The sequence below is a fragment of the Astatotilapia calliptera genome, chromosome 19 (assembly GCF_900246225.1).
Source record: "Astatotilapia calliptera chromosome 19, fAstCal1.2, whole genome shotgun sequence".
NCBI lineage: Eukaryota > Metazoa > Chordata > Actinopteri > Cichliformes > Cichlidae > Astatotilapia > Astatotilapia calliptera.
In genome coordinates, this window is record NC_039320.1 from 10,108,941 (window position 1) to 10,181,029 (window position 72,089).

At 41.2% G+C, this 72,089-nt stretch overlaps 2 protein-coding genes across 5 annotated transcripts in view; both read right to left on the reverse strand.

Annotated features, from left to right (window-relative positions):
* Positions 1–6,838: 6,838 nt before the first annotated feature.
* Positions 6,839–51,657, reverse strand: lingo2b (leucine rich repeat and Ig domain containing 2b). Of its 3 annotated transcripts, XM_026151982.1 has the most exons (3): positions 12,550–12,809; positions 11,945–12,242; positions 6,839–10,229 (listed from the first exon to the last, which is right to left on the reverse strand). In XM_026151982.1, the coding sequence occupies exon 3, from the start codon at positions 10,184–10,186 to the stop codon at positions 8,318–8,320; it is 1,869 nt and encodes a 622-aa protein (XP_026007767.1). In that variant the 5' UTR covers positions 10,187–10,229; positions 11,945–12,242; positions 12,550–12,809; the 3' UTR covers positions 6,839–8,317. The 3 variants fall into 3 exon arrangements, with proteins under 3 accessions (XP_026007767.1, XP_026007766.1, XP_026007768.1); XM_026151981.1 differs by lacking the exons at positions 11,945–12,242; positions 12,550–12,809 and adding an exon at positions 48,425–51,657; XM_026151983.1 differs by lacking the exons at positions 11,945–12,242; positions 12,550–12,809 and adding an exon at positions 11,847–11,933.
* Positions 51,658–69,213: 17,556 nt separating this feature from the next.
* eif4eb (eukaryotic translation initiation factor 4eb) overlaps positions 69,214–72,089 on the reverse strand; it is a 9,800-nt gene continuing 6,924 nt past the window's right edge. For both annotated transcript variants that reach the window (XM_026151644.1, XM_026151643.1), the window contains exons 6-7: positions 69,544–69,683; positions 69,214–69,454 (exon numbers count right to left, since the gene is read on the reverse strand). In XM_026151644.1, coding sequence (XP_026007429.1) covers positions 69,340–69,454; positions 69,544–69,683 — 255 coding nt within the window. In that variant the 3' untranslated portion in view covers positions 69,214–69,339. The remainder of the gene's footprint in view (positions 69,455–69,543; positions 69,684–72,089) is intronic.

The following is a 72,089-nucleotide window of genomic DNA, read 5'->3' on the forward strand; positions in this document are numbered from 1 at the left end:
TGTAAAACGGCAAATTAGTTTGTGCTCTGACATCATGTTAGCAACTGAGAAACTCCAAGCAATAGACGTGTAAAAACATCTGTATTATGGGGATTTACTGGGATAGTTTTTAATAGCTAGCAACTGGCCAGTTGCGATGTTGATCCAGGCCCAACATGATCCAATTACAATGATATAGGAACAACACCACACTGAGACCTCAGCGGAGAGATATATGTGCTCCAGCAGATCCTGGGTGTTTCCGAGTTCTACCTGCCTCCTCCTGGTAGAAAATTCCTGCCTCACATCACACCGGAGGATCCAGGAGGTATCATACTCAGATGCCTGAACCACCTCAAAAGCCTGCTTTTGATTGTGAGGAGCAGTGACTCTACTCTGAACCCCTCTCGAATGCCTAGTCTCACTAGGGTAAGGATGATGTTATATACGCCCATTGCAAGCTTGAAGTAGTCTTTAGGTTTTAGCTATTTTGTAACCAACAAGTTGCAACCGTGAGAGTGTGCAGTAAACCAGATTTCTTAATCAGATCCACCACTCACTTGTAAAGTCAGATTTCAAAATACCAGCATGGTATTTGTCAAAATCATCAAGACAGAGCTTTAAAACATGACTTCATGTACCAGTGCGTGTTGCCATGGCAGCCACATCCATTTTTATATACAGTCTTTGTGTGTAATGTGGTCTAGGACTACAACCTTTGACAAAATAGTATCTGCAAAACAGAAATTCATTAAGATAAACTAAAATTATGGTGAATTACAGGTCATACACAATCAAGCAGCTGCAGTAGTAAACTCTGAAGCGTATTAAGGTAAGCAAATCTTATGAAATTAGGATTAGTTTGTTAGAATATGAATGTGTTATTTGTTCTTTAAAAGGTCACAGAAACAGCATGTGAATGTTTTCATCCTCTTATCAGATAATATTCACTTCCTTCTGCTATCCTCCTCCTCAGAGATACATGGACACCTCAAATTAAACTCATTCAAAGATGCCAAGCTACAGCTTTAGGAGCTTGTAAACACAATTATAAATCTAGGGCTCCATCTGTTTTACATAGCTAAGTTTTACTCAGTTAAATGAACAATTTCTTCTGGTCTGAACATCCTGAAAAGTATCAGTTTTCCAACTGTTTCCAACTCTTTTTTCTTTGCTGTGTTAGTTGGATTCTTTCAGCTACAGGGCTCAGCTTCTATTACACGAGTTCAACGCTAGTCCCATCAAAACTATAACGTTATACTTTTACATTTTGTCTCAGAGGGTCTTCTGGGGTCCGACGTGGCACGAACTTGCCATCTCTGCGGACCGACTCGATTAGCGACTGACCTTTCATTATCGTCTGTACATCATCAGCGAGCTTCGAGGTACTGGGGAGAGCTGGTGCACCAAACTCCAGATTTCTTATTGATCTGTGTTACTGTGAAGCATGCATCAAAACGGCACAGGAGGAACTGACTGGAGGAACCAGACAGTGAAAGGTAGCAGGGATAATGATTGGTTACACAACCGAGGCAGGGACAATTTAAAAAATAAATAAGTAAAAAAAAAAGAAGAAAATCTGTATCCTGTCAAGTTTGGTTACAAGTTAAAACTGAATGAAAGCAAAATATACTTTTTCAGAGTGTGGAAGCAATTCTCCCCAGAGTTATGGCTCATTAAGTCAGCCCAAGCCCTTCACAGCTACATAAGCAACAAAGATAAAGTTTGGAAAGTTTAAATTAAACATTTTTCAAGTGCCTGACAATCTGCTTCCATATCTGCTTCTCAACTAAAATACAAAACAAAAAAAAGCTATGAGTGAGGGACAAATAGTTTTATTTCAAGTACTGGCTAACAGGTCAGAGATTGTACAATAATTTGGATCGTCCACTCTTGAAAACCTCTATTTCATTCATTCTTTTGGTACAGCTGCAGGTGGTGACACACTCTTTATAAAGAGCCATTATGATGTGCGAAGTAATTCATTTAAGAGTGCATGGCTCTGCGTGTGAAAACCTCTACTTGAGTGGCACCAAACACTCTGTAAGTGTTTTAATCCACTTAAAATGCTGGCATCGTACATTTACTGCAGAAAATGATTGCCCTGGTTTTAATCAGAGGTGTAAAACTGAGCTAATAACACTGTGTTTCTTTGACTGATCACTAAGCAAGAGAATCTTTTACAATATAAATTACACCGTTAACAGCTCGTAATGAGCTCAGATCATTAAAGAACTGATTTGGAAATCCTCTACTGAGCAGAAGAAAAGAGGGAAGGAGTAACAGATTTATTGCATTTTCGTGGCATTGTTTACAGCAATCGTTCAGTGAAAGGAAAACTCCAATGGAAACAATGAAAGCCTGTTGGAGCGACTTTGATCCTGCCTTCATAAGGACTCAGCGCAGCCTGAATATTCTGTGTGAGCTTTCACACACAGAGCTTTCTATTGGAGCAGCATAACTGGCATTACTTTGTACATTTTGCCCATTTGTCAGTGTGAGGATGTGTACATGTCAGCTGTTGTTATCAACAAAGCAGCGATATGACCTTATGTATGTTATCGCCTTACCTTAGAGTCAGGTCATGTAATGTGGCGTGTTCCCAGAATTTACAGGCTTTTTTAGGATACATACACGCTACAGCTCAAAGTGTCCCAGTTCTGATGTTTTTCTTTCATGTGGCCCAGTTTTAATGTTTTCTGATCAGTGTAAGCAGCAAAATAACTGCATGGAGTCGCAGTTTTCCAGCTCCAGTCTGGACCACACAGAGGTGTGCTGCACAACCAGATCAGCTTGAATATGAAAACATGGTCATGTGTAGGGGTTTCTTCAGATTCACTCTGCAGCAGAACACGTCCAAGGTGAACTATGTGAGAAAGAAATTTAATAGCAGAGTTGAATTTTCTTTTCTTTTTTTGGAAGCCTTTTATTTAGTATATTTGTTTAAAATATTTTGGGGTCACAGAAATATTACTTTGTTAGCACTGTAGCTAGCTGGTGATTGATGATAAGGACTAGTGATTTGCATTTAGTCAATAACCAGCAATCTGAGAAAGATTGCTACAGTAAATTGCCCTAAAGCAGGACTTCAGACCTCCTCTTAATTCAGTAAAATCTCTCTTTTAAAATCACTGAGACGACATTTTTAGTAGAGAAATTTATAACAAACAAGCCAGCATCAACTAGTGTTGAAGGTAAATACAAGGCTTCCAGCTGGTAAAGCAGAAAGGCTAGCTGGATCTCACCATGCAGAAAACAGCAGGGACAGATGCAACAAAAACTGCATGGGATATAAAACACCAAATACCTATCAGAGCATGTTCTACTTGTAACAGGACACTAAATATTTTCTATCTGAACTGATCTAAAAGTCAGAAATTTGAGTTTAACAACCTGTGAACATTCATAGATATGGGCATAAATATATATTATTTACATGTAAGTGTTAACAGTTTATTTTATTTTATTTTTTTTAAAAGGAGCACAAATGATATCCCCAATGGCAGCAGCCCAAAAAACTCAAGCTGTGAATTAAAGTGTGAGAACTTCTTAAAGTGTGATTTGAAGATACATCCTCACCCTTTGACAGGGATCTCCAGGTTAAAGAGATTAATTAGATAAGTAATGCACTTAATGTAAATGGGCTGTATTTATATTTCTTAGTTTGACATCATGCTGTAATGTTTACTGAGGGTACGGTATGGTCAGGTATGGTACAGAGCCTCAGCTAAAAGCTATGAATTCTGGGATAGGTTGGGCCACGAAGGATACACCTGATCTATCCTTCAAATCCACGGTAATCGATTTGGAGCAGCCTTCGAATTGGGACGCTTGGCTGTGACATAATCGTCCTCCGAAGGATGCGGCCTATGAATTGGGACATACTTATCACCTCAAATAAATATTAGCATCATCATGTGACTGTTAGCATACAGATTTTCATAGTTAACATTTTCATCACGTCTTGGTTTTGCTAGATTTCGTCATTAACCAAAGATCTTAACCCTCTCAGGCTCAAATTAAACTTTTTGTTGCTAATGCACAACCAAGTCCTGCAGTGGTACTTCTGAGTAAAAAAACCTCATAAAATATGTACAGGGAGTGCAGAATTATTAGGCAAATGAGTAATTTGTCCACTTCATCCTCTTCATGCATGTTGTCTTACTCCAAGCTGTATAGGCTCGAAAGCCTACTACCAATTAAGCATATTAGGTGATGTGCATCTCTGTAATGAGAAGGGGTGTGGTCTAATGACATCAACACCCTATATCAGGTGTGCATAATTATTAGGCAACGTCCTTTCCTTTGGCAAAATGGGTCAAAAGAAGGACTTGACAGGCCCAGAAAAGTCAAAAATAGTGAGATATCTTGCAGAGGGATGCAGCAGTCTCAAAATTGCAAAGCTTCTGAAGCGTGATCATCGAACAATCAAGCGTTTCATTCAAAATAGTCAACAGGGTCGTAAGAAGCGTGTGGAAAAACCAAGGCGCAAAATAACTGTCCATGAACTGAGAAAAGTCCAGCGTGCAGCTGCCAAGATGCCACTTGCCACCAGTTTGGCCATATTTCAGAGCTGCAACATCACTGGAGTGCCCAAAAGCACAAGGTGTGCAATACTCAGAGACATGGCCAAAGTAAGAAAGGCTGAAAGACGACCACCACTGAACAAGACACACAAGCTGAAACGTCAAGACTGGGCCAAGAAATATCTCAAGACTGATTTTTCTAAGGTTTTATGGACTGATGAAATGAGAGTGAGTCTTGATGGGCCAGATGGATGGGCCCGTGGCTGGATTGGTAAAGGGCAGAGAGCTCCAGTCCGACTCAGACGCCAGCAAGGTGGAGGTGGAGTACTGGTTTGGGCTGGTATCATCAAAGATGAGCTTGTGGGGCCTTTTCGGGTCGAGGATGGAGTCAAGCTCAACTCCCAGTCCTACTGCCAGTTTCTGGAAGACACCTTCTTCAAGCAGTGGTACAGGAAGAAGTCTGCATCCTTCAAGAAAAACATGATTTCCATGCAGGACAATGCTCCATCACACACGTCCAAGTACTCCACAGCGTGGCTGGCAAGAAAGGGTATAAAAGAAGAAAAACTAATGACATGGCCACCTCATTCACCTGATCTGAACCCCATTGAGAACCTGTGGTCCATCATCAAATGTGAGATTTACAAGGAGGGAAAACAGTACACCTCTCTGAACAGTGTCTGGGAGGCTGTGGTTGCTGCTGCACGCAATGTTGATGGTGAACAGATCAAAACACTGACAGAATCCATGGATGGCAGGCTTTTGAGTGTCCTTGCAAAGAAAGGTGGCTATATTGGTCGCTGATTTGTTTTTGTTTTGTTTTTGAATGTCAGAAATGTATATTTGTGAATGTGGAGATGTTATACTGGTGTTACTGGTAAAAATAAATAATTGAAATGGGTATATATTTGTTTTTTGTTAAGTTGCCTAATAATTATGCACAGTAATAGTCACCTGCACACACTGATATCCCCCTAAAATAGCTAAAACTAAAAACAAACTAAAAACTACTTCCAAAAACATTCAGCTTTGATATTAATGAGTTTTTTGGGTTCATTGAGAACATGGTTGTTGTTCAATAATAAAATTATCCCTCAAAAATACAACTTGCCTAATAATTCTGCACTCCCTGTTGTCACGGTTCTGGGTCCGTTGGACCCAGTATTTTGAGTTCATTATGTTTTGGTACTTTTGCATCATGGATTTTCCTTTATGTTTCTCTGGTACTTGGTGTTTCAGTTATCTTGGTGTTTTCCTATATTATGATTTATGATCTGATACTGTTGTGATTATGATTATCATTTAGTAGCCTTTGGTCAGTGTCAAGTCTGTCTCTGTCTAGTCTGTGTCTTAGTAAAGTGTGTTTTGTTTCCTGTTTTACTTTGAAGGTTCTTGTTCCTGTCTGATGTTAGTATGTGCAGCTTTGTTCCCCCTGTCTCGCTAGCCCTGATCTCTCCCAGCTGTGTCTCCCTCCTGTTGCCGATTCCCCCGTTACTACCCTGTGTATATAAGCCCTGTGTGTTTTCCTGCCTGTTGCTGGTTTGTCCTTATTACTCGGTGTCCTGCTCGCCTCGCTGCCTCTCATCCCTTTTTGTATCATCTCAGGTTTGTCATTTAGCTTTCCCAGTTCAGGTCTTTAGTTTTGTCTTCCCTCTTGCCTGTTTGCCTTCTCACTCCTGTATAAATAAACTCACCGGCATCTTATCCACTGCCTGCATCTTGGGTCCTCCTTCTAAATCCACACGGCTCGCCTCGGCAGCCGTGACACCTGTATATGGGGTAATCAGGTTGTTAGTTTTTAACTGTTGCAAATTGGCAACGCCTGCCTCGAGAGGGTTAAAAGTTAAAATGTTAGGGAATTTAATGTGATTGTCAAAAAAGGAACATAAACACCAAACTTCATGACAATTCATCCAACTGTTTCATTTTAATTTTATTGTCAATGATTTCGTGTTTGAGGATCTGCAAAACCATAGGGATCCTTGGGGCTATGGATACTTGTGTTAACTATCAAAACCCAAGTGGTTTACCAACTGCAGCTAGCTTGACTACAGATGTGAAAAATAGCACTGAACTATAGCATATTAAAGCGGCATGTTTTAACTTTGAAAAACCGCCACCATGCTGAGCACTGTGCGGTATTCCTGATGTTAGAGTGCAATTAATTGAGCCAAAATAGCTCATAAATGTGCATGTTTGACACCATGACATATCAGCCACACTGTTCCTATAATATTAAACTAATAAAATAAGTAAAAATCACATTAATTAAGTCATATAAAATCATGCCTACTTGCTTATGAAGAAGTGATATTATAGACAGCAACTCCAGATTTAGGGGTATGATTAAGATTTATTTCCTTTTGAAAATATACCCATAAATTTGTCATATGAAAACAATTATACAACCTTGAACATTTTATCACAACAGGATCACACAAGTTAACACCCACATCCCTGCATTACAAAGAATTGCCCTTAATTGAGTCACTTTTTTTTTTTGTTTTCTCGAAACATTTAGAACAATTTCAACAACAACGGAAACCCCCCCTTAAACAGTACAAGATCCACTACAACTTTAAAATTTCCATCTATTAAATACCCAGGACCTTTTGGTAGCCCCTGGGAAGCATCCCGACACGCTAGCTTGAAGTGATGCGCTCAAAGAAAAATGCGAGAGGAAGGGGAATTCAACCCATAAATGTGCGAAGCTCAACTGTGTCTTGTCCCAAAGAGGGCACTGGCCAGTAAATCTTTGCCATTGTGTCTAGCTTTTATATCATATCAGGGGATTTGTCTGGCAGAAAAATCTCCAATGATTTATTATGTTATAAAATGGGTTTAACATGCCATTTCTATGGCTAGAAGCCTTTCCAGAGCAATAACAGAATTGTCCACTGCTGTTTGTCAGGAAAAGCGTCTTGTTTTGCTGGGAAGTGAGCTCCAAGGGAAAGACAAAGCTCTGGCCTCACATTATAACTACATTTCTGTAAGTTTAGAAAAAACTATCCAGTGTTGAAGTCATTCCAAGGAGCACAATGACCCCTTTTCATAATGTAGCTATGCAGCATCTCTTTTGAATATATTAATTGTCATTTTGCATACAAACATATATAATCCTCTGTTTTACTCAACAGTGGCGTTGGTGTCGTTACAATGACCGAACGAGAAGAAAAAGGCCTGGAAAAATGCTTTGGACCCCATCATTCGCTTTAATTGTTCCACCCAACAAGAAAGGCAATGCGTGCACATGCACAAAGAAACACACGAATGCAACATGCGCACACAGATGCACGCGCACATACAAGCACGCACGCACACATGAACACAACGCACACCTTTCACACTGCAGCTAAGATGGGTATTAGACAATTTAGTCCTGACATGTTGCAGCGATGATAGCTCTACTGCCACGCAAAGACGTCCCCTGTCAGTCCCGGCGGCTCCCTCCTTCACCTTGATGTCACGGTGAGTCGACAACATCATTACTCATCACATCACCACTGAATCACATGCCTAGTGCAACACTATATCACTCCCATATTGATATGTTGGTTATAGTATTATATTCAGTGTACTGTATGAGAACATTATTTCATATAAACACGTCCACGGTTTCATATATCACTTTTATGGTCACATGTCCACTTTGTCACAACGTCACCGTCATATCGACACCCACTATAAATGTACATGACTTTCATTTGTCACAAATCCACTGTGTCATAGAAAAAACTTTATTTTTTTCCCTAACTGATATGTGTGCACTGTGCCGTTAACACCGTTATGGTGTGTGCCAGTCTGCGTTGTTTTCAGATCATTTTCATGTTGACCCTTCGTGGGCCACTTGTTTCCGTCGCCTCTGCTGAAGCCCCGTTGGATTTGCGAGGGACATACTCCATATCAAAGTTGCTCTTATGGCGTCCTTTCCCTCGGCTCCAGGCAAACAGAAACAGGAAGCAGAAGATGACCACACCTAGGAAGGACAGGCAGCCCATGGCTGTAGATATAATGATAGTCTTAATGTCTAATGTGTCTGTCATGTTGTACAGTGCAGTCCCATTCCCCGATGTGCTGTTGGAGTCTGTCAGATTATTTATGCTCCTGTTGCTATATTGAGATCTATCCCCAATGCTCAGACTCTTCACAGCTAAAGAGGCCGAAAGGCTAGCATTGCCAGCGGGGTTACTGGCAATACACCTATACACCCCGTGGTCATGCAGCTCTGCTGTCTTGATCTCAAGGGTACCATCTGGTCGGACCTCCACCCTACCACGGCTTTTGGCTGTGATATAGCGTCTGTGAGGTGTAATCCAGACCACAGACGGCTGTGGCGCTCCCTCTGCCATGCAGCTCAGACGGGCGGGCTGGCCTTCGTCAGCCATCAGCAGCTGTGTGGTGTTGGGTCCAATCCGTGGCTTGGTGCAGGTCATGTACTTGGACACCAGAGGCTCCTTGAGGTCCTGGAGAGTTTGCCCAATGAGGTTCTGAGGTGCGCTGCACTTAGGCTGGACATCCAAAATCTGCAGAGAAGGGGGCTTGTGGCTGTTGAGCAGCCAAAGCAATCTGCAGTCGCACACTAACGGGTTTCCACCCAAACAAAGCCTCTTCAAGCTGTCTAGAGAGGCGAACACTCCCTTCTCCAGAGAGTCCAGTCGGTTCTCTGACACATCCAGTAGTTGTAAAGATTTGAGGCCCGCAAAAGCAAAGGGCTCTATAGAAACCAGCTGAGCCCCTTGGAGGCGGAGCTCCAGCAAGTGTGAGAGTTGGCCCAGATCTCCCTGGTGGATGTGCTGGATGCGGCAGTAGGACAGGTTGAGATGCGTGAGGTAGGGTAGGTTGTGCAGTGCTGTGCCTGGGAAGGCAGTCAGGTTAGTGTTGGTTATGAACAATGTTGTGAGGTTGAGGCCATGCAGCGAGAGGGGAGGCAGTGTGTCCAGCCAGGGCCAGAAATCAATTTCTAAATGGCGGAGACGAGATAACCTCTTAAAAGAGAAAGGCTTAAGAAAACTAATGCTCAGGTAGCGCATGCGCAGCTCGACCAGGCTGTGCAGATGTGCCAGAGCGTCACTAGGTACGACCGTCAAATTGGAACGTTCCAGTGTCAGGCTTTGAAGTCCGAGTAATCCAGTAAAGGCCCGCTGAGAGATGAAAACCAGCTCGTTATCGCCCACCTCCAGTGATGTCAACCTACGCAGATCTTGAAAGGCATGATCCAGAAGAACCACCAGTCTGTTGTGGCTGAGATCAAGGCGGGTGAGGTTGGTCAGGCCCGACAGAACACCGACAGGAACCAGTTGGAGAAGGTTACTGCGGAAGTTGAGCGAGCGGAGAGCAAGCTGAGAACGAAATGAACCAGGCTCGACCGCACTGATGAGGTTGTCGCTGAGATCCAGGTCTTCTAGTTGCTGGAATGAAGAGAAGTTGTCCGGCGTGATGACGCGCAGCTTGTTCTTACTGAGGTCTAGGACACGTGTCTCAATGGGGATGCCTTCAGGGATGGTGAGGAGGCGCTTGCGGTGGCAACTGACCGATTTGCTTGGAGCAGAGCAATCACATCGGGCGGGGCAGCTCAGAACCGAGCTGGCCAGGAGAAGCAGCAAGGCCCCGCCCAGAAAGAGGTGGCAGTGGTGCGATGCTGGGTGTCGCATGTCTCTTTTACCCACGATGCCCTCTTTCATGGCACAGCTTCTTGTGCATACAGAGCACCATCACGAACAAGCTCTGCAAGACATGAACAAGAAATGTGTTAAATTACACTTACACTCAGGCTGCACCCCCTCCTCCGCCTTCGTGCATTTTTCAACCTTTTACAACCTTTTACACTTTATGTCTACTTAAGCTGCCAACTCTGTTCTCCTTTAATGAACTGTCCCTTTTCCTGGCGAGGTGGATATGAGGGAATTAAACTCCCAGCAGGGCGAGACACAGCAAGAAATAGAAATATCAGCCCCAGAAAAATGTGAACGTTCATCACTGTGTTAGCACAAAAGGTTGCAGGCTAACTGGAGATGTTTTACGAGGATGGAAGATGTTTCAGCCCAATGGCGAGAAATGTCCCTCGTTAGAGTCCACTGAGGCTGAATGCCCATGTGGATTTGTTGTTGCTGCATGTGTGTGAGTTGGTTTTGCAGCGTGCGTGTCTGAGGGGGTGGGTTAGGAAGTGGAACATGTGGCAGGTGCTCAAACTAAAATCCAGACTAAACAGAAAATGAAATGACAGCGTGTGCTTGCTGCCATAATTAAATCTACAGAGTTTTGCCAGCACATGTAACCCCAACACAATGAATGGAAGTATATATTATATACAACTCTTTATTTAGCGATCGACATATTGAGTCAACTCACTTATTGTTAAATATTGCACTGAACACAGTGTGTTTCTATAATTTTCACTAAGATGTTGTGACAAATGGCAGTTTCACATGCTTTCTCTTCTTTCTTTTCTGTGCTTATTATTTTTTCGTTATGGTGTATGCATTTGTATTGCACTTTGTACTGCTTAAATAACCCAGCAATACTTATTGTATTTCGAAAAATACATTTTTATTTTTGCAGCACAGTGGACTAACACCTCTGCAGCCACTGTGCATGTTTCGCCGTGCACGTGATTTATTCTCAGCTCGCGATTATACAAAAGGTGTTTACCGTGGCCACATTTGCTGCTTTGCATAACAGTGCATGCAACTGTTTCCAGTTAAATCATTTTGAGTTAATTCAAACCAAATTCTTTCAATTATGTTTAAGGAGACAAATGCAAACGTGGCCACTTGCACAAGTTTTTTTCCCACACGGGTGAGGTGATTACACACTAATAATTTTCAGAGGCTGCTTTAGTGAATTTAAATACACATTTTTATTCATTTGTCCTGCGAAATGTGGCTCTTAATTTCCATTCCTGCAAAGGCAGGGCTGGAAAGGAAGCATAGATAACAGCAGGGTAATGAGGAGACGGATGCAGAGTTCAACAGTAAAATGTTATCTCTAAGAGCCGAATCTCTCCATGGCTCGGAAAGACACAGACTTTGACAGAAAAAACCACCAGTGAGCAGCCACAGGTTGTTGAATTGACAGATGGCTATGTAGACAGAGAGGCTGACCATAATTGCCTCATTACCAGTAGTATTTGCATTCTGCTCATGGCTATCTTTGCCAATTAGGTGTGCAAAACGTAAGGCACATCTGTGAGTGGTGGAAATTTGAATGCTCTGTGATAAAGGCAAGGAAAAATGGGAGAAATATGAAAGGCGCCTTTAGAAAAGCTTTTCCACTGCTTGCAGAGCTCGCAAAGCAAAATCCTGCCAAGGTAAGCAGATGATGAGCACACGGACAGACACGTACCTTACTTTGATAGTGAAGTGAGTGACGTTCAGAAAATAGCTGAGATGAGGCAGAAGGAGCCATGCACACTCACTCATCCTCTTTCTTACAGCACTCACCCCACCGCTCAGCTCATCAGCCGCACCGCTCGCATCTCCATATCTCTGCCTTTCTTTCCCCTTTTCTTTCTATTGCTGTTTTATCTCCGTATCCTCCTGTTCACACATCTTCCACCTAACTCCTTTTCTCTCCGCGGTCCTGCCTGGCAAAAGCCCCAGTCCGTTCATCAGTCCCTGCAGGCTGGGTTTTTATCGATCGCGGCGCAGACACATCAGATGCCAGGAATGTAGCCTTTAACAAAGAGCAGGCCGTTGCCACAGCAACTACAAACCCTTACTCCCATCCGCTCTGTGTTGTCTGCCAATCAAATTAATGAAAAAAGGAAGGAATAGAGTAAGGGCGGGGGGTGATGTTTTTCCATATTCATTTAGTTTTCATATTGAGACAACAAACTATTTGAATGTATGGGTAGAAATTCAGGTCCGCTGGTGGAGCCAAGCTCACTTTAAGGTGTTTCCAAGCTGTCATTCCGAGCGCCTCGCTATTTGTCGGCCTGTCTTGTTTCCCATCCATCTGGTGCTCTGGTAACTATCTATGTCTCTCTACCTTATTATCCTTCCACATGCCTGCTTCTTTCTTTGTGTATTTATCAGTCTGCCCTTACCCGCCAGCTTCTCTTCCTCCCTGCTTCTCTGTTTAATAATTACAGTCCACTTGTCTTTTGCTGCAGTGGGGAACTGGCCTGGTGATGTGCTGATGAGTCGTGTGTCAGGCGGTCCTGCCACGGCTCTGCTCTGAGAGTTAGCCTACAAACGGAAACGGCACCATCTCGTCAGTTATTAAAGCTTGTATCAGGAGTAAACTAGCTGTTGTTTTACGCTTTCATTTCTCCACAGTTAGAAAAGGTTTTAAAAAATGAAGCAGAGGAAAGTTTTATGCATTTTAAAGCAGAAATTGTGGAAAAAAAAAACTGTACAGTTGCTATATTGCTTCATGAATCAAAATCTGTCCAGGTTCCCATGCGGACACTGGTGCAATAAAGGTGATTCCCACAAGACTCCAAATCATGTCCTTGGATTAAAATACTATTTCAACATTTGTGCAAGCGCATAACCTTGAAAACTGATGTAGCTTTGATTCTTCTAAAGACCAGCAGTCTGTTTGATGCCCCCACACACACCCAACACCACTCTGCCGCTCACCGTTCTAGTTTATCTCCACAGAATAGCTGAATGGATAACTGATAAGAATGATCACACTTTCTAATAACCATCATCGCAAAAGGGTAAATAGTAGTAAACAAAAGTAAAATTAAACTTTCATCATTTTTAACTTTTAACTTGGTTAAAAGTTGTTTTTTAAACCAACCATAAACTTTGTTTGGCTATTGAAAAAGTTGTGACTGATGTTTAAAAGTATGTGTGAGTAGATGGGGGTAGTGATGGTTCCTCTCTTAGCTCAGGGCACTCTCACAAAAGAGTTTCACATCCTGGTAAACAAAGGTTTAAAAAAGAAATCACAGGACTGTGGTCATTATCAGTCTCACTCATTATTCATTGTTTGGTTATGTCTGGCAAAGTGTGTGAATCTCTGAAGTGCCTGCAGATGGATGAGGATGTACTTAGTGATCAGAAAATACTTTGATAAAATGTGGAAGTCTTTAAATACAAAATCCAGTTAGTGATCTGACTATTGACCATTGCATTAAAAATTTATACTCTGAACTCTGAAACATTGCCATTCCACACACACCGACTTCTGCGTTACATATAGCATATATTCAGCTGCTTGTGAATGCAATTATCCAATCAGTCAACTGCATGGCAGCAAGAAAGCAACAGTAACTCAAATAACCATGTTACAACCAAGATTTGCAGAAGAGCATCTGTGAACACACAACATGTCCAACCTTGACGCAGATGGGCCACTGTAGTGGAAGACCAAACTGGAAGCTGGACACTCAGACTACAATTTATATGAGGTTATTAAAACAGGACAACACAAAACTTAAAAAGACTGGTCTGCCGAGTTTGGATTTTTACTGCAACATTTGAATGGGAGGGTCAGAATTTGGCATAAATGGCACGAAAATGTGTATCCAGCTGCCCTGTATCGAAGGTTCAAGCTGGGATTTTTTCTTGGCACATTTTCGGCCGCTTAGTACCAAATAAGTCTCATTTAACAGCAGAGCCTCCCTGAATAATTTTGCTAACTATGTGCATCCCACAGACCTCAGTGTACCAGTCCTTCCAGCAGGATAATGCGGCTAACAGATCTGCAGCAACTGTGCGGTACTACTACGTCAATAGGGACCAAAATCTGTAATGTTTCCAGCACCTTGTTCATGAAACTGTGTCGCAAAGAATTAAGGAAGCTCTAATGACTGTATGGGGTCCAAACTGCTCCTAGCAAGCTGTAACTAATGAAGTGGTCTGTGAGCATATAGTCCCTACTGCGTACACAAACACAAGAAAACAAATTACCAGTGGATTTGTTTCTTATCACCTTTGACACTGTAACTGTTTTTAAGTGAAACTGCAAGAGAGCATTCACTGGTTAATTGCATTATCCACCTCCAGATCACATTCGAAGCCCTCTATGTCACAGAAGCTTCTTCTATCAGAGTAACTCCACAGCCACTCAGATCACCACACCAATTTCTAGTGGGACTTCAACTGTGATATAGCACTGCTTCTGCAGACTCCTTTAACCATTAAAAACATCGATGGTTTTTTTAGACATATTGTAAAATGCTAAATTAAGTTTGCTTACTTACTTACCCAAGACACACAGATAAAATTCTTAGAAAAATACAGCAAATCCTGTAACTGTACCCCACATCTTTTTAACATTGTGGCATAATTAATCAAAATAAGCGAGGCCTTTGCTGAAACAATGGTGTTTTCTGCGGCAACAACTTTGTTCTATACTGAGTAGCACCTGGTGCGAATTAACCAGAGATTAACTAGCTTGTTGTGATGAAGGCTCTGTGTTCCCAGCAAAAAGCTTTTCAGACTTCCAGGCGATGACAGGTGGTGGAGGGCGTGAAAAGCAGATGGGAAAGAAAACCCATTTCCAACATGTTAAAGAGTCAGAGGAATAAAAGAAGAAACGAAAAAATACAAACAAGACTGAAAGGAACACATTTGTACTCAGTTGCCAGTTATTACACATCTAACAGCACATTTAAAAACGTGAGCTCATGACCTTTTAAAACAGCACCAATATCTTTATATTAACAGTGAAGAATATTTATGTATAATATAAAACAGGTCTTTAGTAGAGCCCACAGATGATTATTACTTCTTCCCATTGCCCTAAGCCAGTGTCTCAGGGAGGAGGGAACGAAAGATATTGATACTGATGCAAAAGATGATCATGTTTAGAATTTGCAGGTGTTGGAGTGTTGAAATTTCCGTCTGGAGGCATCATTCAAAAGAGCAGTAGCCTGCTAACAACAGTGTAAACTGGACACGCCGGTTGTTTAACTACGCAGGTGGATTTATACGGCCGATACTGCTGAATAAAAGTTCAGTGTTTCATTATCTTTGTTAAAGCTTTTTCAAGCAATTATAAAAAACACCCAGCTTGTGTGAAAAGTTTTTCTTGTTCCTTTATGGGCTTAATAAACGCACACACACACACACACACACACACACACACACACACACACACACACACACACACACACACGGAAGAATTTAGCCAGGTTACTGAAGAGTCAGATATATATCAACCTGGATTTGTGCAGACCAATACATAGAATGAACTGTTGGTATTTAATTTTTATCGGCTGGATAAATATGTTAGTGGATTTGTTGCATTAACTCTAAACTCTGCATTTTCCCAAATACAGCCAGTTACAACTTGGTCCCGATAGATAAGAAACACTATGGAGAAAAACTGGAGAGGTTGGGTCTCTTGGCTGACTTGGGTGAGCTTGAGGAGGAGGTGCTCGAGGAGAGGGTGGTCTGGGTGTGTCTGCGTTCACTGCTGTGTCTGTGATCTGAACTCAGATAATGGTTAGATGGATGGATGGAGGTGCAAAGTGAACTTTAAGCTCGCCACAGTGAAGAGGTGCAGGATGTGATAGACAAATGTAACACCGAGCCTGCGTTTTTTCAGAAGGAAAAGAGAAAAGGGAGTATTTTCCAACCCATAACTTTTAAGCTACACTAACTTAATACTATGGACGAATTGAACGGAAAATGAAAGAAAGCACTTTCGCTTTAAAGTACATGCAGATGTTAATCTGAATATTTAAACTGTGAAAACATTTAATGAAAATTCAGCAACTCAAAAAATTCTACCATTACCAAATTTTGAAATCCAATAATCCTGATGGAAAACGACAGCAACAAATTCCTAATTATACATTTGAGAGTAAAAAATAGTCTTATAACAATGAGTCACTAAACATGATGACACAGAACTTATTCTACGGGTGCTCAGCTGTAACTGTGCTAAATGTGATTTATTTTAAAGAGAAAAAATAAACAATGGAACGCTCATTGGACTCACAGCTGTACCTGACCACCTCCTGACTGAATGGGCTACTGAGACAGCCACATCACAGTGCAGAAGCCTCCAGCATGTAAAGGGTTAAAGGGATGATTATTATCCTCTGTTATAATCATAATGAGACCAGAACTATAATATGAAAGCATTTACTGCGTCGAAGTAATCTGCACATCACTGACATATGACTCAACACTGCGAGTGGCCTGTTTAAATCTGTGGCTCTGACAAGCCTGACCCAGGCTGACATACAGTGGCACACATACAGTACCATAGATGCAGCTTCTCACTTTGAGCTTTACAATATTTTTAGAAAGAGTTGGAGCCAACCCTGTCACGTTCAAGATGCAAAATATACAAAAGCCCATAGAATTCTGGGTAAATTGTAATAGTAAGGCGGGTCATTGAGAAGGGCAGCCTACAGGGTTGAACGTTTTGGGATTTGGTTCTGAATTGGATTAGAGTCACAGTGAAACTGTAGAAAATCTGACAGCCGAAAAGGAGCTGTAGGGTGATGCATGAGTCACTGTGAGATGGAGAGAGAAAGAAAGAAGAGGGTAAAAAAGAGAGAGAGGGGAGAGAAGAACATAAAGCAGAAATGCATGAAGAAGTGAAGGAAAGCCACGCTTACAAGATTAGATGAAAACCCTTGTTTTCCTGAGCTGACCGTGACTTCTAATGTACTTTTTACTGCGTGAAGCTGGAGAAACTGATTGCAGCTCTTCCACGAGATCTCAGTAATACTCAGGCAATGTTCAGCGCACATGTTGATTTTAATCTGCGGGCTCATCTGTCAAGATGAGCACCATTAAATCCCTGTTCATTATCGCACCACTTACCAAATCTGCGGCCTTTGACAGGAGCAGAGCAAACGCAATTTACACTGGGAGGGACTTAATTGGACCGTACCAAAACATTTTATTTTATACAATATCTGTGGCTGCAAAACTATCTGTGGATTAATAATGCATTTTATTGACACAGCGTGTCCATCACGTTTCTTTTTGCCCTCAGGTGTGCAATAAATCAATGTGTTGTGCTGCAGTTTTGTGAAAAGCACCATTTGCAGGACTGCAACTTTGAGGTAATGATGTTTGCACAGTTAAGCCAGTATGTGTGGCTAGAGGTAGCTATATAACATTAAAGGCATGTGTTGTCTTTGTGGTTACGGTGCATAATAATCGCCACTATAAATCCTCTCTCCTCCTCCCACAGGCTTGCAAACGTGAGTCTGTTGTTGAATTCATTTACATGGCTGCAATTATTTTGCAGCCAGCTCCTTGGAAATAAGCCATTATCATTTTCTTCCCACTACAACCCCTGCAAAGGACTTTAATGCAGATTTTACTCTTGCTTTTGCATTATAAAAAGCTTGTATTTCTTTCAAGTTTTCATTTGTCACTTTAGATCACCAGTCATAAAAACTGTGCGCTTCTATTCATCCTTTTGCTTTCTCGCTTAAATAATAAAATGTTCTGCTTTGCTCATTTCCAGATGTATGAGTGGCATGAATAATGGAATTATTTCACATGGGAGAGTTCACATGTAGGCGATTATTATCAGCGGGAACATACTCTGCATGATAATTGACCCGAGAGGACATGTCATTGAACCAGTCATCGTTTTTGTGCATATCTGATGCACAAACAAATGTGCGTGCAAATGGTGATGATGATTCAACAAGCAACGATGCTGTGACACAGTGAATTAACAAAATATTAGGACTGCATATTCTACTAATGCCGTTAGACAAAGAAAGAAACAGGGGAGCTAGAGGACAGCTGAGATTTAGCAAAAGCAGCAGAAAGGCATTACTGATGCTTTCTGCCTTCGGTGCAGCCGGAGCTCGATTTAATGATAATTCGCTGTGTATTCACCACAAATACTAACAAGCCAAATTCATTTTCTATTCTGGGAATTGTGTCACTCTGCACACCCACTGACCACCCTGCAGAGTGCAAAATGTCAGCAGAGCTTTCAGGGTGCTGTTAGGATTCGGAAGTTGAACCGTGTTCTTCTCGGCTAATTAGAGCCTGTGCATCCAAACTCTGCCAATTAAACAGCTTCTTTCTGCACCACTGGCCACGTTTCCTCTGAAGCTGTGGCTTGTTGAGCCATCACCAGTGTATCCTGTCTTCCACCATGTGGCTTGTTGTGCGTCTGCTGTGCTGCAGGCTCACGAGGGATGTTGCTTTACCCCACAGTCTCTGGATTTAGAACTGTCCAGTTAATACTTAGTGAATGTTTGCTCATACTGATAGACAGAGGGAGGGAGTGTGCAGAGCCTTTGCACAACAGCTTTTAGAAGTGCGACTAAATGCAAACAGTAATGTGCTGTAACACAGCGTCCATGCTGTGGACATGAATAATGTGAGCATTGTGTTCCTCCACCGGCTGACGTGCCATCTATGACACACAAAAACCCTGTTTGTAAAATGTTAGTCAAAACTGAATTCTCGTTACGTGCAAATTTGATTAAATTCTGACAAATACTGAAGGAAGAGCTGTGGTTTTTATAAACTGTGGATGGGCAACGGATTCCCATACTGCCTCTTTATATTCTTATATTCTTATATTCTTTAGATGACATATCATAGAGCACAGCAACTTTCAGATATGCTTCTTCTTGAAAATATATCAAATTTACATTTCAGTCTAATCCTTGGAAAGTCATTTTTGTGTAAAAGTGTATGTAGCATTGTATGAATGTTGCTTTTGTCTTATTAAGATCATTTAAGAGTCCTTTTGATTTTCAGCATTCACATGAAATAATTAAATTCAGTGATTTAGTCGCCATCATCCTCTGTTTTAATTTTTTTGGCATTATGCTAAAAAAAAAAAAAAGGAAATAAGGAAAAGGTTTGTGCTACCTATTCATCATGAAAGACAGACAATGTTAGCAACTATCCGATAAAGCCTAGTCATAAAGGTCCAAAGGCTTTTTGCAGTATTTTTGCTGTATGTTTAAAAGCTTTCGCTGTCATTGGTTATATATGAAGGAGATGGATGTAGTCACTGTGACCTCACCTATTGCTAATTAAAATCCACTTGTGAAGCCTGGATTTTAGCACTTTTGCTACCTTAATTTTGATATTTTGAAACCAAATGTCACAAATGAGGTTACTTGTCATTCATAAGGTAGTAGTAAGGGATCTTAACTCTAAATGGGACAGTAATTTACAATTCAATTTTATTATTTTATTATTTTTCAGTTGGTTGCACTGCCCCCAAGTGGCCAATAAATTATCTCACAGATTTCTGTTATTATTTGTTCTGGCAGAAGAATAATCTGCATGAAATAGAAATGAAATTTATGACTGAGAGGAACAGTGATCACTAGCCAAGGCTTCAGGGACACAAGCCTAGAAACAACATCCAGCAGACATCCATGCATATGGAACAATGTATATGTCTGACTCAACGGTGGTCGCCAGCTAAGTGAAATTGGTCGCAAAGTTGCTGCATCAAAAACCTCCTTGCTTTGATTGCAAGTGGTTGCCAAGGGGATCGCAACTGGTCTCTAGGCCGGTCGGACTGAGGCTGAAGGCTTCCATTGCAAAATATACTTAAAAATTGATCACTGAGCAATCAGGCAGCTGCGGTTCAGGAGGTAGAGAGGTCGCTACAAATGGAAATGTTGGTGTCTTCTCTAGTATGCATGTCAAAGTATCCTTAGGCAAGATATTGAACCCCGAGTTGGACCCAATGCATCCACTGGAGTTTAGAAGAAAAGCACTTAGATGCACAAAAAGATGCTTGTGTAAATGCCTAAAGAGGATTTGAAGTAGAAGAGCGCTACATAAGTAGCAGACCATTTGCATAATGTCCCGAATAATAACCTTTCAGACTCTTGTCATATCTAAGTAAAACTATAACACAACAATCTGGTATAACAGACGCGTCTGACAGAAAGCAGTTCCATTCTGCTTTTGAAAACAGTTCATTTTCAGCCTTCTAATGTACAGTCAAACATGTCAGATACATGGAAGAGCTTTACTTGATAAATGAGCGAGCCCTTAAGCTTGCTCTTTTAAATATGAGTCATTCACAAGTAGTTTTTTCTACTGATTCTCAAAGATTTCTCTCATATGCTAAAAGATCAAATAGTCCATTAAGGTCCTTCCTGAAATAATGAAATAGTTAAGTAGGCAATCTATTAGCTGTTTTCCAAGTGATTCGGTTTAAAATCTCCTTTTTCAAATGTGTCGCACAGACACTCAATTCTGTAACTAATAGTACTGTAACATCAATATTCATACTGGTCTGTGCGTTAGTCTCTAGCCATTTTATATTCTACCTCCGTCGCAGAAGGACAGTAATCATACTGTGAGAAGTGATTGCTTCAAATATCTCATTGCTTCATTTCAATGACTGCTTAGGTTTCCAACAAAATAATGATCTGATTTTCCACGCCATGTCCACCGGCATTATTGTCTCCTGCCTATCCTGGCAAGAGTTTTGTAGAGTAGTAGATTTTTCTCACCCCCTCGCTCTCTTTCCTTGTTGCTTATAAATCCGAGTGTTACTTGAAGGACACTCACCATATTAGGTTTCTGTCTAATTTTAGTCTTGGGAGGTAGAACTCATCCATTTTTCATGGTAGACGTATACCACTGCTGGTTCATAGGGGCCTTCCTCATTCACAGAAAGAAGATTTGTCTTAACATATTACACCAGAATGTTTTTGCTCTCTATTCTAATCATCTTATCTCCTGCAAACAAGTCCTGTGTAATGTGTTTCACGACTATATTACTGATAGGTTTTGGCACATTTGCATGGAGGCTTATTGCTGCTGGGGTAGAGGTTCGGATTTTCTTCTGTTAAACTTGTGCGCAATCCCAGCAACCATATTTAAAAAGAATCACATATAGTTCCAGGTTTTACTCAACCAGAGAAAATCTCCAATCCTTTTCATTCCAGATGACACTAAACCACTACGTCAGAGAGGTGCTGCTACTTTAAAAGGTCAAGTTTTACCTTACACATATCGCTTACCTCTAAAAATAACGAGGGAAAAAGAGCCCATCGTTGTTAGATGGTCTCTTGTTGTCAACATCTTTATGTTTGCCACAAAACTCATGGGAGGCATTTGTACTGTCCTAGTAGGGGCCTGTTGCAATTATATGGTGCCCGTATCGATCCCAAGTATTGATTCAAGTCGGTCGCTGAATTTAAGATTCAACAGATGCTTCTTTGGATTTCAGAGGAAATGAGAACAATGGAAAGTTCTTTCATTTGAAAACAGCAAGGCATCTCTTTAATAAGGCATTTTTATTTACCTTAAGAAGTAAGCTGCACCTTGTCTCTGTTGTGTTCACTAAAGCTTTCAAAACTGAAGGCTGAATGCTAATGAAGCAGCCCATTTAAATTCAGCTCATCCTTCATTGTTCACTGTGGAATTGGTAAAGTGTCGGTTTATAAAAGTAATTCTTACCATGTTTCACAGTTTCAAGAATATTTGCTGAATATCTGAAAATAAAATCTTTGAATGAAGTTGAACTATTAGCTCAGCCATCCTGTGTCTAATAATGCACACATGAATCTGCATGCACTCCCTCATAAGGCTCACTTTAAATTAAATATGCAAGATTATTTAACAGTATATGCAGCCAGGGACTACACCGCCAAGGTCTTCATCAAGGCCACAAGTCAGCTGATCAAGTACCGTGGGATCTTCATACAGCGATTGCAGTAATGAGGATGTTGCACAGGTTTGTTGTGGAGAAAAGAGCTGAGGAGCTGTCGTTTCACTGGTCGATACACATTCCCACCTTATCTGTGGCCACGAGCAGTGGGCAGTGACGAGTAAGATCACGGATAAAAGTGGCAGGAATGAGCTTCCTCTGAAATGTGACTGGGCTCTCCCTTACAGATAGGATGAGGTGTTTGTCCATTCAGGGTGGGTTCAGAGTGAGATGTCTCTTGGACACCTCCTAGGTGACTTTTTTCAGGCATGTCCCCACGGGGGAAGACCCAGGACACACTGGAGATATTATGTCTCACGGTGTCTGGGGAACACCTCTGTTTCCCCCAGGTGCATGGGGAGAGGGGGGTCTGAGGGTCTCTGCTTCAGCGGCTGTAGCCATGAACCCACGATGGATGGATGGATGGATGGCCTTTCTATTTCAAATCTCAAATTTTAGCCAGAAAAGATAAAACCCCCAAATCCTGGGAGGCTTTCAAAAGGCTAAGAGCTTCGTATTTATTATTTTTACACAACAGCTGAATCGATTTTCTAACATACCTCTTAGAGAAAAAGCTAATTAGCCAAAGTCGGCATGCTCCTTTGATTTGGTCTGTCCCCACCTGCATGCACTACACTTAAAAACATTCTTACTTTTTTTTGAGGCTGGTTTCAAAGATTAATTCACTCACAGATTCAGTCTTCAGTCTTTGCGAATAAAGATCGGCAGCTGACAAAGATATAGTTGCATTAGACTGCTAAAAAAAATATGATTAACTGTTGCATTTTTTTTTAAAGGGCAGGTTTTTCAGATACAAAGATGTGGGGATAACGGAAAGTTTTCCTTTCCAGTAAGCACAGTCCCTCTAAGTGACTGCATACCCAATTTTCTTTAGTATATCTTAAGGAAGACATAATTTCAGCTAATAGCATCTGTATTTACACTTGGTATCTGAAGCCAAAGCAAGACATTCCTGCCAGCTGTATAATTAATATAGCTTTAAAAAAAAGCCTCATTTTCATTTCACTGCCAGAGGGTTTGTGATTATAATTTGCTCTCATCCCTCTTTTTTTTGTCTTGGAACTTACACTCCCCTCCTTCCCTGGAATGTCTCCTCCACTTACAAACTATGTCAGCATGGGACCTGGTATTTTCTCTGTGTTCAGCTCCTCATATCTAGGAAGTAATTTTGCCTGTTAGCAATTATTAATAACACAAATCAGATGAAAGCCCGAATGCTGAAAAGCTAGTTTATCCGACAGATGTTTGAACTCTGTCGGACGTTTAGTGCCAAGCTGCAGCATGTTCTCACTGGCTTCGGATCAGTTTGTATTTAGGCTGCGAGTGTTAGAGAGGAACACGCCGCAGCAGCATCCTTTTCATTAACTGCTGTTTACACGGCAAAAGGTGAAATGTGGATTTTTGGTGATCACATGTTCACAGTATTTGTTATGCTATTAGCCTAAATGTGAATCAGTTACTCTGGAAAAGCTGCTCTCGCAGGATTTTGATCCCAGCGATGCTTCAGATGATTTCTTTTCACCTGAGGAACAGGCTGTCTGTCAGGACGTTAATACGCTTCTGGCTCGGATCCAAACGATACTTAGACAAAATACACAGAGCAGCAGTAAATATTGGCTGTGTTGATATCAGTGAGTACCGGAAGCATGAACTTGCTCCCAGACCTTACGATCATTTTCCTAGAGAGCCGTTTAGTTAGCGTCATCTCTTTTTACATCAGACCCTCTGTGAGGGATTAGGCAGTCCTCACTGGCATTGAATAACATGGGAGGATTAGCACTTTTGCCTGTCACCAAATCAGTCTGACGGATTAGCAATCTCCTCTGCCACTCTAGAGAATTCACTCCTGCTCTAAACGTATTCAAGTCAGTGTGACAGCCAAGGTGACATTGGAGTGAAAGGGAAAGAGTCATTTTCGTCAAACCCTCTGACAGAGTGTGGCACTGCGCTGTGCATGGACAATTTTAGCCTTCACGGGCATTTAGTGGGAATGGGTAATTGACAGCATGGGCGTTAGCAGTCAGGTGAGCTAGCAGATCTTTGACTGAGTAAACTGGTTTCTTTTTTCAAAGTTCTCCAAACTCTGGTACCTTTTTGTGGTCATTTCATGGCATAGCTTCCAACTGCTTTTTGTAGATCACATGGTTGTGCTGGTGTCATCTGAGTATGACCTTGACCTCGGAGTGGGGTAGTTTGAACCTGTGAAGCAGTCTAGAAAAGAGTCAGCGCCTCAAAATCTGAGGCCGTTGTTTTCACAGTGGTTTTCACCTGCTGAATGAGAGTCACTGCTCCAAGTGAATAAGTTTAAGTATCTAAGGATCTCTGGTTTCACGAGTGACGCAGAGGTGGAGCATGAAATGGGCGTAATCTGAGCGTTGAACTGGACCGCTGTGGTGCAGAGAAGGCAGAGCCTGAGGACAAAGCTTTGGTTTAACCAGTTGATTTTCATTCCAACCCACACCTATGGCCACATGTTCTGGGTAATAACCAGAAGAATGAGACCAAACAGTTGAGTTTGTTGTTTGGACATTTGGTGGGGACTGGGGCAGCTGAAGTGCTTCAGGCATCCAATTAAAATGCCTCTTTGACATCTTCTTCAGGTCCTGGGAGGCAACCTGGGGCAGAGCGCGAACTTGCTGTAGATGTCATATATATCTAATCTGACCTGCAAATGTGTCAGGACCACTCAGGAGTAACTGGAAAGTGGGGCGGGGGATAACTCCATCTGGAACTTCCTGCTCAGCCAAGAAGAAGAAAAAGTATGGCTGGACCAACAGATGGCTATATAGATGTGCATTTAAAATAGAGACAAACACCGAACGACATCTTTTTTGTGCCAACAGTGGCATCTTTTAAATTGGATTTATCCCACCAACAGAACAAAATGCAGATATTCATTTGAACTTGACACGACTGACTAATTATCTAATAATTACAGCCCTATTAGAAATCTGCATGGATTTCTCATTAATTCAGGCTCCTCAGGATTGCAGTTCTACAGTTAACACTGGCTAGCAGTAGCACGAGAAGATTACCTGCTTTCAGTCTCTCCTTTAGGTGAAACCGTTCCTGCTGTGCACTATTTGTGGATTTTTACCACAACAGTGACAGAAGCCCGAGGCTGCCTGTGACAGAAAGAGAAGCTCTTCTCCTGTGATTTGTTTACAGTGGATCCGCAGACTTAATGTAAGAGCATCAAATTATTGTTTGTGTGAGCTCACTGGATGCTTTCACACAATATTACACCTGCCGCATAATTGGCTGCCTGCAAACATAGCTAGAGACTGGGAAATGTGAACTCCTTGGGGAATGGAGCAGGTTTGGGCCACATAAATGTTCGCTAGCACACATTCACATGCATGAATATTCCAAAGACACTGCACAAAGTCTCATATCCACTTGAAAGACTTGTTACTAAGCGGGAAGGGAAATTTTCCACTGCTATGCAGTGGCTAGACTTCATACTGACTTGAAGGCAGAGTGTTTGGATAGAGCTTCTATTTTATGTTTAAACAGTGTTTCATTCATGTACTCATTTAAACGACTGGTATTCCAAAAAGCACTTGGGAAGCTAGTAAAAAAAAGACCATACAGCTGAGATAGATGCAGAGAAAATCTTTTAGCTTGAAGCCACACATTTCTGTCCCTCGGTGGACTCTGGGTGTTTGCATGAGCTCAGCAGTCTCAGCATTAGCAGTCTTACAAATTGCACCATTCAGAAAAAGCAAGTATATGCCAGAAAATCAATATAAAAAGCTGCAGACAAAGTGGCCTCTATAGCAAAGCCCATGTTTTACACAGGATGGAGGACTACAGGTGGCACACATCCCTTAGCACCTTATCTATTTTCTATCAATGGAACTAAAAGAAACAGAATAAATAGTCGCAGCTGCTCAAACTAACTCAGACACAACTCAGTGTCTACCTTTTAATTTTCTAGGCCTGAATTTAGATCACACAGTAGGTTGTTTTAGACAAAAAGATGAAGGGATAACAGGTTTGGACAGTATGTTATGAAGTTTGTCATTGTGCAACAACTAGGACTGTAAGTGCCTGCTAGTTATACACATTGACTGCAAATAAAATATAAACACAGCCTCCAGGTCTGCAAAGTGAAGCCAGTGCAGGGACGCCTAAAATCTGCATTGTATCTAATCACCAGAAGGGGGCGACTACTGAAAAGATTTCTATTGGAAAACAACCCTTCGGTTATCTTGATCTCTGACCTCAGCAAACATTTTTCTAATACGTTTTCATGTTTTACTAAATGTAGCCTGATGCTTATTTTTTAAATTATGTTTTTAATTAGAGTCAAAAAGGACAATCAAGCAGGTTATGCTAAAGAGCAGACCTACACTCAACCTGCTAGTTGAAACCATGTGGGTGTGCAGTGTTCCTTGGATTCTTTGTGCAGAAATAAAGAACTTGACCATAAAACATCTCTTAAATCCAAAGGAACAAATCATGAGTCTACAAAACACTCAAAGACCCAGAAACATGAAAACAACTTCACTTATCAGTGACCGTGGCCATGTTTCTGTCAGAGAGTCTCTTTCAGTGTCTGTGTACAGCTTTCAGTTATAAGTCAAGAAAAGACACAATGTCTTATGGTTTTATTAAGTAGAGCCAAATAGACTAGACTTTTCTTTATGAGCCAAAATGCTTTTGAGTGCACTTTACAAGTAAACTTATGACCACGTAGACTTCTCAAGGAGGCAGATCACCGAAGCAAAATAAAATCCCCAAACTCAGACAAAGTCTTCCTCATGCCAAAATTTGGTTTGACCTTTTATAATAAGACCAAAATATAAAATATGCAGTACTATAACTCAGGTTTAAGTAACAAAAGTTCATCAAAAAAATATTGGAAATATTTGGGTATCGGGTGGCATAACTGTTAGCCATCGGTACTGGATACATTTAAACACTTCTCTGTTTATTTCTCTAAAACACCCCAAGAAAAAAAAATCTGACTGTTCTTGGCATTATATGAGAAGTCAACAGAACTGAGTATTGATTACTTTGTGTCAAAAGTACTAAAGAGAAGTAGTTTTGCAAATTATTATCCAAGAATGGCAAATCAGTGCAGAAATGTTGAGTGCACTTAGCACATGCAACCAGAGTGCACCCTGATAGTTCTCTTCCGCTTCAGTGATCCATTAAGGCTGATAAGTGGCCGGAAACATTAAAGCGACTTTTGTCATTCACAGAAACAGTATTTTTATGTTTTAGAGAGCAATCAGGAGCAAACAGCTTGATTCGTTTTCTCTCGCCTTCTGTAGATCAACAGGTCATGTGTTACATGGTGGGTTTGGCAAGAGCTAGCATGCAGATGAGAATGAGGCAGCCTCACGCAAAGACCTATTTTTAGAAGGAGAAATGATACTAACCTTTCTTCCCTATGAAGGGAAATTTAGCTTCATTTGATATTCCTGTTAAAGACAACTGAAGGGCTTTTCTATCTCATAGACAAGTCACCTGCTTAAACCATGAAATACAAAGCAGCAACTGGTGCAACTAAAAAGGAAATTAAAATACTTTGTTACAAAAGATTTCCCTTAATGTGCTTTACAACAGATTAATGAGATACTGTACAATCCTGCATATGTCTCAGAGCGCCTGCTTACTGTTCTCTTGTGAGACCTGCGACTTGAGGAAAATGTAACGGAAGCACCAGAACTTCTTAAGTAAAATATTCCAGCAATTATCCTCCCTTTAATGACTCCCATAGTGAATTACTGAAAAAACTGTGCCTCCAAAGAATGGAGAAATGGATCTGCTACCTACAACATCTGAAATTTCTTGGAGTTTTGATCTTGGAATCAGCATATTGATGATGAACAGATGGATGATGGACAAATGGATGGATTCCGGGTCACAGGGAGGGCGGGGCCTATTCTAATTGTCACAAGGTGAAAGGTTTAGTGCACCGTGGACAGGCTGTCAGTCAATCACAGGCCAAATAGAGAGAGAGAAAGCCATTCATGTTAATATACTGTGAAATCACTCATTAACGTGACATGTGTATCTGTGGGTGATACTCCAAAGACGAGCAGGGAGACATATATGCAACATTCTTGCTTTAGGGTGACAGCGCTAACTGGTGCACCCCTCTGTTGTACAGCACATGTCCGGGGCGACATGCATACAGTGCGACCGCTAACTGCACCCAAGCATGAAACTCCAATGCATCCTCAATGTCAACTGTGACTGTGAAAATGCTGTGTTGAGTAATTAATAAATCAGCGAGGCATATGAAAGGACAGTATTTCAATGCTTTCTAAAGGAAACCCCCATGAAGAACACTGTGCCCTGCAACAGCACGAAACAAAGAGACAGTGAGAGAGGAGAGCTGAGATGCTAACGCAAACTGAGGCATATTTTGGGCTTGGATCGTTAAGCTCAGTGTGTATGCAGACCAGTGGGGAGTGGTGATAATTGTACTCAGGCACGGTACAGGGCAACTACTGTGAATGCTATTTGGGTTACCACCAGTGAACGCAAATTATCTTTAAATTGCAATAAAATGTATTTTTGATGATTAATAAGACTTGTGATGAAATCATATAAAGAAAAAAACGGTCTAGTGTGAAGCACAGCAAACAAAGAGATACTTTGGGGAAGATACAAGGTAAAAGGAAATAATAATGAGTAATAAGGTAGCTACATTTGTATGGGCAATGAGTTTCAGGGAACACATGGTTTAAGCAATAATAATGAGTTAAAGAGAAGCTGACAGCTTTATAAGGCTGAAATGAAAACGTGCCATTACTTGTGCTTTGATTCAAAACTCTCAGCTCCACAGTGGCGAGAAATGAGTGTCATTTCATTCCAGCTGGTAGAGCATTTACTCATTATGTCAACAATATGACACCATATACAGTTTTTCTCTGAACACCTGGATTTTATGTGGGATTTATTCATTTTATTTAGGTGTTACAAAACCGAGAGGTTCACAGTGTTATTTTACAGAAAGGCAGGTAAGTCACAGTATTTAGCAAAACATAACTTTTATGGTTTCCTGAAATTTGGGCTGTCTCTGTGAGATTGTTAAGTCTGTCCACTGTGTGAAATAAGGGACAGTCTTCTGCTGCAGTGGATCCATTTCCAGCACCGCTATGCTAATTAACCCCCAAAGCAGCTGACAAACACGGCGAGAAGGGAAGCTTACACATTTTGCGAGATTAGGAAATTGCAACAAACTCGGGATGTTCTCTCATCAAATTGTCACTGTCCCAACAGCAGCTCCGTCTTCACTCAGCTGCTCCAAAGTGTAACATTCAGACACCTCCGGAATATTTGTTCTGCCGAAAACCCGTCTTTCAGCAGACACCCTGTGCTCTTCCTCAATTACACGGTGAAATGCTTAGATTTATTCCGGTGTGTTTGCCAGCTGGATTGCAAGACTCTTACAGCATTACAGCAAATGCACTTATTTTGGCAAACATGCAGAGACAACAAATTACTAAAAATTAGCAGAGCTTGCTCTGAGGCTGCACACAGCAATTTATACATAAACTCAGCCATGTTATCCCTTCAAATCTCAGTGTGGTGTTGCAGAATCTGGTGTGCAAGGCTAGGATTGCTGTGTTTACAGTCAATTTGCCCTAACATGGAATATTTTTATAATTTCTAATTAGATATTATGTCATAACTAAATCTTAAAACGTTGTTGATTTGATAACAAAAAATATTCAGAAGTAGTTTAGTGACGGTAAAGTGAATGCAAAGTTGCGTAAGACTTTAAAATCATAAATTTACAAAAGGCATTTTGTAGCTGAAATCATCCATCCATCCATCCATCCATCCATCTTCATCCGCTTTGTCCGGGGCCGGGTCGCGGGGGCAGCAGCCTAAGCAAAGAGGCCCAGACCTCCCTCTCCCCAGCCACCTCCTCCAGCTTATCCGGGGGAATACCAAGGCATTCCCAGGCCAGCCGAGAGATATAATCTCTCCAGCGTGTCCTGGGTCTGCCCCGGGGCCTCCTCCCGGTGGGACATGCCTGGAACACCTCACCCAGGAGGCGCCCAGGGGGCATCCTTGTCAGATGCCCGAACCACCTCAGCTGGCTCCTTTCGATGTGGAGCAGCAGCTGCTCTACTCTGAGCCCCTCCCGGATGGCCGAACTTCTCACCCTATCTCTAAGGGAGAGGCCAGCCACCCTTCGGAGGAAGCTCATTTCTGCCGCTTGTATCCGTGATCTCGTTCTTTCGGTCACTACCCACAGCTCCTGGCCATAGGTGAGGGTAGGGACGTAGATCGACCGGTAAATTGAGAGCTTCGCTTTTACACTCAGCTCCCTCTTCACCACGACGGACCGGTGCAGCGTCCGCATTACTGCAGCTGCAGCCCCAATCCGTCTGTCGATCTCCGGCTCCCTTCTCCCATCACTCGCGAACAAGACCCCGAGATACTTGAACTCCTCCACTTGGGGCAGGAACTCATCCCCGACCCGGAGTGGGCACTCCACCCTTTTCCGGCTGAGAACCATGGCCTCAGATTTGGAGGTGCTGATCCTCATTCCCGCTGCTTCACACTCGGCTGCGAACCGTTCCAGTGCGAGCTGGAGGCCCTCACCCGATGAAGCCAATAGAACCACATCATCTGCAAAAATCAGAGATGAGATTCTGAGGCCACCAAAGCGAAAGCCCTCCGCCACTTGGCTGCGCCTAGAAATCCTGTCCATAAAAATTATGAACAGAACCGGAGACAAAGGGCAGCCCTGGCGGAGCCCATCACCCACCGGGAACGAGTCCGACTTATTGCCGGCAATGCGAACCAAGCTCTTGCAACGGTTGTATAGGGATCGAATGGCCCGTAGCAATGGGCCAGACACCCCATATTCCCGCAACACCTCCCACAGGACACCCCGAGGGACACGGTCGAATGCCTTCTCCAAGTCCACAAAACACATGTAGACTGGTTGGGCAAACTCCCATGCACCCTCAAGTATCCTGGAGAGGATAAAGAGCTGGTCCAGTGTTCCGCGACCAGGACGAAAACCGCATTGTTCCTCCTGTATCCGAGGTTCGACTAACGGACGAACTCTCCTTTCCAGCACCCTGGCATAGACTTTCCCAGGGAGGCTGAGGAGTGTGATCCCCCTGTAGTTGGAACACACCCTCCGGTCCCCTTTCTTAAAGATGGGGACCACCACCCCGGTCTGCCAGTCCACAGGTACTGCCCCTGATCTCCACGCAACATTGCAGAGGCGTGTCAACCAGGACAGCCCTACAACGTCCAGAGCCTTCAGGAACTCGGGGCGGACCTCATCAACACCAGGGGCTCTGCCACCAAGGAGTTGTTTAACTGCCTCAGTGACCTCGCCCCCGGAAATTGGCGGGTCATTCCCCTCATCCCCAGACTCTGCTTCCTCCTCGGAAGACGTGTCAGTGGGATTAAAGAGGACCTCGAAGTATTCCTTCCACCGCCTGACAATTTTCTCAGTCGACGTCAGCAGCGCTCTGCCAGCACTATACACAGTGCAGGTAGAGCACCGCTTTCCCCTCCTGAGATGTCTGACGGTTTGCCAGAATCTCTTCGAGGCAGTCCGAAAGTCTTTTTCCATGGCCTCTCCGAACTCCTCCCACACCCGAGTTTTTGCTTCAGCCACTGCCCGAGCCGCATTCCGCTTGGCCTGTCGATACCTGTCGGCTGCCTCCGGAGTCCCACAGGCTAACCAAGCCCGATAGGACTCCTTCTTCAGCCTAGTGGCTCCCTTCACCTCTGGTGTCCACCATTTGGTTCGGGGATTACCGCCACGGCAGGCACCAACCACCTTGCGGCCGCAGCTCAATGCAGCAGCTTCGGCAATGGAGACGCTGAACATGGTCCATTCGGACTCAATGTCCCCAGTCTCCCTCGGAATGCTGTTGAAGCTCTGCCGGAGGTGTGCGTTGAAGATCTCGCGGACTGGGGCCTCTGCTAGACGTTCCCAGCACACCCTCACTAAGACCCTTATGAAAAGGACACCGAGGGAACAGTTTACCCTGCCCGGGATAGGGTTACCGGGGCCTCGCCCTGGAGCCAGGCCTGGGGAGGGTGCCCGAGGGCGAGTGTCTGGTGGCCGGGCCTTAGTCCATGGGGCCCGGCCGGGCACAGCCCGAAGAGGAGACATGGGCCCATCCTCCCGCAGGCCCACCACCCACAGGAGGCGCCATAGGGGTCGGGTGCATTGTGTGCCAGGTGGCGGCCAGGAGCGGAGGCCCTGGCGGACTGACCCCCAGCTGCCAAGACTGGCAATAGGGACATGGAATGTCACCTCTCTGGTGGGGAAGGAGCGTGAGTTCCTGCGTGAGGTTGAGAGGTACCGGCTAGATATAGTCGGGCTCACCTCTACACATGGCTTGGGCTCTGGAACCAGTCTCCTGGAGAGGGGCTGGACTTTGTCTCAGTCTGGAGTTGCCCTTGGTGAGAGGCGGCGGGCTGGGGTGGGTATCCTAATATCCCCTCGGCTTGCTGCCGGTACGTTGGGGTTTTTCCCGGTGGACGAGAGGGTTTGTTCCCTGCGCCTTAGGGTCGGGGAACGGGTCCTGACTGTCATCTGCGCTTATGCGCCGAGTGGCAGTTCAGAGTACCCAGCCTTCTTAGAGTCCCTGGGGGGGGGGGGGGGTGCTGGAGGGTGCTCCACTTGGAGACTCTGTTGTCCTGCTGGGAGACTTCAATGCTCACGTGGGTAACGACAGCGAGACCTGGAGGGGCGTGATTGGGAGGAACGGCCTCCCTGATCTGAACCCGAGCGGTGCTCTGTTATTGGACTTCTGTGCTAATCACAGTTTGGCCATAACGAACACCCTGTTCGAACATAAGAGTGTCCATAAGTGCACGTGGCACCAGGACGCTCTAGGCCGTAGGTCGATGATCGATTTTGTAATCGAATAAGCAGATCTGCGACCATATGTTCTGGACACTCGGGTAAAGAGAGGGGCTGAGCTGTCAACTGATCACCACCTGGTGGTGAGTTGGATCAGGTGGCGAGGGAAGACGCTGGACAGACCTGGTGCACCTAAACGCGTAGCTGAAATCATTAAAAGTAAAATTTCTTGCAGTTGTGGTATTTATTTGCAACGACGTCATAATTAAATTTGCCTTCATTGTAGTAACAGTAACTAAAAAAAACAAACAACTCACATTGTGACAACACTTTCCCCAAAATCTGAAAACTTTTGATCTCATTCTGATGTAAAACAGGCTCCGAATTTTTAAGAGAGGGCAGTTCAAACTTTCTCGCTATCACTCACTGTCTCACACTATGGCTTGGCTACCTTTTCATATTTTTTGCTGAGGCTTTGAGATGTCTGCTGCTGAGATTTCTGCCACCACGGCGGTACAACGGAGGCAAACGGAATTCGAATGAAATTACTTGCGCTGCTCCTTTGTCATCCTCATCTCTGCCTGTCTTCCACTGTAAATAAGTTTTCTGCTCAGTTGGATGAAGTGAAAATTATTGATGAAAAGTTATCTGTGGTTGTCACTGGCATCTTTGATGTATTCGGGCCCACATCAGTAACAAGAACTGCTTCAGCAACAAAAGTTTCTGAGACGCACTCCTCCCCGTATGAGCACAAATATTACAGGTGAGGAAACTCAATGAAAAAATAAAACAAATCTACTGCTAAATAAAGGTTGACACGTGAACTCCAGACAATGTCGGGAGAAGAAAGACAGGAAAACTACACAAAGTCTGCAGAGCGTTTACACTACTGAAAATACTTTTTTAGGTGAGGATGCTGCCTGGGCAGAACGTGCAGCAGGCACCACTCAGAAAGACCACAAGCTAGCTGTGAATATATTCGCCTATTTGCACATCAGTGAATCACACAGACTTTCAGTTCAGCGCTGCAGTGCACGTGTGAACATAGCTACACTAGACTGTAAAAAAGTGCATGATGCAGCTACAGAGATGTCACCCATTTTGGAGGCTCTTGGGGTGCATTTATTTTTAAAGGAGGTGATAAGTGAGGTAAACATGCTCACATGGTAGCAGCTGTCAGTCACAAATAGCTAGAATGTGCTTGCAGTTATCACTAAATTTACTCTAAATGGGAGCATAATTTACAAAATGAACATTGTGCTGTATTAAATAAAAGTAAAAATTAGTTTTTGAGACCATAAATTCATTGTGAAAATGTCTACTGAGTTCATAAATCAAATGATTAGTAGGGCAATTTTTTCATAGACTTGCATACAATGTGATGAGTTGAGAAGGGGAAGGCCTCCTGCTGGAGATTGGAAAGATTGCAGAGCCAAAGGCCTTTTCTATATTTTAAATACAGCCCATACTTCTAAAGCAAAAAATCACCAAGCCAAACTTATAATTATCCCAATTGACAGGCAGCTCTGCACATCTCTGCGTTAGATGCAGAGAAGGACACAGTTATTGCAGACATGTGGTGCCAATGCTGTCATCCTGAAAAGCCACTGAAGCTGCGGCTTTGGCCGTCAACCAGCCAAACAGCCCCCACGGCAAGGAGTGTGCTCTCAGACAGAGGATCAGCCAGAGCGTTGGTGTCCACGCAACAGGACAGCTGAGAGGCCACGGGCTCCACAACTGGTGCTACACTGTGAATATAATGGCCTCTCTGTTCTTTCAAGTGCTTTATAATGACAAGCGGGTGAGTGCATTAAGACTGAAGCTCTGTGGGCCAATCGTATTGACAGGGTCGTTACTACAGTATAGCAGGTGCTCCCCAGGAGCACCGATCTGTTCTCTACCACCGAACAAACAACCTCTCTGTATCAGCACTTACTGTTTTTTATTTGTGCTATTACCGAGCGCTCAAGCAAAGCCATCTCGCGTCCTGTCACAGAGGTGGATAAAGCCATGTTGACCATCTGAGACCGGAGCAATATTTGTTCTGAAATGTGCAACAGCAGGCGGTCTCGTTCCCTCTATCACACATGACAGGCAATCAGCAGCTGTTTTTATTACCGAGGATATGATGTCAGGAAATCAGTTTGATTTGTGTTTGCCTATCACCTGGTGTCATTTATTACGCTCGGGAAGCATAATGTGAATAGTGTCTTTTTATACCAGACTTTTATTTTGCTATTCATTGAACTCTTTCATAAAGAAATCCACTGTGTAGATGCTGCGTTATTCTTACTTCACAGGGTGATGTTTCATTTATTTTCCCGGCTGCTGCAAAAGCATCAGAAAATGCAACATGAAAGCAAAAAGATTCAGCATTTGCTTTGCACATCGTTCATAGCTGCATTTGTGTTTTGAATCCTGAATTCAGGGCAGTTTATCTTTGCATTAAAGAGTCAAACTTCTGATTTGAATCAAGCTCCCCCTCACCTACCACTGCTCTAACGTTCATTCTCCCCACCTGGTTTGCTTAATTTCATGCTGTAGAGTTTGACAACCTGAAATGACATTGCCGCGCTGCTCCCTTTGCCATCACTTCCCCTCTGTTGTCCATTTCAGTGAAGTCTTTAGAACCCATCTCTGCTCATTTCAGCTGCATTTTGTTTTGCTTTCAAAGACTCCTCTGGGCTTTATACTCTATCACCTGCACAATGTTCTATCTATTTTGCCCTAATGCATTTCTATCATTTTTACTGTACATGTGACTAAAGTGAATTTGCAGTAACAGAGATGGAGGGAGGCAGTGGGGGAGAAGGGGCGGGGGAGCTAATGATAGAATATGGGCCAGATGCAGGAAGAACTCCTGGAGATGCAGGGTTACGGACCTCACTGTTGAGAATGAAAAGAGATGAGGGTGGGAGGGCTCGCAGGCAGTCTGATATTCTCATATCGAATCTGGCTGTGGGCTTATGTCACACTTAATTCCTCGTCTCTCCTGTTGGTCCCTGCTGGAATAAGTCAATTCAAAAAGCTGTGAAATGATCTAATCAGTTTGAATCCTGTCATCATGAAAATCTAGAGTGTTTAAAAAGTGTTATAAAGTAATTCAATTCATTTTTAACCCAGTTGTATTTATACTCATAAGGTATAGCTGTTCGAGAACATAAATATCTCATCAGCCAATCACATGGTTGCAATGCAAAACATTTAAGCATAAAAACATCTGTGTTAGTTGATGACCTGCTGAAGTTCAAACTGAACATCAGAATGTGACACAAAGGTGATTTAAGTGACTTTGAATGTGGTGTGGCAGTTGATGCTAAATGGGCTCGTCTGGGTAGCTCAGAAATCTACTGGGATTTTCCCAAAGAACCATCTCTAGGGTTTACAGAGAATGGTCTGAGAGGAGAAGAGAAAACATCCAGTGAGCGGCACTTCTTAGTGAGAAAATACTTTCTTGATGCCAGCCGCCAGAGAAAAATGGCCACATTGCTGACCATTAAGCAAATGTAACTCATTGGAAACCAAGGTTTGCAGGAGAGCATCTCTAAATGTCAAACCTTGAAGTAGATGGGCTGCAGCAGCAGAAGACAACCACAGCGGTTGCCACTTCCGTCAGCCAAAAACAGGAAATTGAGCTCACCAAAATTCAACATTAGAAGACTGGAAAACCATTACCTGGTCTGATGAGTCTCAATGTCCCCTGCAACACTCAGATGGTGTAACCAACATGAAAGTGTGGATCCACCGTGTCTTGCATCAACAGTTCAGGCTGATGGGTTCAGTGTAATGGAATAAAAATATTTTCTTTGGGCCCATTAGCACCAACTGGGTATCATTTAAATACCACAGCCTACCTGAGTATTATTGCATCCCTTTACGACCACACAGTACCCATTTTCTGATGGCTGCTGATGGCTGGATAATGTGCACAAAGCTCAAATCTGGTTTCCTGCATCAGATCTCAATCAAACAGAGCACAGGCTGTGGTGGAACTGGAGATTCACATCATGCACATGCAAATCTGCAGCAACTGCAACGTTATCGTGTCAATGCCAAAGTCTCTGAGGACTGTTTTCAGCATCTTCTCGAATTTCTCACACAAAGAATTAAGCTACTTCTGAAGGCAGCCCAATACTAGCAAGTTGTGCCTAATAAAGTGTCTGCTGTTGTATATAGAGCCAGTTCACACCGGTAATAAATCTTTATTTGGTGTGGAGATTGTGCAGACTAGCTAACAAATTAATTATATTGTATATAACATGGGCACATCCATTAAAATGTAGCTGTTTAACATGACCCAGTGGTTTGAAGCTTAGGAGCTAATGCTAGCAGCAGCAGCTTGTAAACTCAGCTAGCATGATTCACTGTGATTAAACGGCATGCTTTATTGTTGGGAATGTTGGGATTAACTTGGTTCTGAGAAAAGCCTCATGTGTATTGTTAGTGTAGTCCAGAATTTTGGCACTTGAATTTTTATTGAATTTAAAGTTACTTTAAAAATTAAAAGGGTTCACTGAGTTCCTACTAACCTACAAGCAGCTAACAAGTTTAGAGAATTAAAAACTTTGGATGGTGCAACATAATGTTGAGGCTGTTTCTACCCAGGAGAAACACTGAATACTGAAACTTCTCATAAGTTCTCATTAGCTAAGCTCGGAAAAATTCACAGGTGCAGGAAAATATCACTCTTTGCACTAAAGTGTAAATGAACGCACCACTTTATAAAAAGCTGCTTCTACAAACTGTGCTCATAAACAATATAGAATACACAGTGTTGGGTAAGTTACTTTAAAATAGTAACTTAGTTACATTACTAGTTACTTCTCTCAAAAGTAACTCAGTTACTTCAAGTTACTCGTTACTTTCAAAGTAACTAGTTCCTAGGGAAAGTAACTTTGGTTTTACTCAGAATTCTCTTGTTAATGTGTTTCTTCCATAACTTTGCCAGTCTTCTAGCTTGCTTACTTGCCACAAGTGCACTGTGCCACCTACCAATAGAAAGGAAAATATAATGTATAATGTATAATGCATATTTCCACGAGAGAAATCCCACGCCTGGACCGTCATTGACTGCTGCCATGATTCTAGCCTACGTCACAGAGTCATGTGCGCCTTTTACATGCAACACAAAAAATGCAGTCGTGGTGCTTTCGATTGTACTCAGAACTCAGAAATTCTGCCTTCTGAATATGAAGATGTAGGCAACACCAGACTGCAGATGAGCTGCATACATGGCTGGACTGGGACAGAAAATTGGCCCGGGCATTTTGACTAGAGACCGGCCCACCATTATAGGAAAAATCATAAAGCCTTTGAATGAAAATAAACACTGTTGTGACAGTGATGTACACTGTTTTGATGGTATATATGTATCAATCTGTCAATCGTTTGTTGTAAGACTCATAATTATTTTTTAAAAGCTAGACATTTTAAATGAGAATAAGAAAGAAAAGTATTTCTTTGTGCCCTCCTTTCCCTGTTAATGCCCTACATGCCCCCCTGGCAACACTTTGCTAGATCCGCACCTGCACAGTTACCAGCTGTCAGCTACCTAAAAAAGGATCCTGGGGTTATTTGTCTCTCAGAAACAGTTCATAACTTCCCTTCAACTCATTCATGTCACCTAAAAGGTAAACCTGTTTCTCCATCACCTGTTCAGCTCTGATGATTCAGTAAGGACATCTCCTGGTTTCATCCTCATGTTTCCCTCTCACCAGATAACCAAACCATATCATGACCAGCAGGTTTACAGCTGTGGCTCCAGCAAACATCAGCTGATACGAGAAATTAATATTAAATAAATTCTAACAATAGCTGATCAAGCTTAAATGTGCTGCTGTTGTTTACCGCGACATCTGCTGGTTTCCTCTTTCGGCGCAAAGTGAGCGATAAACAAACAAGAGAGAAAATCCGATCAGCTGATCATTGATCAGTTTTCATGATTGAAGTAGAAACGGGAGAGGGAGGGGGGAGAATGAAAGAAGAAGAGGCAGCTGTGCAGCAAAGACACAGAATAACTCCAGCTTTGTGCCTTTTTCATTGTAGCTGAATTACGGGACAAACTGTTCCTTTTCACCTCAATAAGAAACGCGTAATATTTTCTCTGAATACCAGACGGGATGGTTGCAACTCTAATAACTTATGAACAAAATAAAGTTCAACATCATTAACTTCATAGCACCACCCAGCTGTATAGAAACTCCGTCATGCTAGCTAGCACGCAGTACGGAAAAAGTCAGAATAACGAAAATAAACTCCACCTAAACTTGGTTTATATCTGACCCAGAGAGACTGCAGGTCATAACTTCTTACCTGAAGTTCAGTTCACACTTGGACCGGCGGCCGCCTCGGGTCTCTTTTCCTTCTGCGTCCCCTTTCCTTCATCCACCTGCTGGCCTCCACCACTTGCTAATGTTACTGAATCTGTGGAAGCTCCGTGATAGCCACCACACGAAGTAACGAGTAACGACCCTAAATCCCAGTAACGACTAATGCGTTCCTGATTTTGGCATAATAACTAGTTACCGTGCTCGTTACCACAATAATAACGTAGTTACTGTAACGCGTTACTTAATAACGCGTTAGTCCCAACCCTAATGTCAGCCTCCCTCTGTGTTTGTGACAGTGCCAGAGGAAGGTTGCCCACACTAACCTGAAGAACTCTTTGTGCTTTCCCCCCCAATTTTACTGGCATCTCTTGCAAGAGTGTCCTCCAGAGACCTGCCTGTTGCAATGTTTTCTCATTTCTCAATGGAAAGGATGTGCACCATTATTTGCTCCTGACATTGCTGAGAGCTGAGCGCATTTATATATAGCAGCAAGAATGGCAGATACTTCTAAACATTTTGACTTTTAGCACCTCAGAGGTGTTTTCATTCAATCGTCACAACAATCTGCAATGCTACAATATGTGTAAAGTATACACTGACTTGCATTAAGGCAATAAAATATTATACATTAAGTTTGCAGGATGGAACTACAGTGAGATCATTATTGGCATGAATGGAAGAACAGCTATCGATTATTGGTTCCTGTTGTCTGGTTTAAACTATGTAAGCATTCCTGAAAATGTTTCACTGTAGAAAAGGAGGAACTTGAATTTTACCCATCACTAGTTTGCGCATGGAAATTACTTGAAAGCTTCACAGTTGGTATTAAATTAACCCCTTACAACATTCAGAATGCAGTATGTCACAAAACTTTGTAGCATCTTCTAGCTCACCATGGCAACATTTTTGTATATACCTATTTAGGTTGTGCCTATATGAGTTTGCATATACGCAGGTCTTGTTTAATAAGTGAACAATCTCTTGGAAGAACGTGGGCTGTCAAATCACAACAACGTATGTTACACACCACGTATTCTGAGTAATTTCCTAAATAATACAGTTATACAGTCCCAATTACTACAGTAGTGAAAAGGTTACCAAGATGCTATAAATTACACTCACCTGACACTTCATTAGGTACATATCGTTAGTACTGGGTTGGGCCCTCTTTTCTCTTCCAGAGCTGCTTAAATTCTTCGTATCATAAAATCAAGAAGGTGTTGGAAACATTCTTCAGAGATTTTGGTTTTTGGCTGCTGCAGATGTATCAGCGGCACGTTCATGATGCAAATCCCACCAAAATCCCAAAGGTGCTATATAAGATCTAAGACTAGGATGTGGAAACTGTGAGTGTGGACTGCTTAGTACAGTGAACTCTATGTCGTGTTAAAGAAACCACCTTGAAATGATCCTAACTCAGTGACATGTTCTGTTATTCCCCTGCAAGATAGCAGACATGAGCAACAATAATAATCAGGTAGGCTGTGGCATTTAAATGATGCTTAGTTGGTCCTAAGAGGCCCAATTTGTGCCAAGAAACGATCCCACACACCTTTACATGATTTTTTCTTTTTCTGGGCCATCCTGTGTGAACCCCAGAGGTGGTTATGGAGTTTCCAACATCCTCCTAGAAACTCTTCTGGTCACTTTGACCAATTCTACATATGTAAAAGCATTGAGTTGGTGCCAGTTTACTCGTGTATTCAGTTGGATATTTGAGTTTCAAAGCAGTTTAACAAAGTAGGTAAATCTAAAGGTTGTTTTTTATCTAAACAGAAGAAACCGGCTGTATGCCAAAACTACCCCAAAGCTAATATCGCTATGAACAAATGAACACATAATGATGAAGTGTAAGAGGATAAAAAACTACAGACAATCAAATTTCTTCATGAATAATATATTAGTCTTTAAAATGCCACACAGCACAGCTCAATGATGTTTTTTTTTGCCTGCACTTCCTATACTAATGGTAACCCATGCACACACAGAACACCCACTACAAGCTGGACCCATGTCCAACTGTGTGTGTTTGTGTGTATACAGCGTAGGTTGACACCAATAGTGTATATTGATTTTCTGATAAATGGCCCCGATGCTGCAGGCTTTCATTAAGAATCAGCTTCTACTGTTGTCTACACTAACAGATATGATGCGGTTTGATTGATCACATACTTTAAAGCTGATCAATACTACACTGGTTGTCTGTGGGAGGGTCATAACCTTAATGGACCTAAATTACACGAAGATGATGTTTTTATGATCCCTTTATTTATTAGGACTGAGGATTACTGACTATTGTGGATCATCCCAATTATTATTACGGTTATTATGATCATGCCAGTGGTTATTCTTATTACTTTTGCTTTCTGTGCTAAATTCTAATACTAAAATTAATTCATCTTTACCTTCGTTTCTCGAGGAAAGTCACGAATCCCCTCATTTCCCTTTCATATTCACACATTAATTTTTGATATTGAATACCTGCAGAAAGTAATAGCTGTTGGCAGCTTTGAGACATATTAGACTTCAGCACAGAGAAACTCGTGTGGTTGCAGCCCTTGTGTGTATTTATGTGCAAGAGGAGGTGCAAAAAAAGCCCATGCAGGAGGAGGTGCAATATACACCTGAGCAAAAAATAGGCTCTTTGAGTGTTGCAGCATAATACTGCTCCTGCGAATTAACCACGCATCACTGTTACATTTTAATCGTGCACTGGAGACGGGGAACCTTGAGTTTGTTGAAACTGACGCCTACAGAAACCAGCATCTGCAATGCTAATCACACTCCAGCAAAAGGGCCCCACACACTGGCCTCGTCTTGCCTGTCAAACAAAAAATTCGTCTCCAATAACAACCGAGCACTCTGGAGCTCGCTGCATCGCTAATGTGTTGCTTAATATGAAAAGAGTCCTCACTGTCCTCTTGCTTTGGACACATCTATATTCAGAAGAGGAGTGGGAAGTCATGGCTCTTGTCATTATTCGCTGATTTATCTGGGACTCCTTGGATTAGACAACTATTTTATACACCGTTTAATAAAGTTAGTTCTTCTCAAAGTACTTTAAGATCGAGTGTGATTATTTCTGATATGGAGCCATTTAGCACAGGGTAGTTAAAAAAAAAAAAAGTAAACTAATTTGTGTTTTATCGCATCTCTCTGACTAAACATTTGGGGGCTTTTATCTGGTTTCCACTTGTTATAGCCATTTCCTTTTTTTCTTAAGAAAAGTTACATAAAATTCTCATATTCTACACCTTTGCGTCTGCTAGGCACCCTTTTAAAATATACTGTATTATTAATGATATGAACATAAATGCCACGTTGCTTTATCCTTTCTAGATTTATAATCTTGCCACTGGGGCTAAACGTTAGTGCTTAAACTCAAATTTAAGAATATATTTTGCTATGAAGATATTAATAGAAAACAGCAAGAAGACTTATTTAACTTGACATATCTTCTTCCTTTTCCAGTCAGATTAAGTGAGAGGAGAGTCTTCCTCCCTGACTGTGAAACACAGTGAACATGAAACAAACTCCAACATTATAGAGCAACCTGCACAAAAGGACCTAAGTTAATTATATTACTCAAATAAAAAGAATTATTTATTGAAGTCCATGAAACTTCTTCTATAAGCATTCTGTATATGACAATTCAGAAGCTGAAACATTTGCTTTTTATTGTAGTGTTACTGGGAAACCTTATTGACCTTATTACATGTAAAACCCTGGAAATTTAAAGTCTTAATATAATTCATGTGTGTGTTAGTTGGAGGCTCTGACATCTGGGATTGAAAAGTGGCAACTGAACAATATTTAATCAATTATTAATGGTGTAGATAAAACTGATTCACATGGTAATTATTAAGTAATTAAAGTTTCTGTCTGCAAATCTGCCTTGCATTAATAATGTTGCCTTTCAGCAGCCATCTGTTGTTTTAGGTTGTCATAATGGGTTATTTCAGAATGATCAGTTTAACGTGCACTAATATCCTGAGAATGTGTTTGACACCTATGGGGTGTATTGATTTTCTGACAAACTGTACACATACTGCAGGCTCTCATTAAGAATCACCGTGATTAACTACACAATTACTTTAAAATTCCTCAATAGTAACCCGGTTGGCTGTGGAAAGGTTGAAACCTGAGCACGTCGCAGTAACAGATCACCTGGTAGCTGGATAATAACAATGAATATAATTTTTAATGGTTTTTTTTTTATCACTGTGGATTATCTCTAAAAGAGCACATCAATGGGAAGGGCAAAGACGTTTTTGCTAATGGAAATGATTTTACTCTCATTCAGCTCAGTCTCTGAGTTATTGTTACTTTGGGAAGTACAATAAATGGGCTCTCGGTGAAAATGACATTTAAACTTCCACGTGGATGATATTTAATTCAGATTCAAGATGAAACAAAAAAAATAAATCTCCTGCTTCTCCATGATGAGAGATTTTGAGAACAAAACACATTAGACCTTCAACTGACCAAGTGACCTCTTTTATGATGCCAGTTATACATTCATGTGCACTGTTATTATATTTCTAATCATAAAAATTCCTGCTATAATGAATCAAATTGTCTACTTTTCTTTTAGCAACCAGATTAGACAGACAGGCCCTGCCATTAGGGATATTTGTATATTTTTGTAGTGCACTTATCCAAAAACTGGTACTGATCTGTGTGCAGATGAACAGTTGGTGGCTTTTGGAGGCAGGTGCGATACATCCCCTTCTAAATCAGCCAAGTATGGCGTAAAGATCTGGTGTAACAGTGATGCCAAAACTCCTTTTCTGCAAAAATTATTTTTAAACTATAATCGAAACCATAACTGATTAGATAAAAGTATTTTTAGTATAAATGTCATTGGAAACCGCAGACAGGTCCATAACTAAATGGTCAGTGACGCAATTTTTGTCATTTTTCCACAGTCGATTTTAAACAATATAACCAAGATGTGATTAAAGTGAAGACTTTCACCCTTAAGTGGTTTAATTAAGTATTGCAATAAATGCAGAGGAATTACAGAAGCACCAAAGTAATGGGCCAGACTAAGATAATGTTAAATATATGGATTTAATAATTGGATGAAAATCATTTGTAGCTAATGACTGCCTGAAGTCTAAAACCTGTGGACATTACTAACTTCTGTAATCCCCTCTTTTAAATACTCTGGCAGGCCTTTACTGCACCCACCTTCACTTCCTGCTTATTTGTGGTTCAGTCACTGTAAAGCCGCTGTATGGGGCTGAGGTCAGGTCACTGACGTGGTCATTGAAGAATATTCACTTTCTTTGCCTCTTGGGCTGATTTTTCTTTGGCATGCTTTCAGTTATTATCCATTTGCACTGAACATAGAGTACCTTCTACTTTTATCAGCAGTCACATCATCAGTAAAAATTAGTGACCCTGTCAGCCTTGCAGGCTAACACAACATTCACGCCATCTTGAATAAGCAAATGCTTCAGCCAATACCTTTTGATTAGCCTTGTCTCATGCTTTCTTGCTTTGTGGTAGATTTTTGTTCTGTATTCATTGATATATTTGAATGCTAATCAATAAAATCAAATCAATCAAACATCATGTTTGAACGATGATGTAATATGCTTGGAATGATGAGCTGCTTCTTTCCATCTCCACACTTTTTAATTCCCATCATTCTGGTACAAATTAATCTCGGTTTAACCTGTAAAAATAATTTCATTCAGAACTGTGATGCGTCAGTCAGCAAGTTGGCATACAGACTGCAGCAGTCAGGGATTAAACCTGCAATTAATAGATCACATGCTCTGCCTCCTCAGCTACAGCCACACCAAGCTCTCAGGCTTTTTAGTGAGCTGGTCAATTCATTCCTTATCCCGAAAAGTTGATTCATCTGGTCGCAGCGTTTTCATTGCATTTCGTCACTCATCCAAGTGACTGCAGGTCATTTGCACAATGACTGAAACTAGCACCACTGGCAAACAAAGGGCTGTGAGGTCAGTTTCTTTATCATTTATATTGCAAATTGTCATAACAATTGATCAACACTCACTGATCAAAGACCATTGATCAGTGGCCAGTGGAATAGCTGCAATCAAAGGAGTGTTTGGAATTTCTTTTCCTGGATGACTGAGCATGCATCAAGACAAATTCATTCCCTACTTTTAAAACAGCCACTGAATGTTTTTTGCTTTCTCACTGATGGGCTTAGTTTATTACTTTTTTGCCTAATTATGGCCGCGGTCACTTGCATGAAGTTGCTACCAAATGCGAGTAATACATTTAAAATCATAATAAGATTTTAATCTACTTAATTTATGGCCTCACATGGCCATGAAACTGCTTCTCAATCAACTGTTAATTTTGAGCTTTAATGGAATCTGGTCAAATAAAATTTACTTGATTCGTTCATTGGTATATATATATATTCACTTTTAAATATCTCTCTTTATAAATATTTTATACACTTCCTTGTATTTCTCTCAAAATTATTGCTTCATGTTTATGATGCCAAAGAATATTTTTTTGCCTGTACTTAGACTAAGACAGACGTTTTGGTAATAAATGGTGAGATGCATTTTTAATTATTATCATTTAAATCTGGAGGATCAAGAAAAATGGGCTGACTTTTGCATGCTTAAGGATGGAGGGAAATCAGCCACATCATATCTGTAGGTGTAACTTTGTGATTGCACTGTAATCTATTTTAGTTTCTAATGTTATATTTTATTTTGTTTTTTCTTCTGTCCTTGGTTTGCATGTGCGCTTCTTTTTCTTTTTTTTGCCTTTTTGAAATCCCTTTTATGTTTTATTTATGGCTTTTATGTCTTGCCTTGCCTTAGATCTTGTTTCTCTTATTTTCTGTTAGATCACAAACAATAACAGAAAAAAATCCTTGTCACACTTGTTGCAGCAGCATGTAATCAATCCCTATATTCTTCCATTTGGTTTAAGTTGGATTTCTAATGTAATCCAACTAATGCCAATAAAGGGAATCAGTACATGTAAGACAGAGCTTAACAGTCAGTGCATAAAACCCAAACACTGGCATTGCTTTTCTCCATTATCGGCACCATCTGAGGGAAATAAAGGTGCCAAGAATCAGCCAGGCGGTTTGTGTGCAGCTACGCGGGTGGGATGTTAACTCATTAGTTTGCGCACCCACAATGAGGGACAAAAACAGGGGGGGCTGAGCTTGATTGGTAAGGCTGTGGAGGTCAAGAATACAGTCATGGTAAGTATGACCAGCTGTGGATTACATTGAGGCAGCGTGAAGGTTGATTGGGAGTTAAGTCAGGAGAAAACGGTGGTGGCGCGGTGATTTCCTCAGATGAGTTTTGTGCACTTGGTTATTACCCAGAAATCCTCCCATGTGACACAAGACACAGACACGGCAAGCCTTGAAATTTCCTTGCAAGGGAACAGAGTTAGAGATGTGAGAAAGGGAAAGGGAAAAGGAAGCCTGTCAGGGTTGGAGAAAATAAACAGTAGAAGGTTGATAGGGTGGTAGGGGAAGACAGAGGGGCGGAGGCAATCCCACCTTACCCCCCCCCCATTAGCTTATCTCATTCCCCCCCCAACCCTTAACAAGGGATAGTTTTCTCCTCGTCTCATCTTTCTCTCTCCCTCTCTCTATCTCCCGGGACCAAACACACCCCTGACAGGTTGCCATGGAAACGCCTCACACACACAAATGCCCACACACTCACCCACACTCTCTCTCTCTCAGAGACACACGCTCAGCATCACTCTCTCTCGATCTTGCAGCGGTAACGCCTGTATCCCCCCTCCAACCCCTCCATTAGCATCCCTCTTGCTTGGATACAGCAGGGCAGCACTGGCCGAAAGCCCTGAGGTACAGCAGAGTCCTCCGTGCACCTAAATTCATTTGTTACAAGAAAACTTCTAAAAACCATACTTTGGTGAGCACACTGAACAAATGCATACATGCTGTGGCCTTGGATTTTGGAACGCAAAAGTATTGTTCCCTTTTTAAAAAAAAAAAGTAATTAAAAAAAGGCTTACAAATGCATTTCTGGTTATTTCCCCTGAACTATGCTCTCTATTATGAAGATAACAATGGCCAGATTCAATTTGCACACAATTACTGTAGCCATGCCATCCTCAATTAATGCCCACGGAAGTCAGAGAAGAGCCAGTAGCTGGAGAGTCCCTTGGCTGAGCATAACTCATTTATAATTCAGTCTTATTTCTCGTACTTAAGGTCAGAACAGGAGCGTGTAAAGTGAGGGTTTTTTGCAAACACTCATCCGCATGAAGGGATATCTACACTATATCTCATCCCCGCAGGCTTTTAGGGATCCTGGTCCACTCTGAGGGGGGTACAAAAAAAGAACTGTGTTCCTCAGTGCGTTCCTCTGCTGCAGGGCCACACTGACTCACAGCAGAACACCAGCTTCATACAGAGCTTGTGTCATCCCCCGCCGTGCAGCACAGGAGGGTTTTTATCTCTCCACCTTGTCAAGTGTGTTGGTGTCATCATGTCAGACAGTGTATAGATGCGATCTCTTTGCTGCAACAATCTCAAGTGGGGGGGAAAGAAGTCACATCCACAGGCGTCACCATTCATGCAGGCGGTGGATTGTCTTTTAAAATTTATTTATGTATATATATTTTTTATATTTTATATTGAGTTTTCAGTCATACGGTATGATACATAAAGTGTGATCACAATCCAGCATCCTTTCTTCCCTCAACACCTACATCCCTCCCAAAACAGAGGCAGAGCTTTTATCTCCATTCACCACCACAGACCTCATGGGGACCTCATCAGCTCTCCTGTTCGCATTTATTTATTTACTTATTTGAATAACTTGCATCCTTCCCCCCTGAAAATATTCTCACACCTCCTGCCCGGAGAGGGACTACGCCTATAGTCTGCTGATGAAACCAAGTGTCAATATCTTTTCTTTTCTTCTTTTCCTTTTTTTTTCGCGAGTTATCGCCCAGTTGATGAGTGAGTCGGGAAGGGTTTTGTTCATGTTCGTCACGGATTGAAGTGAAATATGAATTTGAGCTTAAAAAATATAAATATATATGTATCTCTCTCTCTCTCTCATATATATATATATATATATATATATATATATATATATATATATATATATATATATATATATATATATCTCAGTGTTACAACAATTTAATGGTCGATGAAGTATCACGAGTCTTACCTTTTACCTGCTCCGCCACATGCCAAAATCCACCTTCACGTTTTACATCACTGAGTGGGAGTCCGAGGCGCGCACACTCTTAACACAGACTTGCACAGACTGTGAATGCAATCCTCTCTCTGAGTTGGTCTCCTTCCACTCTGGCTTCCATGGAAAAACGACCTTAAAATAGCAGACTTTTTTTCGTTTTTTTTAATGTGGTTTCCTCTCCGGTTATCACGCAGCTCAGTGTTTCTGAAGTCGGCTCCAGGTTTAACGAAGCATCGGCACCGCGCTGGATCACGGCGCGCGGAGAGAGAGAGCGAGAGAGATGCGTCAAGCCAGCAGCGTGTACAGAGTGGCATTAAATGTTGGCCTTCAGAGTAAAAGCCTGAAAAGTGCTCTCTGATGTACAGTTGTGCCAAACAGCTGTCATTTAGTTTGGCTGAATGGTGAATACATTTATAGGTCAGCAATCTGAAGCAGTTTAGTCTCGACTTAGATCGTTATTGATCTGGATCAGTAAAATGTACAGGATAGTTTATTAGATACACCTTTTCAGCCTTTTCAGTCTTTGAAAATGCTGAAATTTTTTGTGATGTGGTTTCAACAAGGTGCCAGAAACATTTTGGTTCATATTGATGACATTACAGAGTTTTGGTAGGTTTGTCTTTGCATATACATTATGTAAATCTCCCATTCCATTCCATCCCAAAGATGCTCATTTGACATTTTCTATATTTTCATGTTCAAGGAACCAGTTTGGGATGATTTGAACTTTTTGACGTGGAGAGATATACTGCCTGAATGAACTTTCATAAGATGGGGATGTGTTGAGGGATGCAACAAAACTCCAATGGGCCAAAGACATGTTCTTCAGAGGTGCTCATCTGCACGACTTGGTTGTCCTAAATGATCATTTTACTTACTCATCCCTTCCTGTCAGCTTGGCCAAGTCACGTATATCATCTTTATTTCTCAGTCTGATACACACTTTGAATTTCAACAGCTCGATTTGACCTTGTCTATATGACTAAATCGATTTAGTTTCTGCCACTGAGAACATAATTAGCTGTACCTAATAAAGTGGCCAGTGAACGTACATATTCAATGTACAAAAGACAGATTTTATTACAACGTCCTTCCAAAGAAGCAGCTTTTATTTGAACCTGTGGTGGTTTTAATCTTGTTCATCTAAAGCCAATTTGCAGTCTTGGTTCAGCTGTTATTAAAATGGATCTCGTTTACAGTTGACTTAGTAGCATTGTGATGGCGGGAAGCATTGCATTAGTGCTAAGTGGCCAGATGATAATCTGGGTAATCACAGAGGATGTTTCTGGGTGCAAGACTTAAGGAGGCAGTGCATGGAGGTATAAAGCACACGGTGGAAACTCCAACTTTGTTTTCAAAGCAAGATCAGGCAGATGAAACAGAGCACAGCACCAAATTAAACTTTGTTTAGTGAGAAGAAGTCCCACAAAGTGGAAACTGTTGCCTTGTACAAGATGGCATGATAGATAAAGAATATTTTAATAAATAATGCGAGACTCCATTCAGCAAAAGTCAAGTCAAAAGAATGCTGTGTCCTAGTGGTCTCAAAGGGTGAGGAGGCCTCTTCTGAAAAGCTAAAACAAGGCTTAAGGTGGACTAAGATATGCACATAGTGGATAATGGAAAAGGACAGTATGTTTTCCATCATATAGACACTACTATGTGCAGCTATTTGTCTACTCTAAGGAAGTTATAATAAGAAGTGATTGTGGAAGCTATAAACAACAGTGTATGTCAGATAACCCCCCCATCCCTCCGTTTCCCACCTTAAAAGAGAAAAAACACTTTACTTATCCTCTTATCCAGCATAGAAGATCAAATTGAAATAATGCATTGAATGAGGGAATTATTGATAAAGTGCTTAAACACTTGGAAAAGCTCTTTTCTTTCTATCAGCTGGGCTTTTCTTATCAAAGCTATGGTGGAAGTGAGATGTTACGATCTGTTTTCTTTTACGTGAAACATAATAGTGGTAATGATGCAATATAATATGCTTAAACATCAACCTGTCATGTTAGAGGTTAAAATCAAAATTGGACTCATTTATAAATCCAGGATATTATCAGGTATTAAAAATAAATGTTGTGATTCCAGCTTTTAAATAGTAAAAATACATTTTATGATATGAAGAATTAAAGGAGGATTTATTAATTCATCCAAATATTTCATTCTTTGGGCACTCAACAGAAGAAGATGGAAAAGAAGAGGCACGATGATGACGATGATGATGACTCATTCTTGATGAATCAGATCAGAATGTCACATTAGCATCAACTCCAAAGCTTTCTACACAACAGGCACTAATCAATGCTCCAATCAATTTCTGTTGAAGCAAACAAACCTTTACATCACAGGTGGATGATGCTGAGACTCCTACATAAGCTTATCAGGGTTTTAAGAAGTCAAGAGCAACAGCGTGCCTCTTGGATGATCCTCACACCTGGAATGAACAGTAATAATTTTTTCCTCATATGATTTAATTTTGAAAGTTTTTACAGGAAGTCCCATTTTATATTGCGCTTTCTTGCCGCTGGGTATGGTGGGACTTCAGTCTTCCAAGTTAATCATTTTGCTTTTACCAGAGAACAGCAGCTCACAGCATGGGACGAGAAAACGAGGAACGCCTGTGGGATCTGTGTTTCTACCTCCGCTTCCCCCTTTTCCACTCATTTCTTCTTTCTTTGCTTTGCCCTGTGAGACTTTTAATCTGTAATCACCTTCTATCCATTCATGCCTTTACCTTTGTTATTCATACGCGCCACATTTCCCCTTATCATTCCCTCATTTTAATCTTTTGTGACACACTGTAGCTTAGTCACGGGGGACCCCGCCGACTCAGATGGTATAATGAAGATATGAAATAACTGTGAGTGTTTTCTTACACTACTATTCTTGCGAGGACAAAATGTTCCCACAAAAACTGTTTAAAAATTATATGTCACTATTTTGGGCCCAGGTGTACATTAAAAGTAAAGATTATATTTAGGACCAGATAAAGTAATTTATCTTCACTTAATGCTGAGCTTCACTTAATTTTACATTTATAGTTAATTAAATTTTAGCAAAACATGAATCTAAAAATAATAGTCATTATATTGGTTACATTTTATGTATTAGCATAGCAATTACAAAAGGCCATGCAAGACTCAAGTTCAACGATAAAACAAGAATAAGAACAAAGTGACTCAATGGTTAAGAAAACAAGAGTTTAACATCAAATTTAAAAAGGTAAAAGAATAAAATGATGGAAAGTTAAGAATGTCAAACATATAAAATAAAATTTATATGAAAGCGCTACCATATAAATGAGTCTTTAACAATGATATAAGAGAGAAGACTGATAAAGCGAGTTGGAGCTCCTCATGCAGGTCATTCCATCCCAAACTGCAAACACTTTATTGTCTTTTGTCTTTAAGTGTGAGGTAGGACTAGTGAGCAGACTTGTGCCGGAGGATCTCAGGCTGTGCACTGGTTGGTCTAGGACAGTAGTTTTTATATATATATTCTGGAGTCCAGTCAGGAAAAGTAAGAAGTAACTGTCATGGTTGGTGCTGTGTGGCATGCAGGATGTAGGACCCAAATGCAGGACACTCAGATGGAGGAATAAACTCGAAGCGCAGCTTAAATGCTGGACAAAGTTTTCATAAGAAATAAACTTCACAAAAAGCAAACCAAAACCTGAATATGGACACTAGAAACTAAGAAACATGAATTAGGAAAAGTAACCAGGGCCAAGCAGAGAGCAACACAACAGTGAGGGTTCAATGCAACCCAGAGCAAGGAAAACACAGGGCTTAAATACAGCTGGAGTAATCAGGGAATGGGAGACAGGAGGGGAACACAGCTGGGATTAATTAGACATAACAAGACAAAAGAAGCAAAACTAGAAACATTGACATGAGACAAGGGACCGTCAAAGTAAAACAGGAAGTATAACACAGAGACCTGACTGACCAGAGAGACAGAGGAAACAAGGAGACGAGACATGACACGAGGAGGAACATGAGAAAAGCAAAATAACAGAAACCAAAATCATAGAACAAAATCTATAACAAGCAGAACCAAAACCCATGAATAACAACAATCAAAGAATATACCTAAAACACACAAAAACACTGGGCCGCAGACTCAGTGTTACAGACAGTAACACCCTCAAATCAGCTCTAAATTAAATGGTCAGCCAGTGTAGAGTCAGTGTAGAGCAGTTTGGTTGAAATTTGTTGAAACACCATTACGATAATCAAACTGAGAGGAAATAAAAGCATGAATTATGACATTTCTCAGGTTTCAGGTGCTGGACTGGGTAACCTTTTTTTCCCCCCGGAAAAAACCCCAAAATAAAACTGACATACATTAATTAAACATTCTGCTTTTACACAAAAAATAAAAACAATCAGTGGAGAAAAGAGGGAAGGTAGAAACTTTTTTTCTACTTTTTCATTCTTTACATGGAATGATCCAGATGACCCAGTCTGTAAAGGTGTGCTCAGATGAAGTGAAAGTCACAATATTTAACTGTCAAAGTGTGGCTGAAGCGTCAGCCTAATATAGCAGTGCTTCTTACAGACATCTTCATCCTGACATACAAAGTTGCACAGTCGAAAGTAACAAAAAGAAAAAATGTTTACGATTTTTCACGTCGAAAGGTGATCAAACCTCTGTTTAAAATGATTATCATGTTACATATACATTCATTAAAAAAGCTTTTCTGGTCCTCGCTCACACCCTCATTTCTTTTCAATATCTCGCTGTGGCTATTTTACTTACTTTCAACTGCAAAGCAATTGCACAGGTTGCCCTGAGACTGCAATCAGCTTCAGACTGACTGCAAACACTCTGCAATCAATCTGAGTCAGTCAACAGAGATGAGTGCAGCTCATCAGTGATGTATTTCTTTACAGTAGGGGATTCAACTCAACTTGACAGCTGGTTGTATTCAGGTTATATTCCTATATAAAAGCAGGGGTGCCGAGCGCCTATGTCATTTTGCAGTTACATTGCTGTCCTGCAGCGACTCTGTCACTATTTGTGAAGGAATTTTGGTTTCAGATCTAAAGATGCAAATAGTCGATGTGAATTTCTGCTTAATGTGTATTTCTGTGTATGCAGATGATGACACATTTTCAGTTTTTGCTGGTGTATCACAGTAAATTGCCACATCATTTCAGACTGCATAGAATTGCTAACTTGAAGTCAGTCTGAGATAAAATGTCTTAATGCAATTTTAATCACCTGGTCTGTGAGTGGTCACCGACCAGCTTCCCATCTTTGAAACAATGTAAAAGTCAGCCGTCTCCAACCGCTGTTGTCAAGACTGTGACTGTAGCATGAGGCAGCTTGGCTTCTCTCTAGCAACAAGTGTTTTTGCTAAGAGTTAGCTTAGCAAAAACAAACAGCCTGACCTGCTTATAAAAAAGGAACAAATTAATAATTCAATTTGCAAACAAAGAAGTGAAAAAAGAAAGTTTTGCTCAACATCCAGTGAATTGCTGAGTTTTGGAGGCGCTCCGAAAGCAGTAACCCTGAACAGTCACAATCTACCCGAGGTTCTATTTCACCTTTCAGGTCTGAAAATGGGGACTAACAGGAGTCAATGGAAGGTTCCCACAAGTACAGAAATACAAATTTATGCATGTGTGTCGCTGTGGGGAGGATGGCAGGAATATTGATTTCACTGTCTTCATTAGCATGTACCTGTGGGGCTAACGTCTCTATGGGGTACCGGCGAGACAAGCCAGCACTCCACTTCTCTCCCTGTGGTGAAAGACTGGCTTGCTACTTCCCTCCTGCGCCGCCTGACACTTTGGACTGAGAGCGAGACCAAAATAGAAACAGTAAAGACAGAACCGGAGACCAAAGAGGAGCAGACACAGTTCTGGCATCTATGGCAACCATGCTTCAAAAGAAATAAAGCACAATCTGAAACGTCTAGAGCCATTTACACTTTTTATTGCTCCATAATTTATTACACTTCCATTACTCGTGGTGTCAACATGAAATATTTCTGAGTTTTTTCTGTCGTAAAGTAGCTTTAATTACATTAACTTCCAACTTCTAATTTAGCGAGCTCTGTCACTGAACCTCAATTAAAAAGGGAAAAACAAAACAATCATGTTAAGTACAGGGCGGTAATCCCTCCATTAGCGTTTCTCAAGACAGTCCTTTGATTTAAGAGCTTATAGCAGGGTCCAGGAATTTAAATCAGCTTCAACTATGACAGTTTGTTCCCCACAGAAATAATTCATACAGATTAAGCTTGTGTATTTATTTATGCTGCCTTTATCTCTGTGTTGCCATGTGTCTAAAGCCTGCAGCATTATCACTTTGTTAGTGCGCTCTAAAGCATACAGTATGTTATGGTAGCATACATTATATAAATGAGCTGATGGTCTTTCTCGCTTTCATAGAACATTCATTTCTTCTGCAGTTTTGACCTCCGTTTTGTTTGCACAGCCTCAACAAAAAGCTGCCGGGTTTTCGTTTTTGATATTTTTATGCCATCACCGTGACTCCGGGGATGATAGGGGGCGGATGGTTAGCAGAGTAAGTCACTCAGATCAACACTTCAGTCCAAACTGAAATGTTTTAACAACTATTTGAGTGCTTACTTTGACATTTTTGTCCAGACGTGCATTGTTCCCAGAGGATGGAGCAGACTCACTCACTCAGAGTCACCATTAGGTTGACATTTCAGGTTTTGAGGGAAATATCTTTCCAACTATCAGACTGGATTGCCCTGCTGGAGTCATTCATGTTTCATTTGAAGTTCAAACATCCCTCCAGAAATAAAACGTTCATTTTTATGACAAATCCATTTAAGTTCTCATCTCTCTCGGAGCTGCACTTACCGTGTTTATTGGTAATTAACAAATGACCTACCAATTATCAACCTGTTGATCAATGCGAGCATGTAGCACACTGACAACATAATTTAGTTCAAGCATAGAAGCTTCCCCAGGCCTGTGCTCTTTATTGTAAGTGGTTTTTATTCCTTTTGCAACCATTTAAATAATAGATTTTTATGTCTGTGTCATGCTAACATTTGGCAGATCCCATTTGGGAAAACACAGCTATATTGTACATTAAACATTAAACAGGTAAACAGTGTGTATAGAATGCTTTTAATGCTTTGCCTTAAGACTAAATTTCCAATAAATTGTGCATGAGGTAGCAGAGTAAAGACTATAAATGTTGCATATAAAACTTGTTTGTGTATCATGCAGAGACTGAACAGAAAGTTTTAACTTGCTTGATCAATACATGATAAATAAAGACTTAACATTGTCATGGTAAATATTCATAAATGTGTACTCATGTCATTGCAGAATCCTTCAAAAATGTTGTGAATATGTTTTTAACTGACAGCAAATAGACTTGCTCTTTATTAAGGTACACCTGTTCAATTGTTCATTAATGCAAATATCTAATCAGCCAATCCAATGACCTGCTGAAGTTCAAGCATGGGGAAGAAAGGTGATTTAAGTGACTTTGAACCTGGCATGGTTGCTGATGGCCTGATCTGAGTTTTTCAGAAAGCGCTGATTTTTCTGCACGTTTAAAGAGAATGATCTGAAAGGAGAAAACATCCAGTAAGAGAAGAAGAAGAGTGTATCTGCATGCACGACGTGTTAAACCTTAAAGCAGATGGGCTTCAGCAGCAGGAGACCATACTGGGTGTGACTTCCTTCAGTGAAAAAGAAACTTTTTCTGGTCTAAAAAGTCTTGATTTATGATTCAAAATTTGGATAGCAGAAATTTAAACAACATATAAGCGTGGATCCATTCTGACTCCTGTCATCCATTTAGGATACTGATGGTGTAATGGTGTGGCCAATATTTTACTGGCGCTGTTTGAGCCATTTAGTACCAGACGAGCATTACTGTTGCTGACCATGTTGATCTCTTTGTGACCACAGCAGACCCATCCTCTGATGGATGCCTGCAGCAGGATGACACACCATGTCACAGAGCTCAAATCATCTCAGTCTTTTCTTGAACAAATGAGTTCACCGTACTCTGCTTCCACAGTCATGAATTAGAGTCATATGACAGATTCATATGTGCAGCTGACAAATCTGCAATTACTGTGTGATGCTATCATGTCGACATAGACTGAAATCTCTAAGTAAACTTTTCAGTACCTCGTTTAATCCATCTCATGAAGAGTTAAGGCAGCTAAAATCAAAGGAGAGCTTAACACAGTACTAGCAAGGTGTATCTAACAAAATAGCCAGCAAATGCAGATAAATCTGTAAATACAATCAATTTGCATTTTGACATTTTTGATTAATAAATAGGAAATATTTTTCCACTGTAATATCCCCAGTGATGAAAACATAGGGAATGTGACATTTTAATTTTCTTTCTTTCTAATCTGACTCAAAAGGTCAGATGAGGAGATTGTAAACTTAATTTGAGGGTGACAACCTATTTCATATACGCCAAGCAGACACAGCTGGATCCGAATGACACTAATTACGCATCATGAAGTAAAAGTCACTTTCACAATCGTCTAATTTGTTCTGAATTAATACTAATTTGTTTGGCTTTCCAGTTCTGCCCAGAACTCATTATAGAGTAGTTAAAAAGACACAAAAAACTCATGTAATGTAGGACTAAGTAAAATACATTGCATTTTAGTGAATATATTAAGGCAGCTTTTTGGTTACAACTAAATGGTTAAAAACTGGGAGGATGGGGACTGTATTATTTAAAGGGAGAGATTAAGAAAAAAAAAGCTTGGTACCTCTTGTGTAATTTAAAAGCATAAAAGTAATAAACCTTATTAAAAGATGTAAGGGGCTAAGTGACCGCCAAGTGCAGGATGTTTCCTTTTTCTCAACACAGCCTTCTTCCCGTGTCCCAGAGCCTGGTAGCAATGGAGCCTCAGGGTCACAAGCATCTGGTTTACATCATAAATGTCGCCCGCACTCATGCAGAGGTTGTGCAGAAAGGCAGAAACAACAGGGACAGAAGGCACACCATTTGGTCTCATCTCTGAGGCCTGAAAGAAAACAACCACGCCGTCTTGACTTCGCCATGCCAAAGGTATTCTGCGTCTGTGCCAGCCCTGGGACCAGGCTGCTTGTACAAGGTTGGTGTCATTATGGGGTACTGAGTACATGGATGTCATGTGGTATAAACAGGGTCATGCTTGAGCACACCAGTGCTGTGAACATTTCTTGGGCGGCTTTAAACATAGAAACTTTTCGGGGAGAAATTCATTCCTTCTCTGGTGCACATTTTGCAACTGTCAACACGAATCTCAAACTGCATGTAGCGAGGCATGAAGTGGGACAGTTATATAAATTTTACACCTTCCACAGGTCCATCTGCCCTGCACTGAGGTAGCTCATGCCTGACCAGTCTCTAGGTGATCATATGAACTACAGCGGGGTTGCATAAGGCCTTAGATATTAGGTTGTGTGACAGGTCGCCCTTAAACAAACAGCAGCACCTCCAGCTGATGTGCTGCGCCACCGTTGTTGCAGTTCCCCAGAAACTGACTCAGCTTGTGCATTGCCACTGCTTAAAGGTCACGGTCTGAAGTAAACACCCAACACACAGATATTTTGGATCTTAATAGGACTTTCCTGAGTAAAAAAAGAAAAAAGAAGAAGAAAAAAAGCAATGTTATTTGACATTCAGTAACATCAAAATACTGTAGACTCATAGAAATTGTTTTAATGGGTGCAGAAGTGACCTTGTGGTTACGGTCTTTAACTTTGACATTTTGGGAAGAACTTTTATTTATTTATTTTTGGTCTCTTTTAAAGGTTATACAAGCGAGAGTTTGAACATTATAGCAGCGAACAAATCTGCCATATAAAGATACAGTAAAGTGAATTTGTCTTTAGTAGGCGATGAACACAGGCACACTCTCTCTTTCTGTGTTGTAATCCAAGTTTATCTGGTTTTGGTTTTGCAAATAAATGTCTAAAGGGATGAGTGTGAAAGTAAAAACGGGCTAGCAGAGAGCACTTTGGCAACGATCAGCCAGTCCCTCCCAAATAATTTAAACTTATGTGAACTTCTTTTATTTCATCTCCGTGTGAGAGTTGACTGCTGTGTCACACTAGCACATACACGAGGTGAAACAGAGAGCAGAGGAGAGCAGCCTAAAAGCAGGAAACACTCTCACCTGAAGCATATAATAGGCTTCATTGTATTTTAAAATTGTAGTGCTCTTACTGTTTGAAAAAAAAAAAGTGAAGATGGGAATGGACACGGCCGATGTACATCGTCTGTTTTAGGTTGGGGTGTTAATGACATTAGGACATTGCCTTAACCTGTAAAGATGAGAAGACGGATCACACCATTATGTCTCTACAGTGAAAGCAGAGCCAGAGCCAAGAGATTACAAAGACAAGAGTGTAATGAGGCTCCAGACAGTAGCTGCACCAAACCAAGATATAATGCCAGCAATTTACTCCCCAGTAAACTGGATTCAAATACACAAGATGTAAAAGGGTGATCTTAAACTGTGCTGGTAGGATTATTTGACCTTTGGATGTCTCCCTGCCACAATTTACAACCTCAGCATCCATCATGAATTGCTCCCCAAAGGCGACACTGTATCTGTGGTTTGACTGCAATGCCTTCAGGTGTCTGAGACTCAACATTAAGAGGAAATGATCTGAACTGTGGTGCATGCCAACTCGCCATCTCGTCCTAGCTCAGAACACGCTGAAAGTGGAGAAGCTTTTTGAACAAGTGCAATCGCATCACCTGGACGCTTTCCAGATGCGGTTGCTGTCAACTTTGTCCACTCACCGAGAATAAAAATCAAGTTGAAGGATGGCGGTTTTTGAGGTCCGACGCAAGAGACATCTTCAAAATTGTTCAGAAGTGGATGAAATGATGACCCTGAGTGTGAGACTAATCAAATTTCAAATGAGAATTTTATGGACTTGCTTTCATATCACAACTTAACAACAAAGACTTTTCTGTGATAAGGATCATCTAGGACAGATCTGAGACTTAATGAAACTCCTCATACCTACGTCACAGTCTGCGGTGATCTCCTGCTTTATTCCCTGCGAGGGGTATAAGGAAGCTGTGATGAGCATTAATGTAAAAGTGCCCTTGTTCTGAATATGAACAAGAAACATTAGGGGAAAGAGCTTAAGGGTGACATATACAGATAAATGATGTAATAAGGAAAAAACCAAATCACTGACTCCTACAGTGAGAAGATTCAACAGCTCTGTTATGCTGTGGGACCGTTTTACCTGCACGGTTTGAGTCCAGTTCTCCACTCACAGAACGAAGCATCACCTCAGATCTCAATCCCTATGAAAAGAACACCTATGTAAAAATGTAAAGATGCTTTAGACCATCATCAAGGTTTTAAGACCATCCTTTAAAAACATAGAAGAATAAATAACTTCATAAAAAGCACTTATGATACTGTATTTTTTACTAATACAGAATCTGCAAAAAGGGAAGGTTGTCTGAATTTAGAGGCTCATGTGTTTTTTGCACAGTAGGCATGAATATTAACCACTTTATCACCACCGAAGCCCCCTGCGACTTAAGAGCAGCGTGTGAAAGGAACACTGCAGTCTTCCTTCCATCTTTACTGACATGTGGGAGGTAAATTGGGCAGGAGGGAGTAGCAAATACTTGGCAACCTCCTGCAATAGCAAGCAGCAGAGTGTTCAGCGTGTGTAATGAAATCACTTTACCACCAATGCCTGGTATACGAGAATATGGAAGCAGTAATGAGAGGACGAGGATTCAGACCACAGAGCTAGAAACGGGCCATTAGTGCCCCGAGGTTTTAGCCTGCTTGGGCAAGACACTTCAGCCGTTGCCTACTGATGGTGGTCAGAGGGCCCGGTGGTGCCAGTGTCCGGCAGCCTCGCCTCTGTCAGTGCGCCCCAGGGTGGCTGTGGCTACACTGTAGCTTGCCATCACCAGTGTGTGAATGTGTGTGTGAATGGGTGGATGACAGGTTGTGTAAAGCGCTTTGGGGTCCTTAGGGACTAGCAAAGCGCTATACAAATACAGGCCATTTACCATTTTTAGTGCGTGTACCACAGTGATTACTGTTACTGTAACTGTTCAAGCTCCTGATTTGTATAGTTCCAGCTGTAGTTTTGTAACTCAAGCTTAATTCTGTGCTGCATACAACCAAGAGGAGCAATTAACAAAATCACAAAGCCGATTTATGATGCACAGTCAATTCACAACGTTATACAGTCTTGCACAAATGCACTTGTTTGGGAATTACTGAGAGATAACAGCCGCGAAGAAGTGACAAGTGGCTCCGAGGTGGGCGTTGAATAGTCGGAGGCTGCATCACTTTGTGCTACACAAAGGCAGCAAGTGACTGCAAAGTCCTCGAAGCATAAAATAATAGCAGAAAAGCTGCAATTTGAATATATTTTTTTAAAAATGTAAATGTCCTTATTAAACAAACACTGCATCAAGAGACTCGGTACAAGATAACTGCACAGCGCATTGTGTTATGAATAAAATGTGTGTTTAATGTGTATTAATGTGTACTAATCCACTAAAGGCAAACACAGCTCCAGGATGACACGGTGTAATGATGTGAAGGTTGTGGCTTTGTTTTAGGGGTATTCATAATAAATATGCAGGCTGGCAGAAGCACTTACTGTCATATTACTAAATACTACATACCACTACACATATCTATAAAAAGAAAGCTCTGTGTATTTTGAAGGATATCTCTGTTCTCTACAAGAGCAGCAATGATATTGTTAGTCTTTGCAAGGGAAGTATTGGCTTATACATTATATAATCCCCAAGACTGCTGCAGGCAACATAATATACTTTCCACCTTTTTATTGCATGTATGCAGTACAGTGTCAGTGCTTTGAAGTATCACTACAACTCTTTGTTTGCTGTCTGTAAATGTCTTGTTTGTGCACGACTTGTGCAAGGAGGGCGTCATTCTTTGAAATGCATATAAGATGGTGTCCTCTTTTATTTAAAGTCTACTGAGATGTAAATCCGAAATGTGGTGATTGCGTTTTCACAGTTTGCCTGGTCAATGGGAAAAAAAAAGTTGAATATTCTGTAATAAGAGGTAAAAGGAGAGTGGCAGATTAAACACTGAATTAGGGCTAACGTTGCTCTCTATCTGCGTGATGAGTGAGCAGAAACACTCAGTGTGCTGACTTCTGGTTTGAAAGGGTTGTGACAGTTTTGTGTTTTGAAATTGATTTACTGAGGGATATTATCCGATGCTACTTTTGTAATATTTCTGTAAGAGGAAAAAGCAATGTTAACCTTTGCATCTAAAGAACAATGCCATTTGTGGTAAATGCTGACCAGTCCTGTGCATCGCTTTGGGGAAAAACTCATTCCTTGGTTCAGAACAGCTTCAGCTCGTGGATGATGGTGGATTTCCTCACATGAAAATGTTGCCTAAGGTACTTCTTGGGTTATAATCTTATAGTTTTAATCCATACCATTCATTCTTCACGGAGTAGAAGCCTTCTGTGTTGAGCGTTGTCAGTTTGCTGCATGACCCAGTTTATCTTATAATTCAGCTCACAGACAAATGTCCTGCAACTGACCTTTAGAGTTTGCTGGTATAATCAGAATTCATTTCTCCATCAGTGATGATGACCAGTCCAGAAATAGATGCATCAAAACAGATATAAACTGTCCACTGATATAGTTCTCATGCTACTATTCAGTGGTTTTCTTTTTCCAAACGGGAGGTTTTTGCTTGTCCACATGATCTTTGTAGACGAGCAGTGACTTTCTCCTTGCAGCCCTGCCCTGCGCACTATTCACGGTTAGTGCTCTCCTGGTTACACATTAGGAAAGATTAGCCAATGGAAGAGAGGCCTTCAGCTCTTCTAAATTTAGTTTTGAAATTTGTCCATACACTGCATGGACAATATGTTGGGCCACATCTCTTAATTTCTGAATTCAGATCTTTTCCATCCTGCTACCAGGTGTATAAAATCAAGCACCTAACCATGCACTCTGTAAAAGTAGTATTGTAATACGTAGGATGCCACTCCCACAACAAGTCAGTTAATGACATTTCTTCATTCCTATCGTACAGTAAACTGAAAGTGTTATTATTGTAAAGGCGTTGAGGAACCAAAGCAGCTCAGCCACAGAGTATCAAACCACATAAAGTTACAGAGCACGGTTGCTGAGTCCTAACGGCGCCCAGTGAGTAAAAGTCAGCAATGCTCTGCTGATTCACTAACCACTGAGGTCCAAACCTCCTCTGGCATTAACATCAGCACCAGAACTGTATGCCGGGAACTTCATGGCAGCTCCTGTAGGTGTCAGAGCCCTGATGCCCATTGCAATCCCTGTGACCGAAAAACATCACATTCTGAATTCAGCTTTCAACAGATATGTAACATCTGATTATTTGATATATGGAATAAATGACAGGGTATAATATTTTCATTTAATTCGCCTGTTTGGGTTCTCTTTATCTGCTTTTGAGACCTTTATGAAAATCAAACTTTGTCTTAGGTCGCAGTATATATATAGAAAACTAAACTCTTCCTGCACCTGCACGCAGCGTGAGTCGCATTAACAAATCAGACTTTTGCCTGCTTTTCTTCCCATGTGGCTGAAAGCGACACTTACTCAGCTGACAGCAGGAAGCTCAGCCATGCCACAGTTATGCCAGGAGACTGTGGGTGGGTATAATAAAGCATTATGAAATTAAATGCTAAAACAGAAAATATTCACCTCACTGGATTGAGAAAACAAATGAAATATGACCACGGAATCTCTTGAGCTCATTTGTCACAGATGAATGATGCAGACAGTGCACGAGGGGTTATTATTACCAGCCAATTTAATGCATAACTGCTGGTGCAAACACCACAACACTTCACAAAAGGCAGCATTAATTATCCCCTGTTTGTGTGAAACCCTTGCCTTCCTTTGAAAGTTAGATGAACGAACGGCTGAAATTAATGAGAATTTCTATCGATTGGCTATTTTGAAGTTGTTTGGAAAGTGTTCGAGCTCATTGACTGACCCACTTCTTTTAGAAGAAATAACCTTTTAAGTTTTTTTTCCTCACTTCTTTCAAACCAGTACTTTTCCATCCTGCAGTTTCACACCCCTACTGTTTTTTATTCCAGGCATCTAATGAGCGATTATTTGACACCTGCGATGGCAGGTGAATGCAATTAACTGCAATTAACCAACTGGTAAGATAGATGACCAGGAGCTCCGTGGGTCCTGAGGACAGCACCGACAAACCACTGTATCAAAGAAACAAATCAGTGTTAATTAACACAATGCAAACTGATTATCAGAGATGTCAAAGTAAAGAAGAAAAGGGCAAAGGTTCTTGCAGAAAAACAGCCATGTGAAAAATGATTAAACTAACCAACAAAGAGGCTGATGACGCACATAGAAATGTGTCACATAATAGCGTGTATTTTCTTTGTGAACAGGCTATAATCATCTCCTGTGCTGCTGCTGCTGCTCTGACGTTCACCGCTCTTTGTAGATTTGGCCGTCATTCCAAGTCTAAGCCATTATGGCTGCTTTCCCACTCCTAGCTGATATAAAGGTGGAATTTGGCAAGTGAGAGTTCAAATTGATGATTTCTACCAAATCCCTTCTAGAGGTCCTGGCATTCGTCAGCTATCTTGGAATTTATTTTGAATTAAGTGCAAATACAAAATATCCAGTCAAATTAAAGAAAAAAAATTGCTGATTTCATCACAAGATAAGTTTTTAAAGAGCGTCTCTCTCTTATCACTGCTCTCACCCAGGACCTAACCTAGTTGTGACCACAGAAATCCACAGAAAGTGACTGTAAACTGTACCCCAGTACTGACATTTTTCTTAAAATAAAATATTTTCTTGAAATAACCAGAATTCTCAGCAACACCTCACATCAACACATCTTCTTCTCCTGTTCTCTTTGATCTCACACAGTGAAGTTTTGTTTGACTTTGGTTTGTTTCTGATAAATACTGCAACTTCTGCTAGCAAGGCTCGATGTGTGCCAGACTCCACACAAACAGCCTCCTGTGAGTGTTTGGCAACTGCACAAAATCATCTCGAGCTGGTTTCTTGAACACGACAATGAATTCACTGTACTCAAACGGCCTCAGCAGTAGAGCAGCTTTGGGAAGTGGTGGAAAAGGGGATTTGCATCGTGGATCCCGCAGCATCATGTGGCATCATGCATCACACAGCTGCATCTGCAGCAAATGTGCCAACATGGATCAAAATCTTAAAGTTGAATCCATGACATGAAAAATTAAAGCGGTTCTGAGCGCAAAAGGGGGTGCAACCCCCTTGAAGTGACCAGTGAGTGTATATTGAGCTGTTTGAAACACTGCTTTTGAAATTAGCCGCTACTTGAAAGAAGCCACCCTGTAGAATTCGTCTGCTGAAGCGCAGCGCAAACAAATATATTGACATCTGCACGCGTGAGAAGGATAAGAAGAGAAAAGCGAGTGTGCAGGCGGGACCATGTGGTGACTTGACTGTCCGAATGACATCAGCTGTAAGGGCCTGCATTGTATCTAACCACCTGCCAGATTGAATTACTAATCAACTGAAGGTGACAGAAGGCCATTCCAGCCCACCTTAAGACCTGCTGGCAGGCCAAGTTTGGAAAATCTTGGACATTTTCCCACTGTTTCCTCAGAGCACCAGTAAGCATCCTCAGGCCTCGGGATCTCATATTTGAAAGTTAAGGAAAATCGCTCTTCAGACCTGTGTCGTAAAGGTGATCAATGAAATGTTCAAATCAATCCTACAGTGCATTCAGCACCAGCAAAGTGAAGCTTACATGGAAATAATATGCTGTTTCTTCTGAGTGGGCTGTCAGGACTCGGTCTCAAATAGGTGCACAGGGAGTTATTTGGATCAATACTAAATGCCTCACGATGCAATGCAATAACTGCTTTACACTGCACGGCTGTGTCCTGTGTGCTTCTGTGATAGTGTGCCGATACATATATTTTAAATATATGCGCCTGGGATTTCAATTTAGTCTAAGTGTTTTCGATCACACAAAGTGGGCTAACTGCCTGTCTGATTACCCCCTTCATTCATTTAATCTGGGTTAACAAATCCCGCCATTGATCCTTACAATACATGAAGATAAATGAGGGACTCGAATGGGCCCTTGGGAAAACTGATCAGCCGTCTAGAGAATGGAAAGCTGATAAATAGTTGAGCTTCACAAATGGCTTTTCCTTGAATCCTTTAGCTGTGGGGTATTACACAGTATTATGTCCTAATTATAGCTTCTGGCAACATACAATTCTTTGATGTTAAATGCTCAGTCTTATGGACGGCGTTTGTTTCTGTGCACTGCTTTTCAGCCACTATGAGAGTCTACTCGTGAGAGCTTTTACTCACAGTCCCGCAAGCAGATGAAAAAGTTGTGTTTTCATGTTTTCTGCTTTTGCTCATTCTTTGAAACTTCCTCTTCACCTCTGCACAAACACAATGCCTCTTTCAGCTCATGTTGCGCCATAACTTAATTTCTTTTTTCCTATGAATTGAGCTGCAGCCATCAAAGCCTGAGATAGGAAACACCCAGACTGACAGCAGTGCAATCCACACGACGGTAAGCTCCTAAACCACTGCCTTTAAAGATGAAAGCTAAAACAATGTAGACTTAGGGCTGTAAACAAATCCTTGCCTGCACTGCCTACTGGCCTTACAAACACCAATTTAAAGTTAAATGGGGCTGCAGCTCCCTCCAGTGTAAAGTGATGGACAGCAGTGAAATGATTACCTATTAAAACCTGCCAGCAGTCGCGGCATAAGTGGAATACTCAGAGCCGCAGTAAAACAAATCAGCTAGGTAAAATTTCCACGGTAACAATATTTAATGTTTTGGCTCTTTGCTCTTTTGGCTCCAAAATCGCTTTGTCCTTTTTGAAATCTGCTCATTTCAGCCTTCATTTCACATTTCCCCGCCTGGACTACATCTTCTGTCTGACTGACGTGACCCTTGTCTCACATTGGGGGCTTTGGGATTTTGATAAGTGCTGCTGATTGGGAAACAGGAAGGCCCGGCGGCCCCTGCAGCAGACTGGAGACTGAGAAAATTATGCTCGATTCAATTTGCTACATTGATTGCATTCATTGGCGCCAGTGTTAGTCCGTAACCCCGTTTAATAAAGTGACCATGTCAGTAGCCTTGTGTTTACAGGCTTGCTTTTATTACAATTTGCTACAGAAAGAATAAAAGTGTTATATTTGTCTATGTCCATGATGTCTAAAAACCAAACTATCGTTGGGATGAGTGTAGAACATGACTGAAGCTGTGTCAAACTAAACTGATTGGACAGAGATGGGCGACACACCTGTGAATGTCCCACAACTCACACTGTATGCCAGGACAAATTAAAGCCATGAAATCCAAGTCTCTGTAGGCAAACACGTGGTGAGCCATAGCTCACAGGGAGGGTTTTAAATCCTTTTAAAGGTTTTCCCAAGAGCACTGTTACCACAAAACCTGTGAAACTGAAGAAATTTGGAGCCACCAGACCTCCTGCAGCTGGCTAAATTAAGCAATTTACAAGAGCGGCTTTGGTCAGAAAGGTGAACAAGTCACTCACCGAGCTTCAGAAGTCCTCAGCAGGGATGTGAAAACGGGCTGGAAAGAAAACCATTTCATTCAATTCATCACTTTATGTCAGAGCAGCTAGACAGAAGCCACTCTTAGCAAAACGCAAATGACAGCCAGGTTGGACTTTGGGATTTGAGAGACAGTATTTAAAGAATTCAGAGCACAATGAAAGAATAGTTTGGCCCAATTCAAGCTTATTATCTGGTTATCACAGTCCTTAGAGCAAAGGATGGAGATGGTGGGAACACCATGTTACGGGGTGCAGAACCAACAACAGGTAAACTAAACTAAGGGAAAGAAAAACTGAGCCAAAAATGATCCACTCCAACTCACAGTTACATTTAAGGTAAAAGGTTATTCAGCGTAGCTCGAGAGGAAAACATACAACTCTCTCTACTTAAAATGAAATGTACAACACCATAGACCTCTTCAGCATGTGAAGACGTCTGAATGCTTTCTATAGCTGCTATACTGCAGCTGATAAGCAACTAATGGCAGCTGTGTTTAAAAGCTCAGTGCAGACTCCACACAGCACACTGAAGACGGACTGAAATCCATTATCTCCTGTTTAATCCCCCCTGTGTAGCTCCTCCATTAAGGCACCTCTGAGACACCGCAAATCTGAATTTGACAAAAGGAAATTAGGAAGATGTTTCTTACATTTTTAAAAAAAAAAAACTATTGGCCTCGATGCAGTATTAAAAGGCTGATCAATTCTTAGTGATTTCAGCTTTTGCAGAACATATTAAGACTCGGTCTGTTGGAATGGATTTCCAAAGGCTTATTAGACCTTACAGTCCCGTTGATCGATGACACTTAAAGCCCTTCAATTATGTTAGAACAAGTTTTAACCTTTGTCTTTATTTTTTCCTCCCAAATTTGCCAGTTGAAGCACATTTCAGACATTTTTTTATTCTAACTACCTGTTAATTCTGTTATTCATTTATTCTTTGAAAGATTTAATCACTTGAATCTGCCCCAAGGTCGTTTACTGTGGTTGTGTATAATCTTTACAATAGATTTTTTTTTTTTTAATTGCTGTATCTGATTTTTTAAGTTATTTAGCGTTTTATTAGCATAGAAATCTTACATATTAGTTAAAAGTACAAAAATCTGTCAGGTTACTGTGGCATTTTGCTGCACTGGTGCAGACGAATTACTGATTCGAGGTATTTTGAAGCATCTGCTCTAAACAGAATACATTATTACATGTTTTACTTACTGTGTTTATCATGTAAGTGCATGCTTGTAAAGGATCTTACATGAATAAACAGCTGGGCTTTAAAGGTTACCACCAGAACTGCAGCAGGGACCTCATTAAAGAGCCACTTAAAGCTTCATCAGATCAAGAAGGATCTACGTGTAGAAGCGTCGCCTGCTGCTTTATTAGAAGAACACCGAGAACGTGATGATATTTGTCACGGCGAAGTGACATTTGAAAGCTGCTCTGGTGGCAATGGACTGACGCCGCGTTTCCCAAACTAATCTTTTCTCTCACAAGTGTTTTTTACTGACATTTTAAGGGATCTTAAAACGAGGGAGAGCCAGATTTCACACCAAGTGCTCTTTTCTTAAGTATAATCATATCTACATTAGTCTTTTTACTTTACGGCTGATCTGCCCGTCACTGCTGATAAGTCAACTTCAAAAAGTCAGTGTCCATCAATAGAGCATCACCACAAGTCAATTAGTAAAGCGTTTATAACAAGGAATGTACCACTTACAGAAAGCAACAAAATAAATCCACAATTTAACAGTTAATAATTGCAAAACCAATGTTTTAATTATATTAACACTCAAATGAATATATGTCATGAAACACTTTAAAAAGGTGGATTACGTGCAATGGCTCAAGGCAAAAAAAAAAGAAAAAAAAAAGCATAAAACGAAGGTCTAACATTCTAATAATATGCAAGCAAATTAATATAATAAATTAAAAGAGTTTAATGTCAATAAGGATTACAGCCAAACCAACGATGCTGTAAAACAGGTGAGAAATATACATTTTCTGATTCCCTGCCATTCGCAAAATAAAAATATAAAATCAGAACGATTTTGTTTAGTACAAAATGAAGCACTCTAAATGACATCCACTATTAATACCTCTCATTATTAGTGTTTGTGGAAGTTTTTGCATTCATCTGTTTTCCATAGCATTTATAGTATAAGTTCCTGGGCAGGTTATGGCAACATTTGGCATGAACTCTTTATTTCCTTCCAGATTGCATTCCGCAGAGTCTTTTGCAGCAAAGTAAACATGTGCACCAACAACAAAATAAGACAAGAAAATGAAAAGAGGCACATAAGGGCTTTCTCAAACAACAAATTTGTTCTTGGTGGTTGAACCGCTTTTGGTAGCGGTGTCTGCATGAGACTGGTAACCAATAGTCATCTTCACGGGAAGCCCCAAGCGTTCCTTGTAAACTCTCCTGTTGAAATACGAAATGACAACGTAAGATGCTGAGGAGGCCTTCAGTGCTTAGAATACTTAAACAGACCGCGATCTGATCTGTCTCACCCTATGTGCGTTACAGCTTCGCGGTTCTCGTAGTCTGACGTCCAGACGGCTATTTTATCCCCTTTTGTGCGGACGTTGACCACGGCTCCGCAGACATCATCGCTGTAGTCGTCAAAGGCCTCTCCGACTAAGCACAGCAGCTGGTGAGAGGATGCAGAGGAAGAAAAGCTGTTGTCTTGACATAATGAATCACATCTTTATTTTGACAGCAACTTGAAATCCTCATTCTTTGCGACAAGAGAAAAGGCAGTGAGGTCGTTGAGGCTTGTCGTATTCATTACTGGGGAGCTGACATTTTTAAGGATTTCTGCTTTTTCAAAATCAGTGACACGACATAGTATTTGGTGGCATTTTACGCTGACATTATTATTTCCAAAGTTACTACTTAATCCTAGTGTGATATTTCAGCAGTATCTGAACACATTTTGTTCTGACACCTTCGATATCTTCAGACTGCCTCGGCCCTGTTTGAATGTGAAAAACTTCTGCAGCCGACCCAAAGCTTTAGTCACAAACCTGATCATCACACGAGCAGAACATTAAAGGGTTCTTGGTGTTTTTTCATTAACCGATCTTCTGATATTTCACTTCAGTTAAGTTCAGGATCAATGGCAGGTCAGAACAGCAAGAAATTTAGTAAGAATTTACTTTTACCTGAGTTGAGTTCTTCCAGCTTTGGAAGAAGAAATTGTTTTTATCCTATTAAATAAAATCGTAATGTGAATAACCCACTGATTCACCCTATATACTATAAGTGAATCCTATCCTATATATCAGTGGTTCTGAAACTGTGGTATGTGTACCACTGGTGGCACGTGGGCTCCCTCTAGTGATACGTGGGAAGTCTTCAAAGATTTTTTTTTAAGATTAAATAATATACCATGTTCTGATTGAGGGATTTCTGAAAAATTAAAACGTACAGCTCTGCTATCACGTCCAGCATAAATGAAGCCAGAAACCTAAACAGCAGTGACGTTTGTAGGGTTACTGAAGTTGGGCTAGCTGGTATATAATGATGTGCTACGTGGTGGCTAGCTACACAGCTATGGTTAGCATAACATAAACAAAGGCTACGTTCACACTGCAGGTCTTAATGCTCAATTCCGATTTTTTGATCAAATCCAATTTTTTTGTCTGCGTGTTCACACTACAAATAAAATGCGACAGCAAACGCGCTCTAATGTGAACGCTCAAAGCGGCCGCATGCGCAAAAGAAGACGTCACACACAACTCGCTCTGTTTAGACCCAGAGCAAACAATATTGTTTGACTGATGGCCGTTAATATAAAGACTTCGGACTTCACGTTTCCCCAATTTTTGCTTTAAGTTATTTTGTTATTTACATTATTATGTAAATAACCTAATAATTATCCTTATTGCTGTTTTAGAGGAGCGGTGCTTCAAAGGATAGTTGCAGATATTTGTCAGAATCTGCAGATTATGCAGTACAAATAAAATGTTAACGTTTCTCCAACGTTGTCTTCCCAGCAGTTTCACCGGATGGCCAGGAAGCGTTCGCGATGTCTTCTCTGGCGCTGATAATTGGCGTCTGTCTTGTGTCAGTGACGTAAAAGACGGATTTAATGCGACATGACCATCAAACAGCAGTCGCTTTCTAAAACATCAGATATGTATCGGATTCAGTACCACATACGAAAGTGACCCAGATCGGATTTGAAAGTATCGGATTTGTGCCGTTCACACTTTCATACCATGATCGGATATGGGTCGCATAGCGTCAAAAAAAAAATCTGATTTGATGTGCTTTCGCCTGCAGTGTGAACGTAGCCAAAGTGAAGCTGGAGGATGAACGCTAACTTTTTTCCACTCAATAAAAGTTAAATTGACGTATTGATGTAAACGGACCAAACTTCAGTCAGGAGAACAACTGAGATAATCCATCCACAATACGAGGTTTGTCATTAATATACTGCCGCATGACTGAGGTTTAGTGACATCGTAAGGTTTTAAAAACAGGCCTTTGAATAGTGACGATAAAAACCGAGACAGGCCGACAGTGATCACTGACTTATTTTCAGGGGCTTGTTGAGATTAAATAGAACAAGATACAAAGCTTTAAAACGTGTTAAAAACATAACAGCCTTAATAAACTCAGAGTAGTTTGTACCCAGAAGCAGGTTTCATCATATCATCACTTAAAGATTGGATATCCCATCTGCTGTGGATGTTTTATTGCAGTACAGTTGTTATTTTTATCACTTGTCACATCCCGTTTATGACAGTTAAAATAAATAACATTCATATAAGAAAGAAAATTGTCTCGTGTAAACTGTATAGGGTGTTAAACAGGCCTATAGTACTGTACTTTAAAGTACCACCCTTATGACCGACATTAAGAGCCATATATTTTATGAGGTGGTACTTATTGTGAAAATTATGAGAACCACTGGTATATATAAATATATCCTACAGGATTTAAACTGCAAAAAAATTTAAAGATACAAAGAATGTTAATTTTAAAACTAGTATTTAAATATTTTTTATCTTACAAAGAAATTTAAAAATTGAATTTGGATCTCCGCTGG

Bases quoted from the DNA above. Each gene is read 5' to 3' on its own strand.
- lingo2b (XM_026151981.1), bottom strand. From the start codon at position 10,186: ATGAAAGAGGGCATCGTGGGTAAAAGAGACATGCGACACCCAGCATCG.